We start from the raw sequence: 62,966 nt of genomic DNA, 5'->3' as shown, positions 1-62,966 counted from the left end.
GCAACGTGCTTGTTGATGACTATATTGTCATTGTTGGCGCTCTTAATGATCAGGTGGGTAAAAAGACGGATGGCAACAGGTGCCATGAGGAGAAGATTTTGTGGGCATTCATGATCTTGTATTTGGCAATGCATGGTTTATCCAACGATTGTCTCATTTTCCTACATTTTATAAAGGCAAAAGTTTATCGCAAATCAACTAGACTATTGCAAAACCACGTCAGGAACGCCCTGGTTTGCCGCGAATTCAATACTGGAAATTTCTTAAGAGAAGGGAAGGACTGATCTTACTCACGCGATTGCCGACTATTTCGAATGCCGGAAAAACGTGGAATCAAGCCAAAAAAACCATCCAAAAAACGGCCTTTGCAACCTTCCGGGAAATCAAGCCTACATAATAAGCGATTCATCAACCGAGTTACTCGCCTTTGGAATAACGATGTCCAAATGAAGGTCCGTGAGAAGAAACTCCTCTACCATAAGTTTCCCGTCGGTAAAAGGCAGGCCAACTGACAGAATTACAAGCATGCTAACTTCGAAGCCAAGAAAGCGACTGCTGTTGCCCGAGCAGCCCATTACGAAGACTTTTACGATAATCGATACTAGGAACGGCGAGGGAGACCTGTATTGATTTCTGTTGCGTTGATGGCAAGAACGGTTCCGATATCCGACGATAAAAAGTGATAAGACCATTACGGGCCGAGTCGAGTGGACGAATTCTAGTTAAAGAGGCGTATGGAGAACTGTTGCTAATGAACTTTTACTCAGAATTGTGTCCTTTTAACAAACCCAAGGAACTAATCCTTAGTTAGGGATTAGCCTAGGTGGAAGTGAAAGATAATGTTCAGTTTATAAGCAAGCCTTTTTACTATTACAGAGTGTATTGAAGGTGGGAAGGAGGGTATACTCAATTGGTCGACCCTATCGATTGCCAAACTGGAGGCCATCTTTCATTAAGAGAACAATAGTTATCCTAGTACGCAGTGCGACTTTCCTTAACAGAACAACAATCATTAGTTTGCTGATATGCACTATAACTTTGTGGACGTTCAAAGAGTGGAGATGGGTCTGTAGTTATCCAGGAGGAAACGTTTTGTTATTGAGAATTATCGTGATCTGTACCCAATTTCAGCTCATGGGATTTAGGCAATCAGCAAGCAATGGGCGAACAATGTTGCCAGAGATTAACTAACCAACACATTTTAGGGTTTATTAATGGAATTTTGTCCAACTCAACCGCCATTTTGTTCTTGTTCTTTCTGATGAACATTTCGGCTGTTGTGGATTTGACGGAGTTGATTTGTACGATTGAGACAGTGAGTTTATTTTCGAGGAGAAGATGCTGAAAGAGTCTAGTTTGGTTGGTTGTTTGAGAGTGGGACAGTGAGGATTGAAGCTCGTTAGTTCATACATCTTCAAAGCTTTGGTCAAACAATGGTAAGTGATCAGTTTCATAATGGCTAGCAAAGAAAGTTAGCCTTGAGATTTGCGGTGGTGAAGGATGATATTGCAGCTGGAATCGTAGACACTGGTGCCAGGGCCAGTTTTAAAGAATTGTTGGTAATAAACAAGTGGCCAAGGTATAAATAACAGTTCTTTACCATAAATATGAGAGTGCCGGAGGTATCAACTGTAATGGGAAATCTTGTCAGATAGCAGTGAAATTGGCTTGTTGTCTCCAAACAGTAGATGTGACTGACATTTACGTTGCCCCTAAAAGCAACACCACCGTCAACGGCTCAACAACCAACGTTCAGTCTAGGCTTGCGCCAAGGTCCACCAATTCAATATCCTAGACAGCTGCATGGCGCCCTTACCTACACCATCACTCCACCTAATACAGGGTCTACTACATTTTCTTTTTCTACCTTACATATTGCTGTTATAGATTTCCGGGCTGAATACGGATTACATTCCCAACAAGACGGTCGTAATATCGTTCATAAATTTTGTCGTTATATAGGCTATGAAATCACTTGTAAGGAGCCCAATATTTCTTCGAAGTCTTTCCTGCTAAGCACTCAAGTCTCGGAGGGATACATGAGGACAGGTGACATCAATGTCGTGGGCAGTGCTCCGTAAGGAACTGTGTTGGCTGGTAAATCAATGCTCCGTGTTTCGCCCGACCAAACTTTCAATGCACAGTATTAGCGCATTGGTCCAACGGGCTTTTCCGGAATTATTCCATCGTCGCTGTCATCTCCTGTAGAACTCCTTTCTGGTGGCTTTTTAGAAGTCTACCGTCACATCGAGAGAATTCACCTTCTTTCTCTGGTAGAAACAGTGCCCGTTATTCGCTAGAAGATCCACGGGAATCATTCCGGAGATGACACATACTGCCTCCCCGGACACTGTATGCGCTGCACACACACAACGCATCCGAGATAAGTAACCAGGCACACCCAGAGAAGCCAAGGTGCTCTTAATCCAACCCTCGTTGTCCCAATTAAAAGCATTCCAGTCATCTGGTGTCACCATCGCAGAGCACTTACCAACGGTCGATACACTTCCCGAGCCAGATCCAAAGCCGTTGTTTTTGGATCGACCGTAAACCGGGCTCACCGAAAACCAAACTGCCGCTCTGACAGACCTCCCCGCTAGCTCGGCGAACAGAAACAACCTGTTATATATCACCCTCTCCAACATCTTCCCAATAGTGTCTAAAAGTCGGTTAAGGCGATATGAAGAGGGTGTGCCAGGTGGCTTCCGAGGCTTCGGTAAAAGAACCAACCTCTGTTTCTCCCACTTGGCAGGAAACACTTATTCCACCATTAAAATATGTTTATGAACCATGTGGAATCCCGTCCATCCCGGAATCTTATTATAATAATTCGTCCACAGATATCTTGTAATTCCTCCTCGGTTATCCGGGGAATTGAAAATACGTCCGGCTGAGCCGTGTTGTGGGAAAATAATTTCTGTAATTTTGAACAAGAGTTGCGGTTACGTTGCTTAGAGTGATTTTTGCCCACAAAATATTCTCATTTCAACCAAATTGGCGGCGCACCATGAGTTTTTATTTGCCTTAAGGCACAGCTGCCTGTATCAATTCCACTTACTTTCTAAAGGCTACTTCGAAGATCACGGTATTTTTTCTCCATCTGCCAATGATCTAGGTTGCGTCTTACCTTTTGGCAAAGTCTCCTCCCTCGCAGACACGACGATCTCAACAACGCTGGTTCCACCAACAGTCTGGTTTCTTACTGTGATGGAAACGTCGTCGCGGGATTGTAGAGTCGCATGCCTCAGTTTCTCGCTGACATAGCTAACTCGCTTTTTTCAGCCCCATTTCCTTCAAGTCATGACCTCCTTTTAAAGCCACCAGAAATGTATCTTCCTCGAAAGGTCCAGGATTCGACCGTCGCCTCCTCCGTTACTAATCTTGAGAGAAATGGCCTATCTCTCACTGTGGGTGTAGTGTTCACCCGCAAGACCATCCCTCTCACCAACGAGGTACTGATATAAGTCGGATCAACGGTCGAGCCCAACCCTCAGACTCGAAGGGTAACACAATGACTAAAAACAAAATCAGCTCGACGAAGATTTCAAGAGTACTTTGGCGCTTGGTGTTCGTCACTCAGCTTCCCACTCCAATTCACAGGCGTCAAAGTCGCCACTATCAAGGATGCCCAGTATACGCTAGCATGAAACAGGAAACAGTTTATCTCGTGTCAGCATTCCGAACCACAGTACCCCCCCCCCCCCCCCCCCGTAAACGAATCAAAATCTAATTCTCAAAAGAAACGTTGTGATAATTCACAGTAGCCAAAACTTGATTATATCATCTCACAATGTCTAAACTAATTCATAAACTCTATGCAAGCAGAAATTTATTTGCAACCAGTTGCAATTGCTTCAAATGCAAATGCAAACGGTATAAGCCAATACAAACTCGAATTGCAATGTTTTCTTAATAATTATTTCATTATTATGCTCATTTCTGAAACACACCTAACGGATAAATACAACTTCGGCATCAGAGGATTCACGTTCTGCGATACGAAAAATGAAAGAAAAGATTCATGTTTCGGTTTCGTTATAAAATCGAGTCGAAAGCATTATGTCCTTGAAAACTATCGCACCTATTTCCCGCAAGTGACTTCTATTCGCGTAAAAGAGATGCCTGAGGAACTAACTTAATCATCAATCTACTGTCCTCCAAAATTCTGGATTACTGGATCGGCGCTAAACATTTTAAAGACTTTTTTCGACTCTCGATTCTAACGCAATCGTATATTATCAATGAAGATTGGAGTTCAAGTTTAAAGAATGTTAACTCACATTGAAATGATCTTCACAATTTAAACCTGACTCCAAAGAAATTGGATTCCGTCAGACTATGGCGATCAACTTCTTTCAAGACTCTCCTCTCGCAACCGCCAAAAAAGTTGCGGGGTTTTTGGGTTATTTGTGCAGCAAACCACGAAACAATATTTCCTCCTTAGCATTTCACGCGGGAAATTAATATTGACAGTTTTATATTTTTATGGGTAACTGCCAGTTGGCGGGCTACTGAAGTTTCTTGGCTCGAGTTGTGACGTCCACAACATGGCGCGGGCTTTTCAGTCTGTTCGAATTTGGTTGAAATTTAAAATGCTGATAATTTCATTGTTTTTTTTTCAAAAACTGTCTTTGAAAGTTTTGTTAGATTGCACCATAGAAGTGATTTCCGTCATTAATGAAAATAAGGCGGGGAGTCTATTCCCTTGGAAACGGGTCAAATAGTAACAACGAAGTGGTACATAGAAACGTGCAAACAAAGAACTTCGACGCTAACGATAACTTTATTGAACTCTTATGCATCGAAGAAATTCGTCCCGCTCCATACTCCCCTCACCTAGCAATGTGTGATTTAAAATGGATTGAAACCATAAGAAATTATGTAGAAAAAACGTTAACTGATAAGAATTAATAAACATGGAAAAAATATTACTTTGTTCATTTTTTATATAAATTTACCGAACTTTTGTTAGTCTCCTTGTATGCCCTCAACGCATATCCTAGAAATGATCAACCAATACATAACAAACACATCGTTCCCCAAGATTAAAAGGTTAGCTATCAGAGGAGAAACAGAGACTCCGAAGAGCTCTGAATGATACAATTCAGTAGAGTACCTAAAACTATCCAGCAGATTTAACTGCGAGAGCGGACGCCGATTATTCTCTTTGGAGGCCTAGCAGGAATCTAAAAATACCGAAACAACATTTGTAACCCTTGCGCCTAGGAAATGGTGACTGAGTTCGTAATGACGCTGAAAAAGCTGCTGCCTTTCAGCCCGTTGGAAAATGTTTTTACGCTGAATTCAGTGAAAATCAAAGTTCAACTTTCGAAATGTACACCCTCATCTGCTAAAACAAACTTCCGCTTTAGAGTTAAAAGTATAATCAGAGAGTTCACTCCTAAAAAGCATGTGGCCACGGCAAAATACAAGCAAAATGGCAAAAGAACTCCCTTTCTATGCCATGCCATTAAGCACTTAATTAAGGAAAACGTCAGTTGTAATTATTGTCGCAAAACCAAGACGCAAGTGGCACCTTAACGTTCGACAAGCCTGCTTAAGAACTGTTTGAAATACTGCTGGCATCAATGATTCTGCCGTTCCTAACAAGTTGCAATATAATCCCCGACCATCAATTCGGCTTTCGAGAAAAGTATAGCACAACAGAACAGGTTCACCGTATCGTTTCGACAATAAGGTAAGCTTGTAACGAAAAGAAATATTGCTCTGCCATCTTCCTTATCATTGCCCGGGTTTTCGATAGGTCAATAACGCCAAACCAGAACACGCTGGGACAGACGTTGAATCTATCCAGCGGACTCGACCCGTAATATACTTGTCAAGCTTGGCTCGAGAACCGATAAGAAGGGTACGTTTTGCGAGAGTCCAGAGTATTCTAGGAATGAAAGCAGTAGTTTCCACCCTAGAACCCATGTGCACTCTTGAAATAGAGGATCTGAATTGTTTCGCTTACACGGAGGATATGGAGGAAGCGATGAAAAAGAATTACTCAGATGTGAGCAACTTCAAGGTGGGAGTTACGTCTGTCAACTACAAAGGACAAAAATTGGCCATTTCCCCTGTTCCTGAGAGGAAAGCGAGCTAATTTCTACATTGCGGGAAAATAGAAGAAAATAGAAGATGATGTGGCTAATGGTCTCGGTTTCGGGCGTCCAACCCATTCGAGCTAATGCTGTCAATCAGGAAATGAGTACTGAGCAATGCCCATTTTTCATTGTTAAGAAATTAGAGGAGGCGGTCTTGTCTCATGAAGGATAAAAAAGCACCAGGACTGGATGATATTCCCAGCGAAGTGTTGAAACTTGTACATAAACACAAGCCGAACGTGTAACTAAGCGCACGTTTAACAGCGGGTTGTGATAAGAAGGGCAAAGGCGATTCCGAGGCACCGTGAGCGTATGGCCCTCTCAGGGAAATTGCTTGAGAAGCTCATCAAGCCAAGACTGACTAACGTAATATGAGTGGAGAGATCCACAATTGATGCGATTGAAGAAGTGGCTTAAGCGGGGACCTTCGAAACGCTCTATATAATAGTCTTTTACGACTCGAGATTCCCAATGAATCACATCTGGTCGGATACGCGAATGATGTTGCCGCATTGGTTACCGCACGCACGGTTAAGCAAGTTCAGCACACTGGAAATCTTGCTATTGTGAGTAAGAAGAATAGATTGAACATGAATTATCTCTAGCTCTGGGGAAAACCGAAGTCGTTGTCCTGACCAAGTAGAGAGTTCCGGGGTTTTTGGGAAGTTATTGTGCACACAGTCCTTCCTATTCAGCTGGATGACACCATGATCTTGTAGAAGTCGGCAGTGAAATTATGATGGACACGTCATCATGATAGTACGAAGATGAGCTTTTTCGAGCAGATTCGCAACAACGCAGACAAAGCTGCGGGTAGAAAGCCCTTTATACAGCAATGTTTGTTGATAAGTGCGATTCAGTCTGTTCTTGTTTACGGTTCCGAAGTATGGAGGAGTAAGCAAGGAGTTGTACTGAAACGCTTAGGGCAAGTGTAAGGACGAGGGATTCTGCGAATTATGTCCGCCTATCGTACCGTCTCGAATCGAGCGTTAATGGTGATAATAATTATAATAATCGTTGGGGCAACATTCCAATTGGAAGCGTCGCTGAAGTGTTTTATAGCACTTCATTCAAGATCGCACGGTACACTACAGTACACTGTAGGAGGCAGTTTGGCCAGCATTGCGGTAGCCCGATATTATTAATCCTGATTTGACTAAGGTACTAATTCACAGCTGAGCCGACTGGTATCAGAAATCCAGTCACGTTAGCAAATCCCTCTGCCACCTAGAGCCATCGGCGCTCTAACCACTTAAGCCATCCGAATAGTAATGGTGATAGCAAGAGTTATTCCAATTGATTCCGTACTTTCTGCGCATGGCAGCAATCTTCGGAAAGAGAATCAAGCGGTAGACGGACCACGCATTTCATTAAAGAACGGTGAAGTTGATTATTCCTTAACCCAACCGTTCAGTAAACATGGGTATTTTCACCCTTACCCGCACACAACCGCGAAATTACAGTCACTCGACTGCATTTATTGGTAGGATGTGGTGGATGGTACCCACAACACCTTTTTCCTCTGCAGAAGGTGGGCGCGGCATTGCGACCACTTTTCGATGGAAGGGTGTGAAGTGTCCGCGGACAACATAATTGAAGCCATGTTGCAGACCGGGAACCCGTGAAGTCTAGGAATATGGATAGGAGAGATGCCAGGGTAACTGAGGCCCTCTGAATGGACTTGGTCTCAGGAAATGTGTGTTTTAGCCGGTAGTCTACGTGAGACAAGAGTCTTTGTGGGTAAATGCATTTCACCTTTCTGCCCCCAAAAGATCCATCCGAGGATGCCTTTGGACATTTACCCATTTTTTGTATAAAGAGAGCCGTTACCGATTTCCAATCATTTCGGGTCTTCATCCATTCCCTGTTGCGGAACGTTGAAATACAGATGGAATTGCTTTCTCATATTCACATTTTTTTATATTTCTTTCGAGCATACTTTCATTGTTTTATGTTTTTAAAATTTTTATATCCGTTTCCTAACCAAAAATATTTAAGGCGACTGGAGCCCGCGCATGCGCAATGCTGTTGCAGCACCATCTGTTGATGGGTCCGGCCAACTAGAGATAACACACTTTACACTCATATTTATTTCTCTATTTGCGTGAAGTGTCACTTTCGCCTTTCATAGTATTCGTGCGTGCTCGATTCGGAGACTTCTTCAAACGCGTGAAATCCGAATTTTCGTGCCAAACCCGCGACTGAATTCGTGAGAAAACCCAGCGAAATTGTTCGGAATTTCGTTGCGAAAGCAATTTTGTATCGTGCTCGGCGTCGATTCGCGTGACATCGTCTCGTCGGGAATCGTCGAATCGTGAAAGCAGCTGACCGCCGCGAGCTAGCGAGGGGCCCCTCGAAGTCGAAGTCGTGGAAGTTGGCGAAGGCCCGAAGTGACGAAGTCACCGAAGTGGCGGAGTAGCGAGAAAAAAATCCACACGACCTTTTCCACCCTAGAATTCGGCCGTGGACGACGAGACGACGACGTCGACAACGACATCGACAGCTCGGCGAAGGCGACGACGACGGCTGATCCCGAATCCGATCATGGAGGAAACCGCAATCGCAAATCAATTGACGGACATCACCGAAGCCGAGCAATTGGCGGCTGGGAACGGTGGCGGCGGCGATGCCGTCGTCGAGGCGAAGCATGAAAATGGCGAACAGGTCCAAGTGCAGGTAAGCGAACCCCGTTGTGCTCTTGCCGATATTTCAGGAGGCAAAGGGCGCAAATGTTGCGAAACGTCACTCCGCCCGCAATCATAACCTCGAAGACCCCCAAATTCCCGCAGAGAGGTCCGTCGCTTCGTGGAAATGTCGAAATCATCCTCGTCATGACGAATGGGCACGTGAACGTGGTTGTATGTGTGTGCGACGTCGGCTCTGGTGTCCACGATGTGTTCTGGTGTCTGTCAAGTCTGTGGTTGCCAACAGTGCATGTGGGCAATTTGTGTACACATCCACGCTACGTACTTTCTTCGTTGCTTCGGTTCTAATTTCTTATTCATATTGGATAAGTTGCAAAAGCGCGCCAAAATGGCACATGTGTCGAGGGTGAAACGCAGCCGACGAGTTAGGTAAAGTGAAAGTTTCGTGGGAGAATTTTTTCCGATATAGGATATGTTTCGAAATTGGAGTTAAGCATTCATAATTAGAATTCGCTTGGAATGCCATCGTTATCAATTGAACGAACAGCAGGTGAACCCTGAACATTCATGACTAAACTATTCGGAATATTGTGCGATTACGCTGTTAATATACAGAACGATTTGCCTCTTGAAAGCCTGAGGAAAGGCGATAATGAACCTGTGAAAGTTGCCGGCAAAGATGGGATTCCCCCTTCCCCCTAGAGACTACGCTATCAGTTTTTAATTTCATTCATCGTCTCCACATACTAAGCACCGTAAATTCTGCACTTTGACGAAATCAGATTTTCAATTACTATCTAAACTGGAAAAATTTCTAAAAATGTGGCTCGCCGATTTTGAACTCGGCTTGCATGACAGTGCAATGAGTTAATTGTTGCTGCTGATAGTGCAACTTGAAACATTGATTAGAATTCGCGTCTTCATGAATCTTTCAGTGGGCGTTGTCTAAATCTTGCATAGTTACAGATCCTTCGTCTGCGAGACCAGATCAGATCTTATTTCAGGGCTATGGGGAAGCTTTCCAAAAGGAACTTTTTAGTTAAACATAGTTTTGACCCTTTATGGACGCACAACTATTGGAGAAATAACAATGTTGTCTTTGTATGAGAAATATGACTAGAATCTGAATCGATAGTCTCCGCCCCATGCTGCAAGGAAAACTAGGCATTTTATCACAGATTTATCTACCTGATCCTCGAAAGAAACTTTAATTTGTCCTTTCCATGATTCTTTCGAGTGAGACTTTGATGCCTAGGTGCTCTAAAAGTGTTGCCGCTTAAGATGTTCTCGGGGAAAAAATAAATTTCGCATTTTTGAATGATCGCTAAAACAGTAGATATTATGATATAGTTTGGTTGGTCATGATTTTTGTTTCAACAGCAGCATTGACTACTTTGGCTCGTTATCTCGGATGGAAAATTTCGAAAGTAATGATGTGTTTATAGACTGAACTACTGGTCTTGCTAGCAGATTATTTAATCTATTTTCTAAATGCATGTATTATTATTGATACTAATTTAGATTAGGTTTGCAAGTCTGGAATTCTGACAAGGACTTTGGGGTAGGTAGGTATTAGTGGCCGCTCCGAGGAGCCCAAATAGCGCTGTGGTGCGCTGTTTTGATGCCAGGAACTGCGCCCCGTGCAGACCTCCATAACCTTGAATGCATTTGCACGCGTCTGGTACAAGCAGGCCAAATCCTCCTTGACTTGCCACAGGTGGTAAGCCTTCGCCATTTAAGGCCCGCCGCTGCTTAGTAGTGCCAGTAGATTCCGCCCTTGGTACCCGCCGAGGGGCTACCAAGAGCAGAGCACCGCCTGGTCCATCCGTCAGCCCACTCATTCTCCTCTGTATTCCTATGACCCGGAACCCAGAGGAGGGTGATCTTGAGCGTGCTGCCCAGATTGTTCATCACGTTTCTGCACAGCCCCCACCAGCCTGGAGGATGTCGTCACTGAGTAAGACCTTAATGGCCGCTTGGCTGTCGGTCAGAATGGCTATGTTATGCTTGGGGCTCGGATCATGCTTCAGGAATCGATAGACTTTTAGTATCGCCAGTACTTCTGCTTGGAATACTTTGGTAAAACCTTGGGAGACCTTACGACTCCGATACACTTTGTGTATTCCACTCTGCCTGGTTGGAAAATCCACGGCGAAGTTTCTCGTCAAGTTCAGTTTGCGTGTGGCATAATTCGTGGGGAATGCCCATATTTCCCGAGGTACTTCGTCTAGGATGCTACTGTAGCCGTTTAATGTGGAGGTCTAGCGGGAGGAGATGCAAGAGTACATTGAAAGCATCTGCCGGGCAGGACTGCAGAGTCAGGATTGAACGCACCACTGCGGTAAATATCCAGAGAACTATCCTCAGCCGTAGACCCCTTTTCTCTGCAAAGATTCTCTTGCAAGCATAGAAGGCTATGCAGGTCTTCTTTATGTTCAATCTCCAAGTTAGCTTTAAATCTAGGATTATACTCAGATACATTGGAGGAAAGAACCAATCTTTGTTCATTCAGTCGTGGTAGGTGGAATTCAGGTGTCCTTCTCTTGGTGGTAAGTAGCATCAGTTCCGTTTTGGTTGGGTTTATGCCGAGTATGCATCTTGCGGTCCACAGACACAAAAAGACTTTAGGAGATGGTGAAATTTTGCGATATGCTTATTATTTTCTCAAAAAATTTGATTTGGCAGTGGAGTTTCAGAATCGATTTTTCATTCCTGTCTATTTATCACATATAGCTTATCCGAAAGGGGATGGTTTTATTGGCACAGAATCTGATGGCGGATAGCTGAGTGATTAGAACAAGAGGCTGTCGTACGGAAGGTCGCGGTTTAAATCACACTGTTCGATTATATCGTGATTTGACGTCGGATACCAGTCGACTCAGCTGTGAATGAGTGCCTGAGTCAAATTAGGGTAATAATCTCAGGCGAGCGCAATACTGACCACATTGCCTCCTGTAGGGTACTATAATCCTGTAGTGTACCGTTACGGTCTTGAATGAAGGGCTCTAACACAAGGACCTGATCGAATTGGATTGTTGCGCCAATTATTATTATTAATCTGATGGGGTATGTGCCTTACTAAGCTTTATGAATGTGTTGCGCTCTCAATATATTAGAAAGCGAGTTTTACTTATTTAAACATACATGATAACGTACCAAACATCCAATTTACTCCTAAACGGCTGAACCTATTGGTGAATAGTGAATAGTGTCAAGGAAATCATATAATTATTAGCAAAGTTATAATATGTCAAAGTTTACAATTTCGGGTGAATTTATTGCCCGGACGACATCATACATAGGATATATTCTATATATTGCGATATACATCAATTCCATAATAACGTGAACGGGTGAGACACGAAAGGTCGTATTTTAACCTTTTTAGCTTTTCTTTGTTATATGTATATCAGTCTCAGTTTTTCGAGACCAGACAAATATATATATATATGTATAACAGGAAGCTTCCCCGTAGTGGCCAATTCGGATTATTATATATGTATCTTTTCATGTGTCAGTGATATTGGCTTTTGTGTAAGACATAAAATGGAAATACAACCTTTGTCCCGTTCGGAAGCGGGGTCGATGTTCAGACCAATTTTGACAAGTGAATTCTCGTTAGAGTGAAAACGAAGATGCCACTAGCGATTTTTCTACCATCAGTGCAACCCCATATCGATCGCAGATATTCTCGTTTCGGATCTGATCAAGGCATGTTACGCCACTGTTTTAACGCAACGTTTTCGTCTCTATTACGGCGAGACCTCGTTCATTATCTGTTGTATTCGACCAACACTCAAAACCATACAGGGCGGTCGAACCTGCCGTAAATTTTGGATTCGAAACGTCGATCACAAAGAACGCCAGTTGTGGTACGCTACTCTATCCAAGTTGTGTGATGAGAGGGCGCTCTCTTGATGAACACCGACAGAGACTCAAAGCGGTTACGATACACCCGTCATACTTCGAACTTTACTTTTGGGATCGTGGTAGAGCACGAGTTCTTCTGGTACTAGGTGTTGCCGCAGAGCATACCAAATGAGTTTGTCTGGTACACGGTCAAACTACTTCTCTAGATCTAGAAATGCAATGTAAAAGGGGCGATGCTCCTCACGGTGTTTCTCCATGTGTAACTGCACAGGCTGTGTTGCGTCAGTAGTTCTTGATTCGCGGTTATTTGAACGATGTCGTGAACACCGTTGTCAAGAATGTATCTTCATGCTATGGGACAGCAAGCGCATCGGACGGTAATTTGAACATTCTGCTGGACTAAGGTTTTGTGTAAAACAAAACAAAACCTTATTAAAATCGGTTTACAGTCTGTCTGTCACACACATTTTTCTCGGAAACAAGTATAGCGATTGACACCAAATTTTGTAGAAAGGTGGGAACTGTGAACGCTAACACATATAGTGAGTCGCATCATTCTACGTCGAATTTAAGGAGGGGAGGTGTTCCCATACATGCAAAAGGGAGGGGGTAACTTTTTTTCGCCAAAGAGACTTTCCAAAGTCGGTCTTAGCTTTCACATTTGTTCGAAAGGTGGGGTGTATGGGTGGTCGAAAGTGATAATTTCTTTCACGGATCCATTCTTAGAAACTACCCAACCGAAAAATGCGAAAAAAAATCGGGAGGCTGCCATTGTATGGTGCTTAGGCTCCGAATTAATACCCTCCATACCGATATATATTCAAATAAAGTTAATAATAGAATATCGCTACAATTTTTATTAATTGACTGCAAACTCTCCCTTAAGTTCATCCTAGAATCACGAAATTTTGTAGGAGGCTATAACATAAAGCACGAACCTACCAAGTTCAGTCGAAATCGCGCTATTATTAACAAGGTCATAATAGGTTAAATTTGTCGCTTCTGGGATATCGAATTGGTGGACCTCGGCGCAAAACCGGGATGTCTGGAGTTCCTTATTAAGGCAGACCTAGACCGGATACCGGTTGTTGCGCCGTTGATGATGTCGCTTCTGTATAAATTCAAGACTTTAAATGTTAGTATCACGCGAAAGTGGATATTTTCACATAATATATATAATAATATATACACAAAACCTTTCATACCTGTAGCGTCCAGCTTCCGGTTTTTCCACTTGTTCCATATTGGCACGGTTGCACTTTTTGGCCAGTCAGGCCAGCTTTTCCTATCTCAATAACCCGATGGTGGAACTCACTCAACCACAGTGTTGGACCCCAGCTCTTCGATGCGATATTGTCAGGCCCTGTTGCTTCCCCCGATTTCATTCGTTGTATTGCTTCCTCGACTTAGGTGGAATTGCTTCAAAAGTTGACAATGCTTGTGGAAGTGGAGGATGAATAAATTCTCCCGTTGAAATCTGCTCGAAATAATCCTGCCATATATCTGTCTCGGTTCATGGACCGGTAAGCAAAGTAACGTTCTTGTCCAATTTATCGTATATCGGATCTTTGTAGAGGACCGCTTGTGTAACAACGATTGCTTTCTTTGCTTCCCTATTGACATCCTTGTAAATTTGCCGATTGATTAGCGTTCTATCGTCGAGAAACATGGTAGAGAAGTTTCTTTTCACAGATCTTTATTTGGACATCGTCATTGCAAAGTCAAGTATGCTGGTTGATGAACCGCTTTGCCGCTTGATAGATGCATATATGGTTTTTAATAAAAAATATTTTGGTGTTGGACTGAATTACAGGCCTACCTAATACTTCTGAGACGATTGTAGCGATTAGATTTGGTGAATATAATTCTACGGCGAATTTAAGCGGGGTTTAATTTTTTTTCCATCAAATGAAAGGCCTCGGTTAGTACACTCCGAAGCCACTTTTAGTTCTGACATTTGTTTGAAAGGTAAGGAGTGCACGGGTTGAAAGTGATCATTCCTTTAATGGACCCATTCTCCGAAACTACACACCCGAAAAATCTGAGACAAATCAATAGGCTCGTATTCAATAGTTTGCGGTGGATGGGTCACTTAATCCGTATGGGCAAGGATGATCCAGCCTGGAAAGTCTACAAAAATAATATCTATGGTAGAAAAAGGAGATGGGTACATTTTACGTCATATGGAGCGATGACATAGGCCAGGAAGCCAAATAGCTTTTAGGGATATCGCATTGATGGGACTCGCCGCAAAATCAGGATATCTGGCGTTCCTTACTAAGCAAGGCCTAGAGCGAATACCTGTTGTTGCTCCGTTGATGATGACTATGACATATAATGCACTAATCCCGGATAATCGACTAGTGGATTGCCGAATGTCCGAAAGGGAATGACTAGTAAAGGAAAAATGCAAGTTTATGGTGGATTCTTGGAGGGAGCGGAAACGTATTTTTCAAAATCGACAAGAATAGAACTAAGCTTCATTTTTCCCTTTTTTTCAAGTCCTTACACCTCATATATCAGAGTTTTCGACAGAGGCTTTTTACAGCATTTTCAATGAATCAGCACATGAAATTTCGTTACCAAAACAAAATTTTAAACCAACTCTTTGCGCAACAAGAATATCCATATTCAAATGCGTCAAAAAGTAAAAAGTTAACTGATGTACAGATGTACTAATGATGTTTATTATCAGGTTGTCCACAAAGTTTTCGCACAAATATTAATGTGACAATTAAAAAGCAATTAGCAGACAAACCAAAACAGCAGGTACAACATGTGATATCCCAATGGAAAGGTCAGAGTCCTAACTATAAAATGCATGGTAAATTATCCTTGAAGGATCAGTGTTGTGAAGGATATTCAAGGATAAACATGGAATTCGACAAAGTACATTTTCGTCATTGCATTTTGTACGAGTTTCAAATGGGGACGAAGGTGCCGAAGGCGATTGAAAATTTGTCGAAGGTATTCGGTGAAGGAAAGGTAAAGCGCAGGACAGTTTACGATTGGTTCGAAAAATTCTACAGCGGAGACCTGACACTTGAAGATGAACCTCGCTCAGGAAGACCCTATACGATTGACGACGATATCCTGCGCAACAAACTGGAAGCGAATCCTTCTCTTTCGACACGTGTGCTTGCAGAGGATCTCGGTGTATCAAAATCAGGAGTAGCAGTAGCCATTACGCGTCTTGGATATGTTTTGAAGAGCACAAAGTGGGTACCGCACGAACTGACTGAGCGAAATCTGGCCGATAGAGTGAGAATTTGCTCCGCTAACCTTTTACGGAACGAAAACGACCCTTTTTTGAATCGATTGGTAACTGGCGATGAGAAATGGATTGTGTACGAAAACGTAGCGAAGAAACGAGCCTACACTCATCGAGATCAACCGGGTCCATCGGTAGCAAAGCCGTCTATTCATCAGCAGAAGCGAATGCTCAGTATATGGTGGGACGTTCGTGGCCCCATACACTACGAGCTTTTGGGACCAAACGAGACCATTACCGCCGATAAGTACTGCGAGCAGCTCGACAGATTAAACACCCAGCTACGTTCGAAACGACCAGCATTGGTCAACAGGCGAAATATTGTCTTTCATCATGATAACGCCCGGCCGCATACATCTTTAACTACTCAGCGAAAATTGAGTGAGCTTGGCTGGGAAGTTTTGAGTCATCCTGCGTATAGTCCCGACCTTGCTCCTTCTGATTACCATTTGTTCAGGTCCCTCCAACATTTTCTGGATGGTAAAAAAATGACTTCTGAAGCTGACCTCCAAAGTGCACTTCGCACGTACTTTGAGGGGAAGGGGGAAGAGTTTTATAGAGGGGGGATTTTGAAGTTGCCCGATAGATGGAGGGAAGTCGTATCTAATGGAGGCAATTATATATTAGATTAAATAATTAAAGGTTTTTATAAACTTATCTGCTGAATTCTGTCTTTGATTTGTGCGAAAACTTTGTGGACAACCTGATAAATGGTAATACTTGATCCAACCCGGGACCTTTGAAAATTGGAAGTAGCAAATAAGAAAAAAAAATCTGTCCGAAGTTGGTTTAACTAAACCGCGGAAAATCAGTCCAGAAGTTTATCGAGGCTAGTTTGCTGCTGGAGAGGTGAAGTGAAGCTAATCCTGCTTATTTGAATATAAAATTTGACTATTCGATGAGTTTTTTAATTTACTGATAATTTTGCCGCAACTTTATACAAACTAAGTATTATGTGCATCTATAGGCATCGCAGATTTCAAGGAAAGGGAAAAAGACCGTACTGGAAATAGGAATAAAACTACTTCCAGTGTCGTGTTTTCGCATTTATTCGATTACTAGTGAAAAGAGGGACGAAGACAGCTACGGTTTCTTACTAGGGCAGAGGCAAATCCTCAGACGCTGCCTCACCTCTGTCCTGGGAGCAGCGTGATCAAGAGGGCTACCTTTTTGTGTTTTACGAATTATAAAAGGGAGCGTACAACACCTGCGAGCCACTTCGGTCATGCGGTATTGTAAGCTCCCAGGGCAGAGGTGAGCCAGCGTCTGAGGATTTACCTCTGCCCTGGTAAGATATCGTAGCCGTCTTCGTCCGTTTTCATTTTTGAACTTTGAGTGTTAACCCAAAAAGAGGAGTCCGTGGACCATAAAGAGTGGATGCAAGGTGCTTTCCTTTTAGTCCGGTCTGACGTTAAATGAATGCGGACTTCGGACTCCTCAATCCATAAAAGGAAATCTATTACTAGGATTTAGAACACCTTTTTTCAACTCACTTAACGTTTCCCAGACTAAATTGCAATTCTCTATTAGGTTGAAACAAAATCAATATAAAACGCTCCTTATTACTGACTTTGAGATTGGTGTAAAATTATTGAGAGTCTTTGAATTTATGTTTTATTTTTCATTTCTTGGGAGTCGATCTTCGCATAATAAAATCACTGCAATATTCCAAACAAGTGATATTTCAATTTCCTTCACAGGTGACTACATATATTGTTACATATGCGTTTGCCACGTAAAAAGCAGAACGTTGCCTTTTTTTACTACACCAGTTTTTCGGATTGATTGATAATTATTTCCCTTGACATTAATTCATTTCCATCTCCGACTGACGATTCATCGTCATCTGTAATTGATGCTTTCTTCCAACTAACATTTGTCCATTTACACGGGGCACGCACTGTACACTCGTTTTGACAGCAATTGAATGCGATGCGGGAAAATGGAGTCAGTTCCGTCATTTCCTGTTGACAGACGCTGTCAGTTCTATTTTTGGCGTTCACGGTGCAATTGCAAGTGAAATTCCCAAACTCCACTTTTTTCCCGCTCATTGTAGTGCAACTAGACAGCTTCATTGGAAGCGCCGCGGGATATTGGAAGGTTCAATCGCCGCGTCACTGGGCATTGGTGCGTGCAATTTGCCCCATTTCTGCAGTGCGTTCGCGACTTTACGCGGGACATTAGTGACAGGCAACAGCAAGAGAAAAATTTCTCCCTGGCGGGTTGGCGCGATTTGCGGCCAACCCAGTGCACAACTGTTTGTAAACATAATTCTTGTTTATGGCCGAGTTTTGTCGGCGACGGCGGCCCAAGTGTCGATCTTAGAACTTCGTGGTATCAAGCCTCGTAAAATTTCGCAAGAAAGGTGGAGAACGTCAGAACGGCGGCCGTGTCACGTGTTGACAAACGTAGGGTAAGTTGGCCATCATCGGACTACGTGCGGCAATGCACCTTGAATTGGGGTGGATGGGACGAATTTTTTATAAGTAAAATTTGGTCTTTAAAAATTGGCGAGAATACTATTTATAGACTGTTCCGGGAGTTTGAATAAATATGAAGAAGAATGTGTACAAAAGAAAATATTTTTTAATTCCAAATGTTTTATTAAACAATTCAAATCTAATATTTGTAAAAAAGTTTGCCTAAAAAATTTTTAGTTTTAATTAAAAGGGTCGGAGAGGGCGTGAAAAATGAAGAATGCCGAGTGCGGATGATGCTAGCCATAGGCAGGGGGAGTCTAAATTGGGGATAGTTGGCAGTTTGAAAGACAAATTTATGTTTGCTTTCAATTTATATCTAAGCATGTAAAAGGGGCAGAATGCTTTAGTGGTTAGAACACTAGGCTGCCACGATGGAAGGTAGCTTGTTAAATTTTACTAGCGGCAGAGGCATTTGACGACTCCTTGCATATTGGATACTAGCTGACGCACCTGTGAATGAGGCCTTGCACTACAACAATTCCCAACAAGTGCAATGCTGACCTAATGCCCACACAACCTTTTGAAATGAAAGGTTCTAACACGTTTTAAAGCCTGTTTACACATCATCGGTAACGTTATTATTTTCGACCGTTTTGTGGCAGGAAGACTATTGGCTATGTGTGAATGGTATCCAAATGGGCTGGGACTAACCGCAGCGAACAGTGACTTTTCTTCAAACTGAAGGTGTTGAATGTATAATTTTATGCATTTAATGGGAATTCAATGTACGATACGATGTATTTGATAAAGCATTTTATTTCAAATAATTTGAAGATAGCCTTGATGTCTTGAACAGCTTCGGTAATTGATGAAGATAGCTAAGGTTTGATTCAATTTATTGTATTTCTACAACACTTGTTACGAAGGATACAGATTTTAACGCGTGCTTTGACTCCATAGTGAAACAACTAAACCCATCTGGGGTAAGCTACTCTCATAGAGAGGTGAAGTCTCGAAGTCGATTGAGATAAACGTCCTAACAAGGGAGGAGACAAAATCCCAAAAAAAGCGCAGTGGGATCGGCGGGGCAAAGCGGAGTTGTATTGCCACACCAATAAAAGTTCCTCTTCCGCAGCCGAAGTTCGAAGACTCGAATTCATGAAGTCGCTCAAGCAAAGCCTCTTTAACTCCAACGGAACTCAAAGTTTCCAACTTGAACTTGGAGAGTATCTCCTGAGGCGCGCTCTGTTCTCTTTTACACGTACCCGTCGTCCTGGATTCGGGCTATTAATAAGAGATACTACGCAGATTTAAAACCGGGAGAGTTTGACTTGAGTTCAGCGGTGTCCACATCTCCAAGGCATCAATACCATGAATCCCGGGACAAAGTGCCTGTAACGACGTCCTGCGTCCCCTTGCAAAGCTTGATGGCGAACTCGAAATCTTGGAGCTTCAACGCTCATCGGGGGGTGAAGTGATGTACATTGGCTGATTACCTAACATGTAAATATTGATGAGGTCTGCCGGTAGAATGTGGAATTCATATGTCATCATTCATGATTGGGGAACAATTTTCGATCTGGATATTTCAGTATGATTTTTTTTTACTCCCCTCCCGCAGTCGATATTGATTTTAAAAACATCCTTGCGTTGAATTCCCACACAGCATTCGCCTTGCTTTAGGTGGAACCTGCAGCATATTCACCATTTTCACCGATAAACTCATCCGGAACTTTTTTAGTCAGCACGAAACTTAGTATGCAAATTCCACGACTTCTAACATAATCATCATCATCAACGGCGCAACAACCGGTATCCGGTCTAGACCTGCCTTAATAAGGAACTCCAGACATCCCGGTTTTGCGCCGAGGTCCACCAATTCGATATCCCTAAAAGCTGTCTGGCGTCCTGACTTACGCCATCGCTCCATCTTAGGCAGGGTCTGCCTCGTCTTCTTTTTCTACCATAGATATTGCCCTTATAGACTTTCCGGATGGGATCATCCTCATCCATACGGATTAAGTGACTCGCCCACCGTAACATATTGAGCCGGATTCTATCCACAACCGGACGGTCATGGTATCGCTCATAGATTTCGTCATTGTGTAGGCTACGGAATCGTCCATCCTCATGTAGGGGGCCAAAAATTCTTCGGAGGATTCTTCTCTTGAATTTTTCTTGCTAAGAACCCAAGTTTCCGAGGAATACATGAGGACTGGCAAGATCATAGTCTTGTACAGTAAGAGCTTTGACCCTATGGTGAGACGTTTCGAGCGGAACAGTCTTTCTAAGTTGAAATAGGCTCTGTTGGCTGACAACAACCGTGCGTGGATTTCATCATCGTAGCTGTTATCGGTTGTGATTTTCGACCCTAGATAGGAGAAATTGTCAACGGTCTCAAAGTTGTATTCTCCTATCCTTATTCTTTTTCGTATTTGACCAGTGCGGTTTGATGTTGTTGGTTGGTTCGTCTTCGGTGCTGACGTTGCCACCATATATTTTGTCTTGTCTTCATTGATGTGCAGCCCAAGATCTCGCGCCGCCTGCTCGATCTGGGTGAAGGCAGTTTGTACGTCTCGGGTGGTTTTTCCTATGATGTCGATATCGTCAGCATAGGCCAGTAGTTGGGTGGACTTGAAGAGGATCGTACCTATTGCATTTACCTCAGCATCACGGATCACTTTCTCGAGGGCCACGTTAAAGAGGACGCATGATAGGGCACCCCCTTGTCTTAGACCGTTGTTGATGTCGAATGGTCTTGAGAGTGATCCTGCTGCTTTTATCTAGCCTCGCACATTAGTCAGGGTCAGCCTAGTCAGTCTTATTAATTTCGTCGGGATACCGAATTCCCTCATGGCCGTGTACAGTTTTACCCTGGCTATGCTATCATAGGCGGCTTTAAAGTCGATGAACAGATGGTGTAACTGTTGTCCATATTCCAACAGTTTTTTCATCGCTTCCTGCAGGGAGAACATCTGATCTGTTGCTGATTTGCCTGGAGTGAAACCTCTTTGGTATGATGGCCAATGATGTTCTGGGCGTATGGGGCTATCCCGCCTAGCAAGATAGCGGAGAATATCTTATAGATGGTACTCAGCAACGTGATACCTCTATAATTGCTGCACTGTGTGATATCTCCCTTTTAATGTATGAGACAGATAATGCCTCATTGCCAATCGTCAGGTATTGATTCGCTGTCCCATACCTTGAGCACAAGTTGATGAACCACTTGGCGTAACTGGTCGTCCCCAAATTTAACCAATTCGGTGTAATTCCATCGGCTCCTGGCGACTTATGATTTTTTAGCCGATGAATTGCACGGACTGTTTCTCCTAAACTTGGTGGTGGCAGTATTTGCCCGTCGTCTTCAGTTGGCCGGAGCTCCAACTCGCCGATGTTCTGGTTCTTCAGTAGCTCATCAAAGTACTCAACCCATCGCTCTAATATGCCCATTCTGTCGGAAATCAGATTTCCCTCTTTGTCTCGGCAGGATGAGCATCTAGGTGTATAAGGCTTCATTCTGCTGACTTGTTGGTAAAACTTCCGCGCTTGGTGCGGTTGCTCCCTGCACTTTTCTAGTTCACAGACTTGTTGGTTCTCCCAGGCTTCCTTTTTCCGTCTGTGAAGTCGCTTCTCCCCTCGACGGAGTTCGTGATAAGTCTCTGCGCGTTCCCGCGTTCTTTGGGAATGCAACATTACTTGGTATACGGCATTCTTCCATTCCGTTGCTAGCTTACATTCATCGTAAAACCAGCCGTTCCGACTCCTTTTGCGGCTGGGGCCAAGTATGTTTGTGGCCTTCTAACAGTAAACAAATTCAGACGAATTGTATCGATCCCCGATCTTTAGCTTACCATCGCTCCCTCTTCTCACAGATGTCGAAAAAAAACCCAATCACTTTCGCGTGGCAAAGCGGTGTAGTTTGCTACACAAATAAAAGTTCATCTTCCGCAGCCGAATTCGAAGTATCAAATTTGAATTTTCAAACTCCGAATTCGGGTCAGAAAAATTCATCGATGTAACACATCCCTGTCTTCTTGTTGTTCCTCTATTCGAAATTTTGTTTTCCACATTTTGAAAATCATCATCATCAGCGGCGCAACAACCGGTATCCGGTCTAGGCCTGCCTTAATAAAGAACTTCAGACATCCCGGTTTTGCGCCGAGGTCCACCAATTCGATATTCCTAACAGCTGTCTGGCGTCCTGGCCCACGCCATCGCTCCATCTTAGGCAGGGTCTGCCTCGTCTTCTTTTCCTACCATAGATATTGCCTTTATAGACTTTCCGGATGGAATCATCCCCATCCATACGGATTAAGTGACCCGCCCACCGTGACTTATTGAGCTAGATTTTATCCACAACTTCACGGTCATGGTATCACTCATAGATTTCGTCGTTATGTAGGCATTTTGAAAATGCTGTTTCAAAAATAGCCTCCCCAAATCACTTGCTCTTTCTCTTCGTTGTTTTAGAGTTATGAACTCTCAAACTCACACTTATGCCGACTTTTCTAGCATCAAATCACAATTACTTTTTATTTGCTCGGCGCGTGGCGGCGTGAAAACACTAGCTAGCGCCGACATGGTACGGCTAACGTGGATTCCGTCGTAAATTCAGTCCTTAATATGGCTTTAATGCGAAGGCCAATTCGGCGGACCGCGCCTGAGTATATAATTCTATGCCTTAAGCCACGACCGGATAGACTGGTGCAAAGTGAAGGAGAAAAAAACCATAGCCACCATAAAGACCAATATGGATGCAGGCACAGCCAGAGAGTCATTCTATTTTATGGTGGGATTTAGGTATACGTTCTCATAAGATTATGCTGATACCGGATGACCAAAGACAATGCTGCGAGTTCATTAAAAATGGCCAAAAATTCGTCTTTTCGGATGAGGCTCATTTTTGGATTAGCGGAAATATGAACAAACAATATTGTGGTTATTGGGGCGATTATAACCGAGAAATATTCGACCAAGCATCAATGCTTACACGAAGATTGACAGTTTGGTGCAATTTATGACATAGCGGCATCATCGTTACCTATTTCTTTCGAAATGTCACCGAGATACTGTTATCGTCAGTGTTCCTCGGAATTGACCGATCTCACCCGACTATGTGTGGCTAGAACTCGACAACATTGGATGAATTCGAGCTGTGATTCGTACAGGGTAGCGCTACATACCACACATAAGATGCGACGCTCGAAGTTCTGTAGGAAAAATTTGGTCTCTGGGTAAATTTCCCTGCAAGCTTTTGTCAATTGGTCGCCGCAGCTATGCGACTTGATCCTCTTCACACTTGATTTATTCGCAAACGGCTGAACCGATTATCACAAAATTTAGTGAGAAATGTGGCCTGTGTGACCCTTTACATTTAGCCAGTGGCGCCATTTTGTTTTGAATTTAAAAGGGTTCTCCCCATACATGCGGAAGGAGGGGTGTACATTTTTTTTTACAGAATATGATCATGTGAACTATGAAATGAAATGGCTCGATTACTATTTTCGAAACTGATTTTATTTCTGACAGCAAGTGAAACATAGCGGAGTGAGGGCTCAGAATGTGTTACCTAAAAAGTGAAACAGGTCTCATTCTCAGAACCTATCCAACCGAAAAATCTGAAAAAAATCACAGTGATGTACCTATACGAAATCTAGGGCTCAAGATATATCCTATTTGGATATCAGCACAAATAAATAAATTTAGTTTCATCCACTTTTCTTTTTTAGCTTTTTTTTGTAGTTATTTGAATATCAGTATCAATTATGGAAGACATGTGTGCCTATATGTATATGCTAATAAATTTACGGGTAGTGTTTAATAAGATGGGGTAGTGTTAAAAGGATGTGTTTTCGTGCACAGAGTACAATAGCACAATATTTATATTTTCAATATGTATGTACATCTGTATATTTTATTGGCAATATATGACAAGTGTTAACCGGAACGAGCCAAGCGGGATCAGTAAGGGGCATGTAGTAGAACCTTCGTCTTGGACGTCTAACGTGTCATAAACCGGTTCTAAGGTTTTGTGTAAAACAAAACCTTATTAAAATCGATTCACTCGCTGTCTGTCTGTCACGCACACTTTTCTACAAAACGGCTACATCAATCCGAAAGAAATTTTTTGGACATATTGGAACTATGAAATCCTACGCACACAGTGAGTGACATTAATTTAAGGGGGGTTTAAAGGGGGCTTCCCATACAAGCAAAAGGGGGATGTAAACATTTTTTCATCGAATATACTCATGTGGGGTATCAAATGAAAGGTCTCGATTATTACTTTTCGAAACTGGTGTCAGTTTTGACGTAAATTGTAAATTGCGCGAGCACATACTTAAAGTGAGTCGGGACTCAATTTCGGAAAGTACTCGACCAAAAAAATTGAAAAAAATCAGGGTGGTGCGCTTATATGGAATCTAAACTCCAAAATATGTCTCATTTCGATATTTGCTCAAACAAATTTGCTAGCCGTATATTACCAACTTTCAGAAATTGACCGAAAACCACCCTTAACCAGTGTAGAGGACAGTATCGCGCATAATACTGCCAAGTTTCATGAAAATCCAGCTATTAGTGCCAAAGCGCTTATCAGTTTCGCGAGAATTTATTGAATTTAAAGCCATGCAAATAAGATGCTGGTGTCATAATTATATTAAGGAGAATTGCTTCAAATTTACTAATAAGGTTGATTATTATTAATACAGTGCTCTCCAGGTCAAATTATTTTCTGAACAGTCGTATTTCGTACGACAATGTCCGGATTTCAATTTTGCTCGCTGTACTTTTTCTCGCCACACAAATAAAAATGCGAGTGAAGTTTCTTTCGTGTTCGGTCGTTATTTCCGCCAAAATCGTGCAAACATTTTCCTTGCGCATTAACTGCACTCTTTGTCTCTCTGCATGGCCTACATAACTTCTACGTTTGGGCCTGCAATCAATTATCTAGCAATATGTCGAAAAATTGAATTATAATACATACATAAAAATCAAGGAAACATTTTTATTGAATTGGTTGCAGTTCACTTGGACACCAACCCATGCGTTTCTATCTCTTTGTATTCTCACCTGGCAAAATCTCGATACTGCGGCCGCCATTTTTAAGGTTTTGTGTGTCTGCCTCTTTCTCTGTCCGTCACACGCATTTTTCTCGGAGACTGTTGCAGCGGTTGACACCAAATTTGGTGGGAAGGTGGAAACTGTGGGTTACATCCTTTTACGTCGAATTTAAGGGGAGGTAACCATACATGCAAAGGGGGAGCGTAATTTTTTTTCATCAAATATAGTCATGTGGGATATCAAATGAAAGGTCTCGATTGGTATTTTCCGAAGCCGGTCTTAGTTTTGGCATTTGTTGGAAAGGTGGGGAGTGCGGGGAGTCGAAATTGATTATTTCTTTAATAACCGATCCATTCTCAAGAACTACCCAACGGAAAAATCTGTAAAAAAAGTCAGGAGGCTGCCTGGGCTCCGAAATACCTTCCATATCGATATCTGTTCAAATAAAGTTAATAATAGTATATTACTTTAATTTTTGTAATTGGCTGCAAAGCCCTTAAAGGGGGGCTTAGCACCACCAAATTTTGCAGTCGTGTAGGTTATAACATATAGCATGATCCTTTAGTGGAAATCGCACTACTACTAACAAAGTTATAATAGGTCAAAATTGTCGCATCTTTGCAAATTCAAGGCTATGAATGTTAATATCAACTGAAAGTGGATATTCTCATATAATATATGCATATATTACATGCTACGTATTAATGGGACAAATGCACACTTAAATGGCTTTATATAAGAAATACACAAAATCGTTCGTATCTGAAGCGTTCAGCTCCTGGTTTCCCGACTTGTTGTTTTTTATATAACCATGAAATTTTCATTATAAGGATTCAGTAATGAGGTAGGTAAAATTTTGAGTCGATAGCTTTTATAGCTTTCCTTTTATAACACTAGCTCGGTGGCTTTTCTTCATGTTTTGAATTTTGGTCAGCACACCGCTTTTAATAGCTGCCAAGTGGACCCTGTTTCTGTTTGTTGATGACTATTATATGATGATCCAACCCAATTTATGCTTTAAATTGAGAGAGAGGTTGTTCGCCAAATGTGCGTCACAATTAAAACTTTTCATGCTTAAAACTGAAAGTAAACAAAGAGGGAAATGACGAGTACGCAACGATATGTTTTTGGTAATTATAGAATTGCTTACGCCAAATTTGCAATACATTCTTTCTTTTGCAATATTTTCAACGGAAGTAAGGAATGTAATAATGAGGAGTTTGATAAGGGAATTTTAATTCAAAGCTTAGTACACGGATTTGCAGGCTTTGTTTGCATGATTCAGTTCCTTGGAAATATGGATGAGTTATGTTGGAGAGACCATCACAATGATACGTGACTTCTTTTGACCACTTTTCAACAAGGTAGAAAAGCACTAGACAGCAGCATCAAAACTATTAGGCAACGGTTACAAGGGACAAATATTTCATATCGATCTAAGATCTTTAAAACTCTATGGTGTTCTTTTCCTGTGTATTATGCGTAAAAACTAGTTGGAAGTGAGTACAGATGCTACCAGGCTGTTAAACTTAGGTCCTCCTTACGTCCTCCAAGGATGTCATTGTATGTGGGAACCACCTTTTCGATAATATATTGATCCAGGTTCGTGTTTGAAGTTGAGATCGTTACCCACAGCTAAATAGCGGAAATGTGATTTGTAATAAGAGTTAATTTGCTTCAGATCATGGGTGTCAAGTGATTGATCACGGTGTTTGGTGGAGGCAACGAAGATCGTATATGACTGGATTTCGAAGGATCAAATTTGGTATTATTGTTGTTTGAACAGATATACACATATGCATCTGGTTACTCTGATTGCTAACATTTGGACTGGATTAGAACAATGTGTGAGCGTTTTTCTTCGATATAATCGTAACGAAAGTGGAGCAATTTCAGTTATTTGGGTACTTCTTTCCGTGTGTTGCAATATTCTTGCTGCCCATGGATTACATCACACCTACGCATCGGTTAGGCCAGAGAATCGGTTGGTTCTCGCTCCAGTGGTGTTTATGTCAATTTAAATTTAATTAATTAAAATGTTATTAAAATATGCATACATAGCATATTTAATATTGCGACAACTTTGCATTAGACACCATTTTATGCTTTATTAGGATTGGCGTAAATAAAATCTGGCTTACGCTGAGATGGTGCGGATTCGGGAATAACACACACGAAGTGTACGGAGCAGTGTGGCAGATGGAATTGAGTTGCGCCTGAAGTCCACAGTCCATTCGGCCGCCTTTTGGAGCATTTATAAAAAATGTTTACCAGCCATGAAGATGCGCATAAAATTCTCGCCCACTGTCTAAACAACCTGTGTGCGATGATCGTCGTCTCGATTTTCCTTGTCTACTTTCCGTCTGGCCGAATCACTTTTCATTCGCTCACCGGCCGCCTAAACAGTTTAGGCCAGCCGTATTCCACCCACATTCCGGTCGCCGGGCAACTGCGGAATTTTCAGGCGTAACTGACAGGTCGAACTGACCTTGAATGGCGGCTTTAACGGATATTTCGGCGTCTTCCGAAATATATATTAGTTACACAGAAAAAAATGACCACCGTAAACAACGAAAACGAAGATTTTGAAGTCATAAAAAATAATTGAAAAAGGATTTATTGGTGGGTGGCGTTTTATACGTGCTCTATATCTATATCCTATCACTTAATGTCTTTTAATCAATTCCATTTCCGGTAGTACAGTTGAGTTAGAATTCTCGCAAGTGTGGAAGGTCATTTTGAGAAAAAGACTGTTGAGAAAAAATTGTTTGAACAATCACCTTTCGGATATGAAGACATTTCTCACTCTTATTACAAAATATAGTTGCAACAACTACAAATGAAGGGACTGACGAAAAGTAATTATAAAAATGCTATCTACATAGCGCTACAAGATTACATAAGGACATAAAGCAACTAGCTCCTGAGCCTGTATCCGATGATCGCTTGGTTGCGGCTTATTCCGATTTATTCAATAAAAACAAATCGATTTTGAAAACTTCCTAAAGTGTGTGACCGTGTCAATGATAACGTTCCTCAGGTGGTTGTGAAAATCATTCGTCGATGCCTCATCTCAAGGGCACTTGATATATCCGGTTATTGCGTCATTAACTTTTCCATTGTAGATATTACGGAGGCTTCAGCGTTAACTTTCACCTGGTAGTTACAGGGGATTCAAGGTGGTGTTGATATTTGAGTCCGGAACTGAGATGTGGCGGCCTTTAATTAATTGAATTTGGTTGAAAGTGTTCTCGTCTGGAGAGGTGCATGGTGGTTCTAAAGATCATTTCGTGGGAGACTGCTATTTGAATAAACCGCAATTCGTTGTCATTGATAATTTTATGAATACCGGTTCCGTTCCTACTTGGCTGTTGAAATCTTCAAATATGGTTTGGTACCTGAGGTAGGCTTCTAAGGTCTCTTTCTGTGACTCTGCACTCTCCTATGAATGTTTATGAGGCTCGCAATCGCAGGGGCGTGATTGTTCATTATATTTCTAAAACCGATAAGATTACCTTTGCTGACTAGGATATCTACCCCGAACACATGCTTTAATGAATGGCCGCTATAATATATAGGATAGTCGCAGTTCTCAAGGAAACGACTTCCTGTCAACCGCATTTCTGTCAACGTAATTTTGTGTTCCATCGCGGGTAATAACAATAATAATAATCGTTGACGTGACAATCCAATTTGAGCTGGGCTTTGAAGTGTGTTAGAATACTTCATCCAAGATCGTAACGTACACTACATGATTACGGTACCTTATAGTCAGGCAATGAAGTCAGCATTGCACTCACTCGTGGTTATTGCCCTGATTAGACACAGGTACTCATTCACTCAGTCGACTGGCATCCGAACATCCAGTTACGATACAAATCCCACCGCCACCAGTGAGATTCGAACTGCGAACTTCCATACGAGAGCCATCAATAATTACTTGCAATGTTTTTTGTGCTGTGGATTGGAATGTGAATTGAAATCATTCTTGTTCGATGCAGTTTCTGCATTCCTTAGCAGCGTAATAGTGAAAAGAAAATGACATTATGGTTGCACCCAAACTTTGATTGATTTTGATTCCATTATTCTGTTTTCGAAATAGCAAGATGTATGTCTCTAAAATGATTGCCCGATTTGAGCGCAATGCTGGCATCTCTTTTGTTGCGCACATAAAGAAGACAATTCTTAAATTTATTATGCATATTGCAATTTGTTCGATCCGGATTCGATGATTGTTGTCGCTTAGTCAAGAACTGATCATGCGTCAATTTCGATGTTGTACCTGTACCTTTCTTCTATAGTTTTGTAAGGCATCTTCTTTTTAAGGATTTGTGTAAAACAAAACCTTATTAAAATCGGTTTACTGTCTCCCTGTATATTACGCGAACTTTTCTCGGAGACTGTTGTAGCGATTGTCACCGAATTTTGTGAAAAGGTGGGAACTTTGAACGCTCACCCATACAATGAATTACAAAAAGGGGGTGTACATTTTTTTTCATCAAATATAGGCATATGGGGTATTAAATGAAAGGTCTCGACAAGTATTTCCAGAAGCCTGTCTTAGTTATGACATTTATTGGGAAGGTGAGGAGTGTGGGGTGTCGAAAGTGATAATTTCATTGAATGGGTCCAGCCTCAGGAAATAATCAACCGAAAAGTCTCAAAAAATCAAGATGCTGCCATTATATGGTGCCTAGGCTCCGAAATATCCTACATACCGATATCTGTTCAAATAAAGTTAATAGTATATTACTATAATTTTTAGTAATTAGCTGCAAGAGCACCTTTATGTTCATCCTAGTACCACATAGTAATGTTTTTTTTTTTTTTTTTTTTTTTTTTTGTGCGTACACGGAGGTGCAGCTCTGCCGCCCGAACGGCGGAACAACAGCGGGCGCGTGTGGGATTCACACCCACTAAAAACCACCCCCGGTCTCTCCAGCCCCAGCCCCGCGGGACCACCATTGAGGTATTACTTCGCGGGGTAGGTTTGCCCTTAGGCACTCATCCTTCTCCTATTTGCAGCTTTCCTCCTTCTTTGTTCTTTCAGCAACTCCTCCTACATTTGGATGATTGCGGAGCTAACCGCAAGCCACTTCTCCTCGGACTCCAGCATCTCAGTAACCAAGCTCTCCGGGGTCACGCTCCTGCCCAGCACCTGGTTTAAGCTCCTTCTCTCCATCGCAAATCGTGGGCAGTGAAACATCACATGCTCTGGATCCTCCGGTATGCCATCGCATCTGGGACAGTTCGGAAAGTCATTCAACCCAAAGCGGTGCAGATACTGCCTGTAGCAACCACCGTGTCCCGTGAGGAACTGGGTAATGTGGTAGTTGGTCTCCCCATGTTTTCGCTCAAGCCACACCCTAATGTTTGGAATGAGCCTGTGCGTCCACCGACCTTTCGCAGACTCGTCCCATCTGCGTTGCCAGAGATCAAGCGACTCTGACGTTGCCGCATTTCTACGCTGTGCATGCCCCTCCATATGTCTTACATTGTACAGGACACTCATTTCTTTGGCCAGAATGTCAACCGGGATCATGCCTGCCACCACCAATACTGCCTCATCTGATGTGGTTCTAAAAGCACTGCAAACCCTCAAAGCCATCCGCCGGTAAACCGAGTTCACCTGCTTCCGTCTCTGAGAGTTTGCAAGCGCCTCTGCCCACACAGGCGACGAGTAGAGCAGGATGGAGCGCACCACTCCGGCTACCACCAACCTCCGGCAATGTTTCGGCCCACCAATATTTGGCAACATTTTTGCAAGTGCCGTGGTGACACTGGCTGCCTTTTGGCATGCATACTCTAGGTGTTCCCTAAAACTCAATTTGGTGTCAATTATTTCCCCCAGGTATTTGATAGCCGGCTTTTATACGACCGTATGTCCACCGACCTCCACTTTTACAGTATTATTTTTCCTGCGTTTCGTTATCAAGACCGCTTCCGTTTTCGCGTCCGCCAAGGTCAGCCCGGCCTTTTCTAGCCAGGACTTTACCACTCTCACTGTTTCCGTTGCGTAAACCTCCACATCTTCTGGGTGTTTTGCTGCAACAACCACAACTAGGTCATCAGCAAAGCCGACAATCGTAGTTCCCTCTGGGACGGGAAGAGCAAGCACCCCATTATACATGATATTCCACAACAGGGGACCAAGTACCGATCCCTGTGGTACCCCGGCTGTGACAATGTACTCTTTGGGGCCCTCATCCGTCCCGTACCAGAGAGTCTTCTCTGAGAGGTAGTTTTCCACCAAATTCGCTAAGTATCCGGGGACACCTATGTCAACCAACGCCCCTTTAATTCTATTCCAGTTGGCCGAGTTGAATGCGTTTTTGACATCCAACGCCACCACGGCACAGCAACCGCCAGAAATCAGTGCACCTTTTGCCAGGTTTACCACCATGCCAATTGCGTCCATCGTGGAGTGGGGGGCCTGAAACCAAACTGGCGTTCCGACAAACCATTGCTGGCTTCGACGATCGGCAGAAGTCTGTTGTAGATGACTCTCTCCATCATCTTCCCCATTGTATCCAACAGGCAGATAGGACGATACGACGCTGGGTTTCCAGGTTGCTTGCCAGGCTTCGGAAGCAACACCAACTTTTGCTTTTTCCACTGGGCAGGGAATATTCCTTCTTTTAGGCACGCCTCGAAGGTGTTGGCGAAAAGGTCGGGCCTAGTCTTCACTGCCAGTTTCAAAGCTCGGTTGGGGATGCCATCCAAACCTGGGGCCTTGTTGTCACCGACCCTACCACATATTTCCCGCAGCTCCTCCACAGTTACAGGTGGTATTATGCCGTCATTTGGCTGGACAAAAACTTGCCTTCCCCTATTTTCGTGGTGAGGGAACAGAGTGGTAACAATCTGTTTCAGGAGGCGCGGACAGGTCACCTGGGGTGATTTCCGCAGCCTTTTCATCACCACTCTGTAAGCCTCGCCCCAAGGGTTTATGTCGGCATGGTCGCACAGCTGTTTGAAGCAGTTCTTTTTGCTCCTCCGGATGGCTTCCTTTAGGCGGCCACGCAATTGCTTGTGTGCCTCCTCTCGACCGTCGCCACCGGGTTTTCCCCTGAGCCTTTGGCAAAGCCTCCTTGCCCGAAAACATGCGGGTCGCAAACTTGCGATTTCATTGTTCCACCAGTAGTTGGGTTGCCTACTGGGGAGCAATCGCCTTCTGGGCATAGTAGCATCGCATGCTTCCGTCACCCATCGAGTGATCTGGGTGGCTTTCTCTCCAGCCGTACCATTCAGGGATATGTCGGATTTGAGCACCGCGGAAGACGTGTCCCCCTCGAACGCTTTTACTGTCCAGCCAAGCATACCACCCGGCATTTTGTGAAAACTCTTTTTCGAGCTCGATCCGCCCTTGATCTCTATGCAGATTGCCTGGTGGTCGCTGTGAGTATAGTCCTCACTGACATGCCAAGCGATTCTACTGGCTAAAGTGGCACTCACGTATGTCAGGTCCACTATAGACCCCAGGCCCCTTCCCCGGAAAGTGTACGAAGACCCAACATTCGCCAGTATCACGTCCAGCTCCGCGAATGCTTCGAGGAGAACACGTACCCTCACATTAGTTATCCGGCTGCCCCATTCAAGAGCCCACGCATTGAAATCGCCTCCTATTATGATCGGCCAACGTCCTCTTGCATCCAAAACAAGAGCAGCAAGCATCCGGTCATACTCGACGAGTGTAGCGCTGGGTGGAGCATAGCAGCTGTAGCATTGCTTTGACCTGTCATTTGGGTTAGTGCATGACTTCGCAATGTGACCAAAGCCAAGGCATCTAAAGCACCGTTTTAACGCCACCTGTTCCCTAAGGCGACACATAACCCAGCCTATTCTCACTCTCCCTGCTGCTAACAGTTTGAGTGCGTTCTCCACTGGTAGGCTGATGATGGCGGTTTGTGTTCCCCCATAGGCTTTCCTTAGCGTTTTCACCGCTGACTCTTGTAGTCCGGCAAGATCGAACTGTTTCTCCAACGCTTCGCGAACCTCCTCCTTCGTCGTGATTTCATCTATATCTTTGCAGATTATAGTGATCTCCGGCCTGCTAGCTCTTATGTCGGCTTCCTGCCCTAAAGTCTTCCCGATTTGGCTTAAGAATTTGTCCGCGGTTACATCCTTGGATTTCTTAAGTTCCAACATAAGATCTCCCTTCTGCGACCGTCTAATACGGCTGACGTTGTCTCCCAAATTGGTGAGTTTGTAGGCTATAATATAGACCATGATCCTACCAAATTTGGTCGGAATCGCACTATTACTAACAAAGTTATAATAGGTCAAATTTGTCGCTTCTTTACAAGTGGATATTCTCATATAAGATATGCATATATTACGTACTACCTACTAATCGGGCAAATGCACACTCAAATGTCTCTATAAAAGAAATACACAAAACCTTTTATACCTGAAGCGTCTAGCTTCCGGTTTCCCGACTTGTTATTAATTGTGAGGTAGTTTTTTATGCTCTACGTTTCAATATTCCGTTTTCCGCACAGTTCTAATCTGTCAATATACCTGGTGATCAAATTTAGATGCATCTCAAAAAGACAGCAAATGTTCACCTCGAATTGCAGGCTAAAAATCAAAACATCTACGCTGAGTCTTTACCAGACAATATAGGAGAAAAAGACTTTGAATTGTTACTGGAGTGCATTTGTTTTGAAAAACTTAATCCAAAAATACACTAACATATGAAAACTTGTTAATCTGGGGAAATTGTTGACATCAATAATTTGATATAACATGAATGACTGAGTGACAATTAATGATGCCTCTGGGTTTCAAGTATTGATTATGCCTCGTCATGTGATTTTATCTAAATCAAGGCGCAGGGTATTAGGGTCTGCTATTTCTTTGACTGAGTTCGTTAGCATATGATCGCGGTATATTCGTTTCGCACATCTAAGAGGCAAATCATAAGTTTACTGATGACGGTAATGAGTTTCTTTTGATTCGTCGAATGCCTCTGGTAGTCAGTCGGATCACGATTGACCTAAATCACTGTGTCGTCAAAGACCAGGCGTCAAGTGGAGGTTTGTAACGCAAGTTGGCGTTTGCTTATGTCGTTCATATTTAGACCAGGCTAGTTTGTTGCGAGCCTGATTGCCTCATATTTCCTCTAACATATTTGCGCAAAGGATAATATATGAACGTAAGAGCAATCAGCTCGACAAATCCAATGGTTGTGGATCTTAGTTCCTTCTCCACCCTTAAACGGAAAGTTCTTCTCTATATTTAATTTGTGTATTGGTTGTTCTATTCAATATTGATCCATGCTCATTTTTAGGAACGTTAATAAACGTTAATTTTAGATATTTCTAACTTCTAAACAAATTTATTCTTATTCTTTACAGACGCAATCACGTAGTCGGATGGTAGTTACATCAGAAGCAACTGCCGGCAATACCGTTGTATCTGTTCCTGTCTCATTACCTGTTGGATCGTTAATAGCGGGCACAGCATTCAATGTGATCACACCAGATCAACTACCCCATTTCAAGCAGATGCTTTGCGTCGATAACAATGGATTCATATCGGGGGGTACTGTAGTCGGCGACGTTACCGGTGATATCAAAGCCACGCATATTGTAATTCAGCAACCAACGACTCAGGCGCAGCAGGAGGCCATTGCCAATAATAATAACACCTCTAATACGAATCACAATAACAACGGTGGCCAAGATAATAGTATGAGTGAGAATTCAGGACAAGTAACTCAATCAAATATGAATTGGGTAGATGTGTCAAGTTTGGATGTGTTCACCGTCAGATGTAAAACAACGACAGCTGAATTATATAAGAATAAGCTAGGATCGGGTGGGAGGGGACGCTGTATAAAATACAAAGATCAGTGGTATACGCCCAGTGAGTTTGAAACTTTATGTGGGCGTGGTTCGAGTAAGGATTGGAAGCGTTCAATTCGATATGGTGGACGAAGCTTACAAGCTTTGATTGATGAAGGAGTTCTCACACCACATGCTATTAGTTGTACGTGTACAGCGTGCTGCGATGATGAAACTAGTGAGTATAAAATTATTAGTTTATATTTTTAAATGAAGGACGCTGGAAAACTTGGCCTGGCACTAGTTGTCATCTTTTCTATTTTCACATATTTAAGTGATATGCAACGCTAGATTTATTCGAATATTTGTGAATTAAAAATATGAAATAGTAAAGCTCTTAGGTGAGATACTACGGAACCAGCTACCACTTTGAAATGATAGGATAGCGCCATTGATGGAAAAATTATGTTTATATACTATTCTTAACTCGAGTCAGTTCGTCATTTCAAACGTTGTTGGCCGATGACGAGTTAGCTTGCACTTGCATTATCTATTTCAATGCATCAAATGCACATCGTGTTTAGTTTTGTCAGATAAAGTTAGAGGAGCAGATAATTGTAAAGATTCTGCTCAACTCGGGGGAGGTGCTACTAGAAGTAGCTATGAAATGGATTTTTGTAGTTTCAAATGAATGTAGCACACTACCTGGCACTTCTCGTCAGCATTTTGTTTGTTTGGCTTAGGATGCTGTTGCACGAAATTGATAAGTTTGAACTGCTATAACTGTGACACTAATAGTTGGATTTTCATGAAACTTGGCATGTGTATGGCTGTCCTCTAAGTTGGTGTAAAATTTAGTACACCTAGGATGAACTTACGGGGAGTTTTTCAGTCAGTTTCTAAAAGTTGGTAATATACTATTAGTAAGTGTCTGGATAGCTGAGTGGTTAGAGCACAAGGCTGTCATACGGAAGGTCACTGGCGAGAGCGGGATTTTTATCGTGAGTCAAATCGGGGTAATAATCTCGGGCAAGCTCAGCATTGCCTTCCATAGTGTACTGTATTGTACCGTTACGGTCTTGAATGCAGTGCTCTAACACACTTCAAGGCCTGATCCAATATGGATTGTTGTACCAACGATTATTGTTATTAAGTTTATTTTAGCAGATATCGGAATGGGACATATTTTGAGGCCTAGATTTCATCTAAGCGCACTATCCTGATTTTTTTGGATTTTTAGATTGGGTAGTTTTCGAAAATGAGTCCTGTCTTACTTTAAATGCATACATTTTGACTCCCTACTCGCGGACTTTCCAATTCATGCAAAACTAATGTTAGTTTCGGGAAGTACTAATCGAGACCTTTCATTAGATATCCTATACGACTATATCCGGCGATTTTTTTTTAAAATCTCACCTTGACATGTATGAGGAGCCCCCCTTTAAACTCCACCTAAATTTATGTCATTCGTTCCCGTTCCCATCTATCCACCAAATTTCGTTCGGGTCAATTTAGCCGTTTTGGAGAACATTGTGTGTGACAGACAGACAGACAGCGAATCGGTTTTGTTTTACACAAAACCTTAATAAAAACAATCTTTAAATTCTTTAAAGTAAAATTATTCTTTCTTTCCTAATCGCCATTATCCTTTAAATTAAAGCCGCATCGGGACCAGTGCGATTATTCACACCATATAAACGACGAAGACGAAATCAAGTTGATCAGGAATTAGATTCAGCGAAAAAGAAACGAATGCCGCAGCCTATTAAAACAGAAGAAATTATTTTAGCCGACCAAAATTTAGTTACTAAGGAAGAAACGTGGCAAAATTTAGAAGGGATGGATGGCACAGCTGAGTATTTGGACCAAACTTCACAACCACGTGAGTAGAACTTCTTATTTAGTTTCGTTATTAATTTTTATCAAAACCATATGTTTTATCCGGGTATTCAACATATAAATTCCGTTCTTGCAGTGGTTGATAGTATACCATTTAAACGCTTAGAAGCTGTGTACACAACAATGGTTAACGCTACCAACGATTTTAAACGACTGTATCTAGAACTAAAGGACGTTTACACGAGACAAATAGATCGATTGCAGCGTGAACGGGATGCGGCTCTGCTTGCTGTACGTGTCAATACAGAAGTTGATGATCCTAATATCGGTCAAATTAGTGGCACTGAATTGGTAGCTACAAAGAAGGTAAGCTGAAGAAAATACACCGTTTATTTCTATTTAAAGCGTCCAATTGGTGGGGAGCTTGTCAGGCCGTCTATTTAAGTTAATCTAAGGCTAACAAATGCAGTTGGCAAATTTGATTTAATTCCATTTTGTTTTTAATTTACAACTTACCGGCAATTGTTCTTATTGCGATGAAATCTCAAATTCATTTAAGTAATCATACGAATTGTGGAACTTCGTCAGACTGACTTAGCTCCAATTTAAAAATTTTAAGGGTGTCATCTGGTATCTTTTGACAAATTTTCCAATTTTTTTTTCTTTTCACACAATTCAATATATATGTATATTGAATTATAAACAAAAAAAATGTATTTTTTGGCGGTAATATGGCTAACTCAAAGGAATTACTTTTTCAACTGCTAGACATAATATCTCAGCTTTGGAAACTATGCCGAAAAAAAATGAAATGGAGGTTGATGTAGAAGGTCTGCCTCGTACCAGAATCAAGAACTTTGAGTAAAAAAAGGCAAAATTGCCTGGCTGTCCATTTTTTTTTACATATTAATGAAAATTCATAATTCTGTCAAAATTTGAGCCAGATCAGTCGAATAGATCATTCGCAATCATGTCAGCCAGTATAAAAAAACGTAGTTTCGAGAAAATTGCGTTAAAACAATGTGTTCAGAAAATCGTAATATACGGGTTCTCAAAATAAGCGCTGTGTCGTTGAACTCGCAGACGTATATAATATTTTGTATGTTTTTTGTATGTATATACTATATGGCGAAAGGTGTTTTAAGAAAATCGATTTAGTTAAGAAAAAAAAAATACAAGACGGTTGCCTTTATTAGATGAAAACTATGCCTCTCAAATGATTGTTCAAGGAGCAGAATCAGAAAATCTGATGGGGTCAGATCAGTTGAGTTCTAGCGTTGGCATTGTGTAATACGTCGTTATTTCTATTTTCCAGGGATGAATGTTTTTCCTTCAACGCTGCCTCAAAACACTGTAACTGTGAACAGAATAACTCCGCTATTAGCGTTTGGTAGCATGATAACAGCTCCTGGTAAATAATCCGAATGTCGATGAAGATGTTTGGTTCTTCTTGAAGATGGCTAAAACGTACATGCAGAGAACCTGCAGAGGAAGAAAACTTTTCGATTTTTATCTAAACAGTTGTGAGATGCAATTGTTCACAAGATTGTCCTTAAAGATCGGGTTCTTCCGTCTATAGTGGTGCGGTATACTTTGAAGCAACATTTATTTTATCCTTCTTCTCCAACGCCATTAACAATTTATCGCTTTCAAGCTTGTTTCGCTTTTCACAACGGTTGGTTTTCGATACGTCTTTCTCCATCACGGAATGAACCCCTGCCTTAACGGCCTCTTTCAATAGGGCTAGTCGCTAGTAAGGGATTGATTTTAAAAGGGTGAACGTCATACCTTGGGGGAAAAACCGAAAAAACTTGTGCACATACCCAATAATTAACGACACATTAAAAAATTGAGGTTGCACTATCAGATAGCATTTTTTATACTGATCACTCTTGGTGAATTAATAAGCATCGCAGATGAGTTGCTACTATAGATCCGCAATTGTTTTTTTAGATGAACGAGCTTCAATTTTGCATACGATCATGTGGGTTTCGCCCACATTGGTATATATGTTATTTGTCACAATTTCATGCTAGTCGGCACAGTAGTTGAAAAGTGAGACATCCGCCTTATTCACCAGATTTCGCGCCGTGTGAATTCTACCTGTTCAATAAGGTGAAATTTGCATTAAAAGGGACAAGATTTGAGTCCATTCACGCTGGGAAAAAAGAAGCAGCACATATCCTGACGGAGCTTACAGATATAGACTTCGAGCAATGTTTCGAACAATGACAGATTCGCGCGGAGCTTTGTAGGGGTAGAGGGGGGATGTATATTGAAGGCAATAATAAGTAAATATATGAAATCAAAATAGCATATTTTACAATATTAGTTTCGTTATTTAATAGTCATACATCATATGCCTTTAGATTTGATTGAATAGAAAAAAGTTTAAACGGAATAAGTTAAGGGAGTTCGAAGGCCATCGGGCTAATAATTTTTAGTAGAAATATTGACGGTGCAGCCCGTTGCAGGACGGACACGTATTATAAGGCCGCTATGATGCACTGTGAATATTTCTAACAATTATTAGCCCGTCTTTTCTTAGTATATACCTATAGAAATAACATACAAAATAGCATATACGTCTGCGAGGTCAGCGGAAGTGTTTGGGTGCTTATTTTGAGAGCGCGCATTTTACGATCTTCTGAATACATTTTTTTAAACGTCATTTTCTCGAAATTATATTTTTTATAATGGTTGTCATGATTGCGAACGATCTATTCGATCGATTTGGCTCAAATTTTGACGGATCATTCATCATTATTTTTGGAATATGATGTCCCTAACCGCTTTAAGCCATTTTGGAAAATGTTTCAGTCGATATGGCGGCCATTTCCTGTCGCCTTAAGTGCGTTTAGAGTTCTTGGCTTGTTGGCATAAACTTTCGATTTCAAGTAGCTCCACAAAAAGAAGTCTGCAACCGTAAAATCTGGCCAGTAAAAAATCACCATTTTTTGGCATTGAACGCCCCGAGACCAATCGTTTCAAAAAGTTTATAGTGGCTTGAGCTGTGTATGGTGGAGGGAGCGCTATTTCGTTAAAACCAGAAATGCTCCATACCATTATCACAAACAATTGGCGTGAAAAAATCAGTTACCATATTGCGATAACGCTCTTGATTGACAGTAACTGTTTTGCCAGCTTCGTTTGCGAAAAAGAAACTGCTCAATGCACATATCAGCACAAACATCGGACAGTCACTTTTTGGTCATAATGAAGTAACACGTGAATGAATTGAGGATTTTCGGTACAGTAGAATCGACAATTTTATTTGTTAGCGTTGCGGTTAACGTAAAATGGGCTTCGCCGCTCATGCTGATTTTTTACTAAAAATTTCCGTCACTTTCAGCCACTTCGATTACTTTTTGAATCCATTCCCATCGACATGCAAATCATAATGCAACATACGACGTAAAGTGGTTCTTTTTATGCATAACTGCTCAGCTCGACGTGTTTGAGATGTTGTAGAATTCCTTTTCTGAACATATGTCTAGCTAGTGATTTATGGGCAGTAAGAATGCCCACAATACTTCTGCGCGGAGTCGATTCTTCAAGCGGCGAAACACTCCCGCGTAGTAGGTTAAAAGCCTCTTCGACAAGAAGGAAGCTTGTGCATAATTGCCTTCGTATTTATATTGACGTGCAATCTGCTCATGCGAGCCTTTTCGGCTTTGGAGACTCGTCTTTGTGTGTTTTAACAATGTTCTTTTCCCAAAACGTTCACTCATTTCATTGCACATTGTCACACACTGTGCCTTTTGATCGTTCGTCAGAGTGTTGGTCACTAATTTCGCGCACTCTCCTCCTCCCCACTAGTTCTGCACCTCTTTCCCTCATGTTGAACTCGTGTCAAGACGCGATAGACTGTTTTACTTAATTTCAGTTCATCAGCCATTAATTGCAAACTCAGGTGTCGGACAGAGTTAAAACATCAAGAACTTGCTACACATCGCCTCACTTCGGCTCGTTGCAAGTCGTACACTTCGAACTTCATTTTCAATCTCTTTGCAGCTATCTTTAGTCTGCTTCTTGACATAGCATGTTCCTTCTAAGTCTCTTGAATTATAGTAGGAGTCTCCGTCGCACCTTTGTTAAGTTTCGTGCATGTTTTTGACGCGACGTGAAAACATGCAGAGTCTATTCGTTCCAGCCGCTCGGAGCATAGTGTAGACATTTTTCAGCTTGACTTAAGGAACGATCCCATTTGCGCTACGTCACCCGACGCGGCCACAAATTGCACTAAATTTCAAAATATGTTTATATGATTTTGTACGACATTCAGCTAAGCGACGCGACGCGGTTGTGCTGTGCTGTGTGCCTGGGAGAGAATATTTTGCAGCGTCGCGTGTCATTTCCATACAATGAATTCAGTTGACTGCTACGATGTTTGATTTCCTGAGTTTTTACAATTTTAAACTAGGGAATCGTTTTACCGTATCCGCTTCGAGAAATAAAACGAGCCTCTTCAAAACGATCTAAAAGTGGGTGATTCAGATTTTCCAACTAAGGTTCTATCGTCAAAGGTAAATACAAACGTATTCGTATTTACGAGTACGAATGCGAATTCTGTTGAATTAATATTTCCAAGTGTATTAATCCAAAAGAATTCGTATTCATACTCGTAAATACGAATACTTTTGTATTTATTTTCGGACCTGATAGTACAGTCGTATTCGTATTCACTTGTGTAAATACCGAAATATGCACTTTTTCGAATAGGAATATATTCATGCGCTTTCCACAGATTTCTTCTGGGCGGAATATGAATCTGCTGAGACCTTCAGAATTCGCGCCTCATAGTCGCAGGTGAATTCGAGGTCCGTAGTTTTTACCACCTGGAGAGAAGGAATTAAAGATGTTAGATTCTATATTTTGTTTGGACTCTCAGTGTAGTAACGAACTATTACCTACCTCCTAACTTACAATGACAAGGGGAGCAACACTATCATAACTTCACAGGAATGCTCCTCAGACTTCCACCATTTTACCCTGGTGTCTAGTGTGCGCCACCGCAATTCTCGCTGCAGTCTGAAGCTTTGAGGATCATCGATAGCGTGGTCGAGCAGCCTTCGTACTTTCTAGAATCCTATTATAAACTGTTGATGAAAGCAAAACTTTGAATCCGTAGCCATTTTCGAAGCATAAATATGCTTCGAGATTTTCAGGTTGCTAGCTCACAAATCTTCAATCGTTTTAGTTGAAATTTCAACCCGCAGTTCATGTGGGAATTATTACAGCGGGGCAATACCTGCGCTAAATTGAGAAAGATTTGGTCCTCTTGCGACAGAATCCGGACATGGGAGCTTATGAGCCAAACACGTGCGACAGTTTACAAGATTATAGGAGTTTGCCGATGTTTCAGTGAGGAATGTGCGACTTCATGCATTTCCTTTGTGAATACCCAGCTCGAGCCCGGTGTAGTGCATCTACACTTCCCAAACATTTGCGAGATTCATTTCCAATTCAATTCCCAAACAATCAATCAATCCAATTTTTTTATCTATACTATTGATGTGCATACCATTTTCAACCACAGTATCAACTCGCAACGCTATTCTATTCTGTATTTCCATAAACATCATAACACACTTGGTCACCCACATGTACAAATATTGACGTGTCTGGTCACATTTTCAATTATGTTGCAAGTCACTAGCAAACAGTACGACTTAGATGACAGACATGTGAACACATTTCCTTTTTATTACGTCTGAGCTAAACGCGACCTTGCATAGTATCAAATTGTAAATGGAAACTTTTCACATGTTTTACATTCCAAATGGCACATAAGGAATTTCTCAAAGAAGTGCATTTTCTTATGACTAATACGTAAATAGATTTTAGAAGAGTAAGCTAAATTTGTGTGTGGAAAAATATTGTAGCATAAGCATATTTTGTGTATATATAAGATTAGCCTAAGCCAATGATACCGCTTATCATCCGTGCGTTGTGTGTACCACAGTAAACTTACGGGACTGTCGGCAGTGTTTGCCTTTAATATTGCAGAATTGCTATAAAGATAAAAGCGGTTGAAATGCCATTGAAAAATAGGTATGCGTTAATCGCGCCCGACCTGCATAGACGAGTTTTGCCCTTCCCTCTTCCTCTTTAAATAAATATCGCTTTCTTTATCCTATGTGGCACCTTTTCATCTTACCTTCACAACGTTGGACTTACTACCACTTCATTATAGCTGACTTGACGTCCTTCACCATGGCGATACACACCAATCACAACACAGGGCCAGGCAACGGACTCTAGATAAAGCTAAACCTCCCTTTTTTTAATAAAAATGCAAATCAGTCAAAGTTTTCCCCATCGCTAGCTCCAACTTCGTTGCATCTTTCCGGCACAGCTTGAACACCGTTACAATAAAAGTGTTCGTCTAGTATAGCGAGTGGGGTAGGACTTCCCATTCGAGCGTTTCTATGTAGGTTTCAACGGGTTCGGCAACAAAGTCGACCGTTACCATGCAGTAAAATCAGTTGTTCAAGCCTCTGCTCGTATTGTGGTCGTTTTTCGCGCAGTGCTCGGCTCTGTCGCATCAATTATAGTCGATATCGTTTTATGTCAATAACACTGCACTGCTCCATCAAATACACAGCATAACCTTCGCAGCGCGTATATTCGGCCGAGCCGACAATGTAGAAGTATGAGCGGGCAGTCCTTGTGACTTTCTTTTCTTTGGATTGTAATGAATCCATTTTTCATCACCCGTCCCGATGCGATAAAGAAAACCCTTCCTTTTTGCTCTCGAATATGGCTTAACTAGGTTTAGTGAGTTTGGTTCTGTTATGTTCTATTGTCGTCTTAAATCTGTATCAGTTTCTTTAAATGTGTGGATGAGTCTAGACAGGAAATTCTAAATCGTCATCTTTAATTTCAGTGTGCAAATTGCAATCGAGAAGCATTAGCGGAATGTTCGCTATGTAGACGCACGCCATACTGCTCGACGTTCTGCCAACGGAAGGATTGGAATTCGCATCAAGTTGAATGCTCTCGGGATCCGAACGAAAACGCACAACAAATCATGCTCCTAGTTGACGATCAGGCATAATAGATGTTTAAGATGAACACCAAAACGAAAGTGAGTTCAAAACGGAAATGAGTGATAGGTGTTAGGTAATCTTTGTTTTTTAGATAAATCGTCTATTATGTAATTATAATTATATATAAAAATGAGAATAGGTACTGCATCGGGAACTATTAAACTAATTTTTAAATAAAAAAAAAATCAAGAAAAAAATTGTAAATGGATATTTATAAATAGAAGTCATTTAAATGAAAGGTTCATAGGACAATTTCAGTAATATTTTAAAGAAATAGAAGCATAAACATAAAATGTAGAGATAGAAGAGAAAAATTGGATAAAACTTAATTGAAACCCATATATTTAACGTGGTCAAGATAAACGATTATTTTCGTTATAAACTTTTTACACTTTGAATACATATACAAAATGAAAAACGTTTGTCTTATTTTACTGCGTAGGTGTAGCGCAAAACGAAATGTTCGAAACAAACAAAAAGAGAAACAACAAAGCCAATTACAATATGAAAATATAATTTTATGCAAATGTAATTTGTTAATCTTTTTTAATTTGTTATTATTTGTAGTGAGAGAAAGTAAAAAAAATATTGTAATTGTAAATAAACACAGGAAACTGATAACTTAATCAACTTAAGTATTTGCATTTCAAGAGGAAAAACACTAAAAAGTGGCAAGCAACACATTGTACATCAGACTAAGTCTTGTTTTATTCACTCCTATTTCTTTTGTACGCGATCGAGAAAGCGAGAAAGAAACAAACCAAAATAACATACGTCAGGATATATTTTCTTTTATTCATGTTCTTTAATATCCACCTATTGCTAGCACTGTTTTTGAAGAACTGTGATAAAAAAATATATAAATAAACGTTGTAATGCGTCTTGCAATAATTTCAAAAATTGAGGAAAATATTATGAAAGGAAGTACACAATTGTTTTCATATAGAAATGTGAAAGTAGATGGAAAAAAACGAAGAAAGAACGAAAGAAAATAAAACATTTTTAATTAAGAACGATTTTATTTTACGTGGAATGTAAAGTTGTTTCATTTCAGAATTAGATTATGGGTTTGGAAATGCTGATGGCTCTGTACTTTATTATCTTCAGAAAAATTCAGCAAATAGGAAGGTGTACACATGTACACATATATGTATATTTTACATATTACTTGTCACTCTGAGAGCAGAATGTCCTCCTTTCCTCAGCTTTGTAGTGCTACAGCAGGTTTTAAGTCTTGGCTTCCCATTCCACTTGATTCAAAGACCGCGTCCACTAGTTCCTTCTACCTAATAATGTAGCGCTGTTGGCGCCATCTGGAGTGGTTTGAATACTCTTTAGGATATTCCGGAGTTGTCCATTAGTTGAATGTGGTTAGCCCATTGCAGTTTTCTCAAGTTCAAAGGTTTAAAGGTTTTAGGCCACCGACATTTATCATACCTCATTCCAAAGGTCTTCCTTCTCAAACACTTTAAAAAAGTTTTAGTTTGATTTCCACTAAAAAGTTACTGGTTTTGCTTTATTTGACCTTGAAAGTATTAATTTTTTAAAGTAATTGCTACCAGATTACTTAATTATGGATCGTGGTGACGCTAATGTTGCCCGGTGTCACCCTTGCCACCTCTCTCAGAAGCTTCGATTGTACGTTGCCCGTCCGTGTTCAGTCTGTTCCTTCGGGATCGCCAAGTTCTGTCGCGCGTCCAATTTCCTCCTGTTCCCGCACTCTTTGATGACTTCTACGTTGTCTCATGTGATTCTATGTCTTATACTAATTATAATCGTGCGTAACAGTCTTTTCTGATGTTAGTAGATTTCGAGGGGCCCGGAAAGCTGTCGTATGCTAACGTAATATAAATAAGTCTAAGTGTAATCTCGTAGTAGCTAGTAATGTTTATCAATCTTGCGGATGTTTCCCGAAATACCGGTATTTGCAAGGTTATTAAATATTACTAGCGAAAAGAAAAGGCAATTATTAATTATTTCAAACAAATGTGATAAAAACAAATATCATTGCCCACCGCAAAATAATTCTAGCCGTATCTGCCGTGGCTCCCAACTTTCTAATATAACAAATTAAGAAACAAGTCGGGAAATCGGAAGTTGCACGCTTCAGGTATGAAAGGTTTTGTGTATTTCTTTTATAAAAATATTTGAGTGTAAATTCGCCCCATTAGTATGTAACATGTAATATATGCATATATTATGTGAGAATATCCGCTTCCGGGTGATATTGACATTACCGGCAAATGTCAAAATTAAGACCAGCTTCGGAAAGTACTAACAGAGACCTTTCATTTCATACCCCACATGACCATTTTTGGTGAAAAAAAAATTACATACCTCTCCTTTAAATCGACGTAAAAGGATAGGATGTAACTCACTATATGCATGCTTTACACAAAACCTTAAAAACATTAGAAATTTAAGAATGAATACTTAATCGAATTTTAAATTTTAATTTATAAAGCACTTAGTATTCGTGCCTGCCTTAATAAGGGACTCCAGACATCCCGGTTTTGCGCCGAGGTCCACCAATTCGGTATCCCTAAAAGCTGTCTGGCGTCTTGACCTACGACATCGCTCCATGTCAGGCCGGGTCTGCCCTGCTTTCTTTTTCTACCACAGATATTACCTTTATAGACTTTTCGGGCTGGATCAATGAGAATCATCCATCGTCTCATTCACACGCATTAAGTAACCCGCCCACCGCAGCCTATTGAACCGGTCATGTTATTGCTTATAAATTTCGTCGTTATGTAGCCTATGGAATCGTTCATCCTCATGTAGGGAGTTAAAAGTTGTTCGTAGGATCCTTCTCTCGAAAGCGGCCTTGCGTTCGCAATTTTTCTTGGCTGGCAAGATCATTGCCTTGCATAGTAAGAGCTTTGACCTTATGGTGAGACGTTTCAAGCGGAACAATTTTTGTAAGCTGAAATAGCCTCTGTTGGCGTACGCGTATTTCATTGTCGTAGCTGTTATCGGTTGTGTTTTGCAACCCTAGATAGTAGAATTTTTCAACGGTCTCAAAGTTGTAGTCTACAATCTTTATCCTTCTCGTTTGACCAGTGTGATTTGATTTTGTTGGTTGGTTGGTTTTTGGTGCTGACGTTGCCACCGTATATTTCGTCTTGCCTTTATTGATGTGCAGCCCAAGAAGTCGCGCCCATAGCCGCCTGCTTGATCTGGATGGAGGCAGTTCGTACGTCTCGGGTCGTTCTTCCCATGATATCATCGATATCATCAACATAGGCCTGTAGTTGGGTGCACTTAAAGAGTATGGTGCCTCTCGTATTTACCTCGGCATCAGGGATCACTTTTTCCAAGGCTTGGTAAAAGAGAATGCATGATAGGGCATCCCCTTTGTCTTAGTTTGTTGTTGATATTAAATGGTCTCAAGAGGGATCTAACTACTTTTATCTCGCCTCGCACATTGGTCGGGATGCCGAATTCTCTCATGGCCGTGTACAGTTTTATTCTGGCTGTCCTATCATAGGCGGCTTCAAAGTCGATGAAAACAGTTTTTCCATCGCTTTCCGCAGAGAGAAAATCTGATCTGTTGCTGATTTGCCTGGAGTGAAGCCTCTTTGGTATGGGCCAATGATGTTCTGGGCGTATGGGGTTATCCGGCCTAGTAAAATAGCGGAGAATATCTTGATGAACCGCTAGGTGTAACTAGTCGCCTCCATATTTAACCAATTAGGTTGTAATTCCATCGGCTCCTGGCAACTTACGATTTTTAAACTCATGAATTGCACGGACTGTTTCTTCTATACTTGCCCATTCTGTCGGAAATCAGATTTCCCTCTTTGTCTCAGTAGGATCCTGTTTCATCCTGCTGACTTGCCGGTAAAACTTGCGCGCCTGCTTCTTGTACTTTTCGTGTTTACAGACCTTCTCCCAGACTTCCTTTTTCTATCTGTGAAGTCGTTTCTCCGCTCGCTGGAGTTCATGGAAGTCTCCGTACGTGCCCCTGTCCTTTGAGAATGCAACATTACTCGGTATGCGACATTCGTTCGCTCTGTTGCTAGCCACCGGTTTCCGTCTAGGCCTGCCTTGATAAGAAACTTTAGAAATCTCTGCGCTGAGGTCCACCAATTCGATGCGCATTCACTTATTGCTATTATTAACTTGCCCAAAAATGTGGATGGTGCGCGGAAGAGTGGGAAATGCAGACTGTTGAATTGTAGACCCTTCAAAGTTTGCGAAAACTGATGGAAGCCTGGATATTTAAGATTGTCGAGAATTCAGATACATTCCGTAGTAGTAGCATGAGTTTTGTTTGAAAATACACTTCGTTTGGGGAATATCAGAATATGAGTTACCGTTTGAACACCATCTCCTGTTTGCCTTCCTTTATATGGTTACCGATCAAATTTGCTTAAAGCAAATATCCCTGGTTGGCGGTCATGAGCCTTGCCTTTGTCTTTCGAACTTTTACCAAGCCGTGTTCAGTGCAATTTTACTGGATATGAGTAATGCGACGTATATTCGATACTTTCCGAAAGCAACAGGAGCCCAATCCCCTCAATACCAAATTTGAATATTCAAGCTCCGAAAGCGAGACAAAAAAGATTCATCGATGTAACAAACTACAGGTACTTCGCCGGTCCTTCAAATTGCGATTGTCAGAAACCCCTGGTTTTGCCTCCAACACCGGAATGCACTTGTTGACGCACCTGATGGCCTCCTTCCGAGCGGCCTTCATGTTGTCTTGACCACTTGCGTTTATCGAGTTCAGTTTGAGGAGACTCTGAGTAAGCGTTTCGAGCAGGTAGAGATACTCCTTACCGGTTCGAGAAGCGCTCATGAATTGCTCCACTCGGTTCATCAACTTCAGCACAGCAATTTGAGCTTTCTTTTGGCAACCGCACTGAGCGACTGTTGTACCGCTGGTGACGAAGTTTCGGTGGCCGTGGTATCAACTTTATCTGTAGTGATGGATCGCTGTGCCGCAGCGCCTCCGAGGGATGCGTTAAAATATGGAATGTCAAGGAGTGTCTTGAGAATTCGGGTGTCCCGCCTTTAGGTCTTTTCTATGGAGCGTGCCAACGCCTCTCCCCCATTCATCCGTCAGTCTGTAAAGATGGGCGCTTAGCTGTTCCTTCACTACACTGGGCAGGAAATTTAGATTATTGCTAAAATCGTTTTGCCGGAAGTTCTTCCGGAATACCCCGTCATCTACTTCAAAATTAGACGGTCATGCTTTCAAGTTGTGTTGGCTAGCTGCTCTCTGCTGGGCCAATCGCAGCTTCTCTTGTACTTCCTCTTTTAGGAGCTCCGTCCTCCACCATGTTCTAACCGAAAGTCAAATAGTATGGAGTGAGTTCGGTGGTTCAAATCTTCAAACTCTGAATGCGGGACAAAACAAAAAAAAAATACTGATGTAACAACTACCTCTCTAACTGCATAAGCTGACCTTCCACGATCAGTATTTCATCAGTCTAGTGTCAGTCAGAATGGGAAAATTATGGTAAACTGATCATCTAGTGTATTTCATTTTTTTTGGCAATGACTGATGGACATTAAAATTTTTAAATAAAATCTGTTAGGCTGGCTGGACTGATGATAAGTCGAGTGTGTTGTTAATCGAAACATGACTTCCGAATGGTTCGGATCTTTGAATACATCTAACTTTTCTTGTTTAAACTAAACTTGTCTTGTTTATACTAAACACGTCAGTCTATCATCTCATCAGTTCATTTTTGATGGATTGACTTATGGCAGAGCCAGCTATACAACTTATGGCAGGTAAGCTATACAAAGAGGTACACATATCCGTAGATTGTCCACGACACAGTGTAGACAAAGTGAACTTGGAGAAAGGTGGACAGCAGCCAAGCCGTTCATTAATCACCGGCTATTGTATTTCGCGTCTATAAGGGCAATATCTATGGTAGAAAAAGAAGACGAGGCACATCCTGCCTGAGATGGAGCGATGGCGTAGGTGAGGCCGTCAGACAGCTTTTAGGGATATCGTATTGGTAGACCAGGGCGGGATGTCTGGAGTTCCTTATTAAGGTAGGCCTAGACCGGATATCGGTTGTTGCGCCGTTGATGATGATGATAATTTCACATAGTTAGCCCTTCTCTTTGGCTGGTAGCTTATTGCGTATTACCTTCTGGTCGTCGAGGATCCGATACCGCTTCCTCAAATAGTTCCGGATCGTAGCGGTGTTGCGTATATTATTTGATGTTTAAATGATATTCCTTTGCTAAAACGGTTGGATGCTTGTGATCGTTGGAAATATCTGCGTCACGCTGGCTACCTCCAACCTCAAGTAGAAATGGACGAATTGATGGTTTTATGCTTTTTGTGCCCATTACCGCTGACTGAAGAGTTTGCTGCGGCCAGTGCTGGTTTCACCTGGGTTCTCCCCGCCTTCTACCGGAGAGTCCGATTTTTCATTAGAAAATTGGTGCTGCAGTAGCATCTATGCCTTCTCCACCATCGGCTGAGAGCCTTCTCAGATTGACAGCGCCCTGTCTGCCCTTCCTCCTTCTTAGTGGCTGGATTTTCCTTCTGCCGAGTAGTAGTGTCACGGAGAGGCTCTCCATCATAAAAGTTGTCTTACTCTCATTTCTGGCTGACTGCAGAAAAGTGGAAAACATGTCCTCTGCCTTGTGACTTCTTATCACTTGGAGGGTTAATATCCTGAGATTCCATCTTCATGGTTAGACATTCATAGTATAGCAGCGAACTACTGAAGGCAACTCCACCGTGACAAGGTGGTGTCCGACTGGAGTAGTTAAACCATTTTAATTACTACCAATCATCAGTCATTGACTATGTTAATAACTTCGTATTTATTCGCAATTGGAAAACTCAAATCGATGTTGAATCGGCCATAGCAGTTTATAATCTTTTAAGTTGAAATCTCTTAAACTCTGTAATTTCTTATGGTTTAATTTTAATATTACTATTTGCTTCAATCCAGTCCAGGAAAGATGTGATACGTGTGAAAACCTTCGGCCATCCCGTCTCTACGCATCCTATATCACTTCCGAACGATGTAAGCCCAATAATAAATTTCCGCCCGTTTTCATCTGTGTATGACAAAGGTCCACCTGAGTCTCCATTGCAAGTTCCTTTTCCCGTGCCTGTGTAGGTACAAATGTTGGAGGCAGTAACGATTTCATAGTTTTGATAATAGTGCATGCAGATTCGCTGACTCTCCACTGGGAGTTCAGCATACCTCAGGACAGGGGAGATGACTTGTAGACCTGTAAATACATGAAACAGGCAGCATTAATAAAATAATTTCAGGATATTTTTTCTTAACTCACTGTCTGAGTAACGACCCCATCCGGAAGCTATTGCGACTTTGCCTTCGAAATCGACGTTAACATCCGACCAGGATGGAAGATCTATCGGTTGAATTCTATCTGAAAATTTATGAAATGTTATTAGAAACTGGAACAAATTCATGTCGCGAAATAGACTGTTAATAGTAAGTCACTACTTTTTCCCATCGTTTTGGTGGTATTATAATTCCATGTCGTTAACTGGAAGTTCTGTGCTTTAGATATATATGGAAGGTTTTACTGAATTTTTATGTAGAAATATTTGGGCACTCGGTAGTTCTAGCTATATAAATATTAAGTATGTCCGACTATCTACTTAAATGTGATACTGATATTTTTTATTCATGCATATGACGCCTTAAGGGGGTGAACCCGTGTGAAGGCCGTTTTTTCGCTTTTTTTTAGAAGTTTTTGAATGCTTCTTTAATGAATAAAAAAAAATACTGAATGAATCGTAATTATCCTATTTTGCGGACCGTATAAATATGTTGTTAATAAGTCGTGAAAATTTCAAAAAAATTTGTTGGATAGATTTTGGGCTACGTTGGCAGAAGATTTTCAACATGCAGTTTTGAGAAAAACGCATTTGAAAAGTAGAATGCGATTTTTAACCATTACATCTTAACTGACCATCAATCTGCTATACCTAATCCATAAACCTTAGGTTTCTTGAAACCACACTTGTGAAGCCTTAATTTTAGTGAAGTCATTCGAATGTGTTTCAACGAAATTTTATATCAAAACGTGAAACCGTTTCTGAAAAACCATCTTTGACAGACAATGAATCGTTTTCAAAAATATTTTTTTTTTTTTAGAAAACCTTAGCAAGGTCATCAGATTGGTAGTTGTTTGCGGGGAGTTTTAGAAAATCTTAGAGTCGTGTCAACGTTGAACCAAGAGCAGGAGAGTCTGGGACCCTAAACCTTTGCCCTGTCACTTATTTGCCTCCTTCAGCAACTTGTTTTGTATTTTTTCAATTTCGGTGGAAGCTGCAAGCCAGTTCTCCTTCGAATTGAGCATCTTCCCAATTACCCTGGGAAGATTCATATTTACTTTCCACATGGAAATCCACAATGACATGGATAATTCGGCAAAACGCCAATTATAAAAGTTGTACAGGTACTTTCTACAGCAGTCACCGTATCCTGTGAGGGAATCAAGTCAACCCGTGTATCCTCTCGAAATCATTCCCAACGTTAGGAATGAAGCTATGAGTCGACCGATCTTCAACAGCTCATCTTATCTGTATTGCCAGTGATCATGTGATTTCGACATTACCGCAGCCCTGTGTTCTGCCCTCCCATCTATATGCCTTATATGGAACAACACTCTCGCGAGTATATCGACTAAGATGATGCCCGCTACCATCAGCATTGCCTTGCACTGCAGATACCTAGAGTCTTTAAACAGTCAACTGAACTTATTATGCTTTCGTTGTACACGGAACTCCAGGTGCACAGCGTCACGGAGAATGTACCGTACCACTATAACTGTGTATTAGTAAACTCTGGCTGTATTTCGGCCCACCGACTTTCAACCAAAAGCTCCTGTTGATCGGACGCAGTTACCTCTCGGATTACAATCTTGTTGGCATGGTGCTCGAGGTACGAATAACAACACCACTCAGAATCTCCTCTGACAGTCAGGCTACAGCTAACACTGAAGCTATCCACAGCACAGCTCTCTGCAACATATAATACGGGAGAAATGGATGCCGCAATAACCGCAGTCAACAGAGATCCTGGAGATGAAGCATCGACAAATGATCTTCACAATCACCTGGAGAACATTATCAATAAATCGGCCACAAACATACTTGGCCCCGGTTGCAAAGACAGTCGGAACCGCTGGTTTGACGGTGAATGTAAGCTAGCAACGGAACGAAAGAATGTCGCATACCGAGTAATGTTGCATTCTCAAAGGATGCGGACACGCGCGGAGATTTATCACGAACTCCGTCGAGCGGAGAAGCAACTTCACAGATTGGAAAAGGAAGTCTGGGAGAACCAACAGGTCTGTGAACACGAAAAGTACAAGGAGCAACCGCACCAGGTGCGGAAGTTTTACCAACAGGCGAGTTCGAGTTCCCGCCACCTGAAGACAACGGGCAGATACTGTCACCAGCAAGTATAGAAGAAACAGTCCGTGCAATTCATCCGTTTAAGTCGCCAGGAGTCGATGGAATTTCAGTCGAATTAGTTAAACGTGGAGGCGACCAATTACACCAAGCAGTTCATTCACTTATGCTCAAGGTGTGGGATAGCGAATCAATGCCTGACGATTGGCAATGAGCCATTATCTGTCCGATACATAAAGAGGGAGACATCACGCAGTGCAGCAATTTTGGAGATATCACGTTGCTAAGTTTCATCTACAGGGTGCCGCAGCATAACTTCCTTTTTTCAAAACTCAATAAAAACTATTGTATGCATCGGAAAATATTTATTTATTTTTTATAATGTAGGTACATGTCTAAAGTTTTTATTTACATTGTTTTGAAGATCAAATCTGTTAGGTGACGTCCCCCATTCTCCATACATTGCGTAAACCGATTTCTGGCGTTTGTCATGACTCTTGTTAGCATTGCAGGTGTTATGTTGGCAATTTCTTCTTGGATGTTGGTCTTCAAATCTTGTAGGGTTCTTGGACGGTTCACATAAACTCGGGATTTCAAAAAACCACATAGAAAAAAATCACAAGGGGACAGATCGGGAGAGCGTGCCGGCCATTCCAAATCGCCTCTAATTGAGATAAGGCGCTCTGGAAAGTGTTCCCTCAAAACAGCCATCGATGCTCTTGAAGTGTGTCCTGTTGCACCGTCTTGTTGGAACCAAATGTCCCCCAAATCCAAATTTTCCAGCCGTGGCAAAAAAAAATTCTGTAGCATGTTTACATACCGGTCCGAATTCACTGTCACTGTAACCTCATTTTCCTCAAAAAACCAGGGACCAATAATTCCAGCTGAGGAAATTGCACACCACACTGTGACTTTGGGTGAATGCAAAGGCTTTTGATGCAATTCTCGAGGGTTGGTGTCAGCCCAGTAGCGCATGTTTTGTTTGTTAACCGACCCACACAAATGAAAATGGGCTTCATCGCTAAAAAAAACAATAGCACCCTCGGAAACGACATCAAGAAGAAGCTCACACGCGTTCATCCGAGAATTGAAGTCACGTTCTGAAAGTTCCTGCACTATCGCCATCTTATAGGGATGAAAATGAAGATCATCACGAAGAATTCTTCTCACAGAACGATCGGATAGTCCAAGGGCAGATGCGTGTTTGCGCGCAGAACGCCGTGGCGATCGCAACATTGACGCTCTCACTGCTTCAATGTTCTCAGGTGATCTAACGGACCGAGGGACTCCAGTTCTTCCTTTTGTCGCCCTTGCAGTTTGTTTGAATGTAGTGACCTATGTAACAATTGATTTGCGGTCTGGGACGAGAGCCAACGGGGCTAAATTAAAGCGATTCCGAAATGCAATAACCGAGAGGGGGGGAGACGTACAAACTGTTTTCATCCAGATCGAGCAGGCGACGCGAGATCTTGGGCTGCACATCGAAATATATGGTGGCCAAAAACCAACCAACCAACAACATCAAATCCCACTGGTCAATCGAGAAGAATAAAGGTAGGAGACTACAATTTTGAGATCGTTGATAATTTCTCCTATCTAGGGTTGAAAATCACAACCGATAACAGCTATGACAATGAAATCCGCGCATGGTTGTTGTCAGCCAACAGAGCCTATTTCAGCTTACAAAAACTGTTCCGCTCGAAACGTCTCACCATAGGGTCAAAGCTCTTACTGTACAAGACAATGATCTTGCCAGTTCTCATGAATTCTTGAATCCTCCGAAGAATTTTGGGCTCCCTACATTTTGATGGATGATTTCGTAGCCTACATAACGACGAAATCTTGAGGGATACCAAGGTGGTCAGGTTGTGGATAAAATCCGGTTGAATAGGTTGTGGTGGGCGGGTCATTTAATTCGTATGCATGAGTATGATCCAGCCGGAAAAGCTTATAAGGGAAATATCTATGGTAGAAAGAGAAGACAAGGCACACCCTGCCTGATATGGAACGATGGCGCATGCCAGGACGCCAGACATCTTTTAGGGATATCGAATTGATGGACTTCGGCGCAAAACCGGGATGCCTGGAGTTCCTTACTAAGGCAGGTCTAGACCGGATACCGGTTGTTGCGCTGTTGATGATGATGATGACCAGCGGTATGCCGAAATTAATACTGACCTTCAAAGACGCCATTGACGACAAGGGTTGCAGTCCGTTGCAGATGCCTCTTTCCATAATCATCCCTATTACCTGCGTACTTTCTTTTGATCGTCGGATTCTTTTCATCTCGATTCACCTTTCAATTCGATGCAGAGTGCTTGATGGTCACGTGAGTACATTGATCACCAACACTTCAGGCCAACTATGAATCCAAGAACTCTTTCCTGGAGACTGTATAATTATTGCGGCATCTATGTCCTTCTCGGGAATGAGGTTGATTTGTATGAAAATCATCTGATTTCCATTGAGTGCTCTCTTGTACTTTTATTCTCTCTACTGCTTAAAGTTTGGTCTCTACCTCCTCTAGAAGGCTGATGATAGCGATATGTGCTCAATGATAGGCTTTTAGTTGCATTTTTACCGCCGATTACTGAATATCGAGATACACTCTATAGTGGCAGCTCTTATGTTTGCATCCTGTCACAAGGACTTTTCAATTGGGTTCAATAATTTGACCATTGCTTCCATCTGATGCGGCCAATATTACATATTACCAGCTTAATGACCTTCACCGATATGTCAGCCATGGAAGATAGATAAGGCTCACGGGTGTTCTCAGTAAAATCCTATTATGGAACCGATCCGATTTCTCGGAAAATTCACTATATTTCAGGCGGAGATATAATATAATGCTATGTTTTGTAGCAGAATAGTGTTTCCGGCGAATAAGGCGAGGCTACACCATTCGAATTTAGTCCAATAGTCGAGAAACTTTATCGACACTAAATAATATGAAGCTAGCTGGTCTGGAATTGGTGCTGAACCTTGACCTATGAAACGACACATTCCTGATGTGGATGCCAGGGCACCCGGACGTCACTGATAATGAGGAAGCTGACAGACGGGTATCCGGCCATCCGTCGTCAAGTCTGCTCTTTAGGGTGAAATTGCAAAGATTCAAGCAGTTGAATGGAGAAATTTGTAGTTCTGTCTGCAGGCGAAAATCTGTATGAAAGAACCCGACGTTGTTACAATGCCATTCATGTTGTCTCTTAAGAAGTGGAACATGGGTTGGACCTGAGTGATTACAGCTGTGGCTCCCCACACTAAACTAAACTAGTTAACAGTTTCCTCCCCCCTCCTAACAGGTTTACCAATAAATTCAAAACTTCATCATTGAGCGATAACTCCTTTGCCTGAGAAAGCTTCGACAAATCTATCGCGCCCGCCCATTTGTGCAAGGTTGTCGTGGTTATGTAACCGATAATATAATATTTTTTGCAATCCTTTGCCTTACCTGTGAACGCTACTTCCACCGGGAGCTTCAGCAGGGCAATATCATTTACAATTGATCTCGAATTATAATCCTTATGAACGATAAAATTCTCTGGTTCAACAACAACTCTAAGTCGGCCATCTTCATCGAGATTTTGAATTTCATGAGCTCCCAGGTGCACCTCGATATTCATGACATCCTTGATAAGTACACAGTGAGCGGCAGTTAGGGTATAGTCCTTGGCAATCAAGGAGCCACCACATGTTGAAAAAGTAGGTCTATCTGTGACGTTGATCCTGAGTGCAGCTTGGAATGGGAACTGTCCTCGCTGGGCTTCTTGACCTCCAATTATACGGCCTCCTATAGGATCAGTTGAAAATGCAATCGCGGCCGCGAATAACACCGTCAGGTATAGGAAAATAGTTGTGAACCACTTCATGATTGAACCGAAAAGTAGTAACTACACCAAATTATAGGTTGAATTCGCTTGAATATTGTCGGCTTAACTTGCATTTGTTGATTAGAAGGGTTTAAGATTAGATTTCAAATCGGGGGTTCGAATGTGCTGGTTTGAGTGATATCACTAATTAATAACACTGTCGATACGCTATCAGAATCACCCTTTGATTACTTTTTTTGAAATTTAATATAAATTTATCTAATCTGAAAGTGGTGATTACAACATTATACATTATTTTGAGACAGTATCTTAAGCTACGTGTGAGAGCATATTTGGAACAATGGTTTCCAAGAGGATGAAATGGATTCTAAAAAACGAAGTCCGGAATTTTGAAAAAAGGGGAAGAACTGACTGTTTAATCCATCGACGCCGGTCGGTCGGCCACGTGATTTCTCATTATATTATTAAGAAGAGTAGCAACACAGAAGGCAATTAGTTAAAGTTTTGTGTCCAAAAAAATCTTATTAAAAGTCAATTGTGGCCAGTCAGAATGCCCATAATACTGACGGTAGTTCTCCTGCTTTTCTGTAGGATAAACTTTGCAGTATATTTGTCTGGTTGTGACAAACAAGTTTGCATTAAGGCTTTGTCCTTGTCAATAGCTTTTCCTCCGTTTTTGATGGCAGTATTAGCCAATGCTGCTTATATTTCCATTGCTGGTTACGGTTCTGGTATAAAGGATATTCAACCCTCTTTTGCTAGGACAATTCTGCACTATAGTGACCAGATACCCAATCCAGAAATAGATTTCAATCGGTTTCTAAATTTCTAGACCATTTTTGAAGTGATGAAAGGACTGCTCAACGCCCTCAGTGCGGTTCGACAGATTGCTGCCCTTAGGATCACATACACTTCAGCCTGTGTACTTGAAACGTGCCCCCACAATCGTGTGCTGTTTTTAAGCCATCGGTGTAGAAACCTTAGTATATTCTGCCACGTATTCTTCTGGTACGTCCAAATTATCTCTAGAGAGAGAATCAGAAGGCATTGCGTAAACTGGATTCAGTTCTTCTAATAACCTTTTCGATACTGTGTGTCCCTTCAGAAAATTATGGTCCCTAAAAGAGGATGGACGATTCCGTAGCCTATATAACGATAGAATCTAAGACTGATACCACTGGTCTGGTTGCCTTGGTTCCTTTTGATGTTAGGTAGCTATCACCATCCACTTGAGCACACCGGAATCTCGTTAGCATAGCATACTCGCCTTTCATAACCACCAAAAATCCTATGGTTGAAACCAAAGGATGAAGAGCAGACTCACAGAACTTTCCACGTTGGTAAGCATGTTTTAATTTAATGGGGGCGGCCTTAGTGCCTTCTCATGAAAATGATGTCCACCAGTCTATCCACACTTGTTTCAAATGTTTTACCAGCCTCTTTCATTGATGCTGGGGGTACCAGAAGTTTAATGAGTTTTCATTCTTATTGATTTTGCTAGCACGATGGTTGATGTGTAGTGATAGTGTAGTTTTTGTAGTTTTCAATTTCACTAGGGAACTATTTACCGCGTCTGTATTAGGTAACAGAATGAGCTTCCTCAAAACACTCTAAAAGTGTGCGATTCAGAGTTTCCAATTGATCTTCTATTGTCACAAGGGTCCTAAGTATCGCAGGAAGCCGGTCTTTGTTGCCAAGGAGTTCATTGAACTTGGTCTAATATGTTTTCTTACCATTTCCTCTATACGTTACTGTCTGTTCGCTTGTAGTAGACAGACTTAGTCCTAAGTAACGGAAATCTGAGAGTGAGACCTCATCTAGCACCAGCCAGTTTCTAATTAATTCTAACAATTTAAAGTGCAGATTATAGTCATAAGATCAGCTAAAATGATAAAATCAAATAACTTCTCTCCTCTGGGATTGCATTTGTCACTCGTCAAAAAAAGGCATTAGGAAAGGGGGGTGGTAAAGAGTTCGAGACCACTGCATCCTCTACCAGATCTTTGAGTTCTCGCGTCGGCGGAGGACACAAAGAATCATAAGGTAAGTAAGTAGAGGGAGAGCTATTACGTTTCTCTCCTCTCCGGTTATTTGGTATAGAATGACCGCAACTAGAACTAGAATTATTTCAGTATGGTTGCCTCTAACAATTTTAACAGCGAAAAAGATACAATACTACAGATTTTGTTACACCACACCATTAATCCATGGCTCTTGTCGAAGGATGTATATATATCCTCAAGCAAAAAAGTATAAGGGTAGTCCTACAATTTTGTATAAGCGGAAGAGAGGGTTGTGACATTTAACCTTCTCTATGGCTAAGTTTCTGCTATCGAGCCTTCCTCTTCTGTTTTTTGGAAGGGTTAGGCAACAGTTTCTAGTTCCTCTCGTTATGGGAGTGGCGACATTTTCCTTTATGGCTGTTCGTGCTGTAGTCACTAAGTGTAGGCTTTTCACCGGAGTGGAGGGTTTGTTTTCCAGAGATTTCCTCATGTTGGAAAATGAATCTCGTAAGGCCTCTCTAAAATCCTTGCCTCCGCAGCTAGATGGCTTAAAGTCGGAGGTGAGTTCAAAGTCTGTGACTCCTTTTCTTCCTTCGCAACGATCGTCGTGTGTTTTGGACACTATTAGTACAGTGGTGACCCCATTACATAAGGAGTGCATCGATGGAGGACACGACCTCCTCAGGTAGGTACATAGAGCAACTATCACATTTCTCCCCTTGCCATTAACCTTCTACCGTAAGATGGACAGCTGGGTTTTGGGTGCAGAACTGTTTCACACAGACACAAGCGGTCTTGTGTCATTGTAAAGGATCCTAGCTCCTCAACTGGTTCAATATGACAGATTTTACTATTTGGATTCCACTAGTTCCACTTCGCTTTGCTTGCACTCTACCTTTACCTCCTCTGGTTCTCGTATGGAGACAGTCCCATTAGTTGGGAAGGGGGGGGGGGGTTGTTTTGTGATGGTATGGGAGAAAGTTTCAGCGAAAGGTAGGAGGGGAGGGAGGAAAGGTAATTCCTTCAGTTATGCGAGGTCTCCCACGAAGGGTTGTAGCATAGGTGGATTTATCCCACCTGGCATTTATGAGCTTTACCCTCCAGTTCCCGAGATCAATACGCGAGTTCATATGAGCGATGTTCACTGCTTTCTTTTAAGGACAGGGTATTGAGCATCCGATATACTCTGCCCTGCTCAGCGCTATCCTTTTGATGGTAAGCTTCGGCTGATGGTCAGAGTTAATTGCTGGGTTGACTGCTAGAGCCAATTTAAGATAGCTTTATCAATATACTCCAAATGGGGGGGGGGGGGAGTTCATCACAAAAACCGTGCTTACTAAACCTTGGCTTGGGTCTAGACTTTGTTAGTTTATTTTTTCAGAAGCGTTCCTGCAGAATGGTAAATTGTCCCTCCAACATTTCGCTATCCTTAGAGGAAAATCGTATGATGGCAATCAGAAAAAAGGCTGCTGCTTGCGCATATGCCATCTTTTTTGCCATGCTCGTGTTATTATTTCTATCGGATTGAGATTATTGAGACGAGTCCCTCTGAAATGATTAAATCCCTTCTTTACATCTAGCAGTGCAGAGAGGGCGATTTTTCTCACGGTGTTTTTCAAAAAGGAACCGCATAGCATGTATTGCGTCCATAGTTTCGTAGTTTTCGACAAACCTGGCTTAGTTTACGGTTAATTGAACGATGATAGGTATTTCGATCGGCGGGGTAGTGAGATGGTTGGTTGAGTTTCAGCCTCGTTACCTCGGGTTTGAATCGTATTTGTCGTGGAGGTTTGTGTTTGACTTTGTTCTGTCCCACTTAAGCTATTGCTTGCATTGCATTAAGTGTCGTGATAATGAAATGGAAGCAAGGTCTCATTTAAAACGTAGACTCTGTGGATGTCCTATACACCAACAAGCATTCCATTTTGGAACGGTTGTGCTTTTTGTCAGTCCCAAATAACGCGATAGAAGAAATCACTGAGTCAGAGTGTCGGGTTCCAGATATTCATTTTTCGTAGCTCAACTGCAAAGTAGGTATGACTAGGTTTTGCTGCTTTTTAATAAAATTACTTTTTCTGAGAAAATTTGGAGTATAATGCTGGCTCTTTCTGGGAAAATCTTGAGTTCTTTCGTCTTCTGAGTTCTTTCGTCTTCTGAGCTCTTTCACCGTACGGGCCTTCGTATGAAGGCTTCCGGACGGCATCCGTCCTGACTAAGACGTGGGTGCACGTGTCCAGCTACCTGGGCGCGCAGGCAGGTGCGGACGAGTATCGTGTGGGAGGTGTGGTTTTTATGTGGCGAAGGTTGTCTTTCAGCATGCGCAGCAATCCCGAATCTGTGAGTCCCGATCTTTTGTTGAAGACCGGATCACTTGGGAGCCTTGGGTTTTCCCCGTATACCAGCTCCGCGGGGCTGGCAGCAAATTCTTCTCGGCGGGTTGTACGTAGGCCGAGTAGGACGAGAGGCAAGACTTGAGTCCAGGACGAATCGTTGCGGGCCATAATGGCGGCTTTCAGCGTCCGGTGTCAACGTTCTAGCATCCCATTGAATTGCGGGTGGTATGCCGTACTTCGCTGGCATTTGAGACCCAGAAGTTTGCCTAACTCAGAGAAAAGGGTGGACTCAAATTGCATTCCCTGGTTAGTGATGACCACTGCAGGGACGCCAAAGCGAGGGATCCACTCTCGACAGAGAGCTTTGGCACAAGATTGCGCCGTAATGTCCTTCAGAGGTCCATCCAGACCTACAATCGCGTGGCTGAATTTGGTTGCGTTCGCCGTTATTTCGGACATGTGGAACTGCGCCTCTAAATGGGCGAAGCACAGCTCCGGATTCCGTCGCCAAAATGGAGGGACGCGGATAGCGAGGGGGGTCACATGAGCGTCTGATGGGCCTGCCGCGTCTTGATTGTCAAACGATATAACTGAAGCTAAGTTAATGACGCGAGTGTTGTCGAAGGCGCGGCTGTACCGGATTCTAACAAGACCCTGCACTAACTACGGCAGACCGTAACCACAAATGTCTGCTCGAGTCGCCACATGCTCATTCTATTATATTTCTGGGCTCGAGGAAGTGGAGGGTGGGGTAATTCTTCCGTTCGAATAAAAATTTTGCTACGGTTACCTTATCACGAGTGAATTTATTGGTGATTATAAAGCTATTAAAGATCCTGTGAAGAATGTTAGGCTTCTCATTCCTAAATGAATGATGAACAGCTGAAAGGGTGGAACGACGATTCTGAATTACATAACAAATTCCTCTGGCGTCCATATTCTCTACATGGCCTGCTCATTTGAACTTTCCAATCTTAATATGTATGGCGCTTCTTGTTCGTCGTATTTTGTGTGCAATTCACCGTTGTATTCCACTTATCACCAGCCGTAATATAAGACCGAATCAAAGTTTTATATACTGTGTTCTTTGTGTTCAGATTTTTGAAATTTGCTGTAAAATCGATTCATTATCTGTCTATTATCTGGTTTGTCTGTCTGCCTTGTTTTGGTTCGGGGAAATCCCTCTTTAATCCAGCGCGCACACCAACTAAAACCTCTCATATACTTTCCACACTATCGCCACAGGATCACCGTATTGCTTCGCGGGGCTGTTCATTTGTTTGCTTCTTTTTTTTCTTCAGCCTTTGTCTTGTTCACAAAAGGGGTCGGGTCATTTTATCGGTTTCGCCATTTGATTCTAT

The 62,966-nt window shown here is 42.0% G+C and overlaps 2 protein-coding genes across 2 annotated transcripts; one reads left to right on the top strand and one right to left on the bottom strand.

Annotated features, from left to right (window-relative positions):
• The first annotated feature begins 7,995 nt into the window (after positions 1–7,995).
• On the top strand, positions 7,996–45,070 carry LOC119647914 (deformed epidermal autoregulatory factor 1). Its single transcript, XM_038049236.1, has 5 exons — positions 7,996–8,783; positions 34,738–35,404; positions 36,827–37,048; positions 37,142–37,371; positions 43,895–45,070. The coding sequence occupies exons 1-5, from the start codon at positions 8,652–8,654 to the stop codon at positions 44,063–44,065; spliced, it is 1,422 nt and encodes a 473-aa protein (XP_037905164.1). The 5' UTR covers positions 7,996–8,651; the 3' UTR covers positions 44,066–45,070.
• A 5,769-nt stretch (positions 45,071–50,839) lies between these two features.
• Positions 50,840–57,349, bottom strand: LOC119648312 (brachyurin). Its single transcript, XM_038049992.1, has 3 exons — positions 56,891–57,349; positions 51,339–51,437; positions 50,840–51,275 (listed from the first exon to the last, which is right to left on the bottom strand). The coding sequence occupies exons 1-3, from the start codon at positions 57,306–57,308 to the stop codon at positions 50,950–50,952; spliced, it is 843 nt and encodes a 280-aa protein (XP_037905920.1). The 5' UTR covers positions 57,309–57,349; the 3' UTR covers positions 50,840–50,949.
• Between the last annotated feature and the right edge of the window lie 5,617 nt (positions 57,350–62,966).

The sequence above is a fragment of the Hermetia illucens genome, chromosome 2 (genome assembly GCF_905115235.1).
Source record: "Hermetia illucens chromosome 2, iHerIll2.2.curated.20191125, whole genome shotgun sequence".
NCBI classification, from domain to species: Eukaryota; Metazoa; Arthropoda; class Insecta; order Diptera; family Stratiomyidae; genus Hermetia; species Hermetia illucens.
The sequence above is the reverse complement of the archived record's forward strand: the minus strand, read 5'-3'. Positions and strand labels throughout refer to the sequence as shown.

Coding starts and splice junctions, on each gene's coding strand:
- LOC119648312 (XM_038049992.1), bottom strand. CDS start 57,308: ATGAAGTGGTTCACAACTATTTTCCTATACCTGACGGTGTTATTCGCG. Junction 51,438..56,890: donor GGTGGAAGTAGCGTTCACAG/GTAAGGCAAAGG, acceptor ATAAATTTTCAG/ATAGAATTCAACCGATAGAT. Junction 51,276..51,338: donor ATGGGGTCGTTACTCAGACA/GTGAGTTAAGAA, acceptor ATGTATTTACAG/GTCTACAAGTCATCTCCCCT.
- LOC119647914 (XM_038049236.1), top strand. CDS start 8,652: ATGGAGGAAACCGCAATCGCAAATCAATTGACGGACATCACCGAAGCC. Junction 37,049..37,141: donor GGACCAAACTTCACAACCAC/GTGAGTAGAACT, acceptor CCGTTCTTGCAG/TGGTTGATAGTATACCATTT. Junction 37,372..43,894: donor AATTGGTAGCTACAAAGAAG/GTAAGCTGAAGA, acceptor CTTTAATTTCAG/TGTGCAAATTGCAATCGAGA.